The following is a 72,089-nucleotide window of genomic DNA, read 5'->3' as shown; positions in this document are numbered from 1 at the left end:
TTGCCTGATATATGACTTCAGTTGCTCAATAGTCCTGGGTCTCTGTTGTTTTATGTTACACTTCATAATATGCCACACATTTTCAATGGGAGACAGACAGGCCAGTTTAGCACCTGTACTCTTTTACTATGAAACCACGCTGATGTAACACGTGCAAAATGTGGCTTGGCATTGTTTGCTGGAATTAGCAGGGATGTCCCTCAAAAATATATTGTCTGGATGGCAGCATATGTTGCTCCAAATGTACCTTTCAGCATTAATGGTACCTTCACAGATTTCCAAGTTACACATTCCATGGGCACTAAAAACCCCCATACCATCACAGATACTGACTTTTGAACTTTCCGCTGGTAACAATCTGGATGGTTCTTTTCCTTTTTTGCCTGGAGGACACAACATCCATGAGTTCCAAAAACAATCTGAAATTTGGATTCATCAGACCACAGCACACTATTCCAATTTGAGGCAGCTCATCTCAGATGAATGCAGGCCCAGAGAAGTCAGAGGCATTTCTGGATGTTGTTGATATATGACTTTCACTTTGCATGGTAGATACAGTGATGAACTGTGTTTATAGACAATGGTTTTACAAAGTGTTCTCAAGCCCATGTAGTAATATCCCTTATGTTGTCAAGAAGTTCAGCACTTCGTGTACCTGACTTTTGCAGTCATTGTCTGCCACTCTGGATAAGAGCGTCTGCTAAATACCATGTAATGCAATGTAATATATAAGCATGTCTGTTTTTAATGCAGTGGCACCTCAGGGATCAAAGATCATGGGCATTCAATGTTGGTTTTCAGCCTTGTGCAGAGATTTCTCTGGATTCTCTGAAACTTTTGATGATATTATGGATTGTTGATGGTGAAATCCCTAAATTCCTTGTAATTGTATATTAAGAAACATTGTTCTTAAACTGTTGGACTATCTGCCTAGACAAAAAAAAATTTTATCAGTTTGAACATCTCATCATCTCTAGCCGCTTTATCCTTCTACAGGGTTGCAGGCAAGCTGGAGCCTATCCCAGCTGACTGCAGGCGAAAGGGTACACCCTGGACAAGTCGCCAGGTCATCACAGGGCTGTCACATAGACACAGACAACCATTCACACTCACATTCACACCTACGGTCAATTTAGAGTCACCAGTTAACCTAACCTGCATGTCTTTGGACTGTGGGGAAAACCGGAGCACCCGGAGGAAACCCACGCGGACAACATGCAAATTCCACACAGAAAGGCCCTCGCCGGCCCCGGGGCTCGAACCCAGGACCTTCTTGCTGTGAGGCGACAGCACTAACCACTACACCACCGTGCCGCCCAGTTTGAACATATCAGTCTAAACATCTAAACTTTGTATTCCATTCAATTGAATAAGTGCAAATTAATGTATCCATCCATCCATCCATCCATCCATTATCTGTAGCCGCTTATCCTGTTCTACAGGGTCGCAGGCAAGCTGGAGCCTATCCCAGCTGACTATGGGTGAGAGGCGGGGTACACCCTGGACAAGTCGCCAGGTTATTGCATGGCTGACACATAGAGACAAAGACACATTCACACTCACATTCACACTTACGGTCAATTTAGAGCCACCAATTAACCTAACCTGCATGTCTTTGGACTGTGGGGGAAACCGGAGCACCCGGAGGAAACCCACACAGACACGGGGAGAACATGCAAACTCCACACAGAAAGGCCCCTGTTGGCTACTGGACTCGAACCCAGAACCTTCTTGCTGTGAGGCGACAGTGCTAACCACTAAACCACCGTGCTGCCCCAAATTAATGTATTTTGTTCTTATTTACATTTTATACAGCATCCCAACTTTTTTGGAACTGGGGTTTTACTAGCTTCATTGGCAGATTAGCAAAGCAAGCTAATTTTATTGTTGATAACCATGGCAAAGATGTTATCCACATCTAATGATTTATTTCATTTAGATAGAGAAGCAGTTAAGCAGTCAGTAAATTAATTGTTGAAACAGTCATTTAACTATCTTAGCTAGCTAGATTCTTTGATTCTTCTTTCAACTAAAATTGTAACAATTGCCTAAAATTGTGACAAATTTCTGTTTCTCTAAAACAAATGTTACACTAAAATTATCTGCACGATTTAGCTGCTGCAGCAAAAATCACACACTGTAAAAGAATTCTTTGGTCATGAATACATAATGTTATGAGCTGACTAGCAGTGTCATTGGTTTCTGTCAAGATTAGGGCTCTATTTGTTAAGTAGGTGGAGCTGAATAAGATTTGAATGAATTTTTTACTCTTTGAGCCCCCCCACCGTTAAACACAAACAGTGGTTAAACTCGAGTTAGCATGCTAACTAAAGTTAGCAGTAGCAAGGATTGTCATGATATCACTTTCAAGTGCACCATATACCACTTTAAATATGCTAAAGTCTGGCTCAGAATAATTTATGAGAATGGTCACAAGTGCAGTTGCTGCCTAGTCTGGCTAACGTGACTTCAAAGCTCTGCAAGCATTTGGTCTGGCAAAGATATTAAGCCCAACCGTTTCCCAAAGGCGTGGTTGATCCGCCTCCCTGAAATGCCTCAGTTTGCTACTGGTCGAAGCCAGAAAAGGCTGTGACGAAGCTTAAACCAATCACATCACTCTTTCCTCTGACGTATGTGACGCGACGGAAACTGCTTGAGTAACAGGAAGAAGATAAATACCTCCAGGGCTGCTCTTTGCTCCGTTTTCAATGAGAACTTCCCATTGAATGCTTTCAATACAGCATCTACCGCTGTGTCAAAGGCTTGCCGCTGCTCCATGTTCGTAATGTTTCTAGTGAATGAAGCGCTTCCGGCATAGATTCTGTAAACAATCTATGGCTTCCGGTCGCAGTTCTACTACGTCACTGCCTTGAACACGCCTCTACCCAGGGCCGTTGGAGATGCTCAAAGTTGATTGGCTCCCGATTTTTCGGGAGCTTGGAAGAGCTGGAGGTAGCTTGCCTTGCCAGACTAAGCTCACAACAGGCCCTCGTGTTGCGTCACACTTAGGATGGGTGGGCCCAGACTAGTTGCTGCCCCCTTTTTTTATAATAAGTTTTTATGAGCGCTAAGCTGTGGTATTAGCATGTTATCAGGGTGCAGAGTGAAGGGGAGTGAGGGAGTGTATATAAAATGACCGACAGAATGGCCATGTAAACACAAACATGCATTCCAGATCATAAAGCAGTTTCCCAAGAAAGTTTTTTTCCAGGCAGGTAATATCTTTCTCCTGTGGTCATGGCTTAAGCCATCCATTTTTAAAAAATCACGTTCTACACATTTTCTAGCCCACTTCTATTATTAAGCCACCCATAGACAATAGCATTGGATAATGAAAAAACAAACAAACAAACAAACAAACAAACAAACAAACAAACAAACAAACAAACAAACAAAAACCAGCAAAAAAACAAACAAACCCAAACCCTCATGAGACAGTGATAAGTACAGTAGTGGCAATGGCAAAACATGAACAAAACATGTTAATGAACATAAAAATATATACTCAAGCTTCCTTTTGTTTCCTTTATATGTTTATTCTACCTCATTATCTTCATATGCCCATATTGCACTGAATGATGACAAGCAGAACATAGTAATTCTTTTTTGCAGTCAGTCATTAAAGGATCTTTGCCAAAATCTGCTTTAACATAGCCTAGCTAATTAGCTAAAATGGTGCATTAGGTGCAGTATTATCAGTGAGAGGAAACATTATCAATGAAACATTTTCAAAGATCTCTCCAAAAAAGCAGAATTGGGAAGTTTTTGGCTATGATCATCCTGAGATGCTCTGGGATTAAAGAGGTGAAACATCAGTGAACGATGGCTCCCAGCTGAAGACCCTACAACTGGTATTCAGGCACCAGTGGAGGTGTAATAGGCAGAAATGCCTTGCAGGTTCTAACATCAATCTGTCACTAAACACGTGTCCACTCACTACTGAGTTTCAGCTTCCAGTTCTAAAAAAAAGAAATTTCATCTGCTACTATCAAGCATTCCTGAGTATGATGTGTGATTTAAAACTGCCAGTGTTGTAAGACAGCATCCTGTCCTGATGATTTATTTATTCTCCACATTCTCACCATGTGATAAACACATTCAACTGAAGTTCCTTTTATACACCTTTCCCTCCCATGATTGGTTGACATAACTTACGTTTTTGTGGTGGCAGTTAGCTGTGTAACACATGACTGCTTACAATCAGCAGCTGACTGAAAGCACAAAAGAGAGACATATTAAGAATATGCATTAACGGTAATCAAAAGTTACTTTGTGCTGAGGTCTTCCCAAGTACATAACAAGCTGCAGTGCTATCACTGAGACATGATTTGTGTACATTGTTCTGATGTACAGTAGGTTCAATGTGTGTGTTCTAGCTGGGTCCTGTTTTCAGCTTCAAGTGTCGGAAATGATTATGGTGAAATGGTCCACATTACTAGCTGTAACCCTTCCAGACCTCCTCCCTTGTTTTCTCTGTGTAAAATTTAAGATTAAAACGTGGAATTTAACAAAATTTAAAATTTAATTTAAAATTTAACAAAAGATCGGGACAACCTGGTATAAACAGATATGATAGTCAAAGCCCAGAGAGAAAAAGGAGATTTTCTTATTATCTCTACTTTGTCCTAGACAGCAATTATCCTAGGGAGCGTTGATATGAGAAGGAAATAAAAATAAGTTTTCTGTGTATGTCTCCTTTCTTTCAGCTGGTGAGACAAAAGACCCAGTAACCTATCGTATGCCTCCTCTTGAATTTGAGTAGAGATTTCAGCTGGTCTTCTATCTGCCAAGTTAATAGATCAGATACTAACTTATAGTACCAAGTTTACTACAGGCATACTAATATACTGTATATTTGGAGAGATGTAGAGATTAAATTTAATATACTATTCTGTCAAAGTAAATTTGAGTATCATGAACAGTTTTGCACTCAAGTTTCCATCAATGAAGAGTTATAACATCAACGAAACTGTCCTCATGTTAAAACTGTTAATATTATAGTCAGGCTGTCTGTTGTTGCCCAAATGAGGATGGGTTCCCTTTTGAGTCTGGTTCCTCTCGAGGTTTCTTCCTCATGTCGTCTGAGGGAGTTTTTCCTTGCCACCGTAGCCGCAGGCTTGCTCATTGGGGATAGATTAGGGATAAAATTAGCTCATGTTTTAAGTCGTTCAAATTCTGTAAAGCTGCTTTGCGACAATGTTTATTGTTAAAAGCGCTATACAAATAAACTTGACTTGACTTGACATTTGAACAGAAATAAAATTGTATTTTTTTAAAATATATGCTATCATTTGTAAGTATACTTGAAAAGTAGTAGAGTAGTAGAAGTATTCTATATTTGAACGTTTTTGTAATATGGATATAAAAATATTTGAGCATGCTAAATACTCGGGTCTACTTATTTATTAATTAAACGATTTATGATTTTACACAAATATGCTAAGAATGCATTTTTTAATCAAAAATTTACTTAAATATTTACACAGATATTGTTTAACTTGATTTTTCTGTGCAGCTCTTTGGACAACACTTGAAAAAAAAACTTCACTCAGTAAAGGAATCTGTGAAAAACACAGAAAAAGTTTTTTACACATCATCAACTTCTCAGGTGCAGAGGTAAAGCATTTCCTTATAATGAGAAGATTGCCTGCTCAAATCCTGATGACTGCCAGTTTCTCTCTCTCTCTCTCTCTCTCTCTCTCGCTGTGTGCGCATGGAGTGCGCAGGGAGCCTGGAGTGTTTGTGAGTGCTGTTTGAGTGAGGCCGCTGTGCCTTTCCTGCTTGTCTTTTCCTCTATTTGTCTTTCCTTCTTTCTTTTTTTCTTTCTAATCTAAACATTTTTGTTTGTGTGTTTTGGGTTTAGAGGGATTCTAGTTTTTTAGGGGTGGGTGTTTTTTGTGCTCTTACCTGAGCGTCAGCTCCCGGGTTGGGAGTATGGCTGCCTCAGGTAACACTATGAGGAATTTTGATTGTCTCATGCGGCGGCCTGCCATTAAGATCTCTTCTACTGCCAGCGTTGAAGTGTGTAGCCTGGCCGTAGGGGAAATTGTTGGGCATGACAAAATTTTGTCTGCGGCTCGTATGAATCAAGCAATTGTTTTGTTCCTTGAGTCTGTGGAGTTGGCTAATTTAATGGTTGAGCGCGGGGTAGTGATTGATGTAATCTTTACTTCGGTACTCCCATTGTCTGCCCCATCTAAGAAAATAATCCTTTCAAATGTTCCACCTTTTATTAATGATGACATTCTTGTCCAGTCTTTATCTCGTTATGATAAACTAGTTTCTTCAATCAAAAAGATCGCCATTTCTACCAAGTCCCCACTTTTAAAGCATGTGGTGTCCTTTAGGCGATATGTACACATGGTTTTGAATAATAACGCACAAGATCTGGATCTGATTTTGAATGTTCAAGTTGATGATTTTAATTATACGATATATGTTACGAGTAACATAATGAGATGCTTTGGGTGTGGATTGACGGGTCACCTAGTGTGAGCCTGTCCCAAAAAACGCAGTGATTCTGCCAATGTTAATGGCCTAAATGAGCGAAATGAAAGTGCTGGAGAGGGACAGGCCGCCAGCGGTAATGCACCTACAAATGGTGAAGAGGCTGGGGGGATAGTGATCAGCCACCGGGGAAAAGTTCCTTTAGTGCTGATGGACCTGAAGTTAGACCATCTGATCAAAATGTGTCTGATGAGACAGTAAGGGACGGGAAGAATGGGGCCGGGGCTTTGGAAGATATGACTGATAATTCGCAGAATAGAAAAGTATTGGATAACTTGGATGAAGGTTGTGGGGATGACAGTCAGGTCATGGAAACGGAGGAAAATCCGTTTAAAATTCCGAAAGGTTGGAAGAGGGGAAGGGGGAAAATCTGGATCTGATAAAAAGACTAAAAAGAACGAATTGATTATTGATGTTAATTCTACTGATGCAGAGAGTGAGGGTGAATTCTCTGATTGTAGCTTAAACTGCAGTCTTCGTCAAAGCGGCTATACAGGTCACGAGTAGAGGCTATACAGATTGTAGAGGACATTAAAACTTTTTTGAGGCAGACTAAAAATGTCAGACTTGTTTAAGTTGATGAATATTTTCCCAATGTTGAACAATTTATGGGAAAAACCAAATTATATATGGCTGAAGGGAGCTTTACTAAGCAAGAGATCTACCGTTTGAATAAATTTCTTACAAAACTTAGAGCTCTGTTAAACACTGTTACGTATTACGCCTCCTGTGTTTGTATGTGTGCATGTTTCTCCTTTTTTGTGTGTGTCTTTCTCTCTCCTCAGGTGTAGCAGTTTGTGTTGGCTCCTCCTCCTTTCACCTTTTTTTTTTTTTATTGTTCATGCCTCCCTAGAGCATGTAACAATTGGGGGCTCGTCCGGGATATGAACCCGGGACCTCTCACACCCCAAAACCCTCTCTCCTCTCTAACAGGTGGAAGCACAGGTTTATATAGGCCTTCCTCAAGTGGAAACAGGTGAAAGGAGGAGGAGCCAACACAAACTGCTACACCTGAGGAGAGAGAAAGACACACACAAAAAAGGAGAAACATGCACACATACAAACACAGGAGGCGTAATACGTAACACCCCCACCACCAAAAGTTCAACCTACTATAGGTTGAACAAAAGACTGCCATATACATTATATGGTACTAGAATAAACACTGACACTACAAATCCACACTAAATGCGGGACAAAGCATCTGCCAAGACATTATCCTTGCCCTTCTTATACTGGATATCCAGGTTGAAACCTTGTAAATACAGAGGCCAACGCATCAGTCACTGGTTTGTGTTCCGCATCCTGGATAGAAAAACAAGAGGATTATGGTCAGTAAAAACAATCAAAGGAACTGTGGTTGACCCAACATACACCTCAAAATGTTGTAAAGCAAACAACAGAGCTAGAGCTTCTTTTTCGATTGTGCTATAATGAAGTTGATATTTAGAAAACTTCTTTATAGCACAATCGAAAAAGAAGCTCTAGCTCTGTTGTTTGCTTTACAACATTTTGAGGTGTATGTTGGGTCAACCACAGTTCCTTTGATTGTTTTTACTGACCATAATCCTCTTGTTACATGCTCTAGGGAGGCATGAACAATCAAAAAAAAGGGTGGTGACATAAACCCAAAACGCAAGACAACATAAGGTAAAAAAGGTGAAATTTATTTACAAGACTGCTTAACAAAAGGTAATAGAAAAAACAATGCCAAGTCCAACAAGGAGGGTGGCAGCCCCAGGAGCCAACCCTCCAACCAAGCAGACAGACGCGAAATGGCAAGGCGAACGTACAAAAACCCCAAAACCCTCTCTCCTCTCTAACAGGTGGAAGCACAGGTTTATATAGGCCTTCCTCAAATGGAAACAGGTGAAAGGAGGAGGAGCCAACACAAACTGCTACACCTGAGGAGAGTGAAAGACACACACAAGAAAGGAGAAACATGCACACATACAAACACAGGAGGCGTAATACGTAACACCCCCACCACCAAAAGTTCAACCTACTATAGGTTGAACAAAAGACTACCATATACATATACATTATATGGTACTAGAATAAACACTGACACTACAAATCCACACTAAATGCGGGACAAAGCATCTGCCAAGACATTATCCTTGCCCTTCTTATACTGGATATCCAGGTTGAAACCTTGTAAATACAGAGACCAACGCATCAGTCTCTGGTTTGTGTTCCGCATCCTGGATAAAAAAACAAGAGGATTATGGTCAGTAAAAACAATCAAAGGAACTGTGGTTGACCCAACATACACCTCAAAATGTTGTAAAGCAAACAACAGAGCTAGAGCTTCTTTTTCGATTGTGCTATAATGAAGTTGATGTTTAAAAAACTTCTTTGAAAAATATGAAATGGGGTGATCAATTCCATTCGAATCTTCCTGTAAAAGAACAGCTCCAGCACCTGTGGCACTGGCGTCAACGTCCAGTTTGAAAGGCAGCTGGAAATTGGGAGCAGCCAATACTGGCGCACTACACAACAAAGCCTTTGCATTTTTAAATGCCAACTCACAATCCTGAGACCACTCAAAGTCACAACCATGTTTTAACAAATTTGTCAAAGGAAGAACGACATCAGAAAAATTTCGGCAGAAACCACGGTAGTAGCCTGCCATGCCCAAGAACCTACGCAGCTCCCTTCTCGTAGTTGGTATGGGAAACTGTACAATAGCCAACACCTTGGCCTCTAAAGGGCGAACTTGACCCTGGCCAACTTGTTTCCCCAAGTAGGTGACAGTAGCCTTCCCAAACTCGCACTTGGCAAGATTCAAAGTTAGAGACGCATCCCTCAACCGCGCAAAGATGATACGAACATCTTCCAAATGTTCAGCCCATGACGATGAGCATGTAACAACACTGACAGTCAGTCTACCCCAGACCCTGTTTAATTTACAATAAATATGTTCTTTTTTTGCACTTTTTACTTATGAGTGGGTTTCAAATTGCTTTGTTAAATTTAAATGGAGCAAGAGAACATGGAAAGAGGGCGATGCTCTTTGAAACAATGAGTGCGTTTACATGCACATAGAGAAAATCGAATTTCTACCGTAGCTCGACTGAAATCGAAGTTCTAAATGCCATGGATACACCTTAGCTAGGCTGAAATTGAACCAAACTTGATTTCTCGTAATCGAGCTACACAACCTAGATTATGCGATTTTTGCCGAGCTACTTAATGCATGTAAACCCTATCGAGCTACGTAGTCGAGCTACTTACTTCAGCACTGCCCCTTCCGGAAGTGACAAGTGACGAGACCACAAGCGGGAAACACGACAGCCTTGGTCGGCATGACAACAGTAGTAGCGAGCAGCAGAAGAGGTCAGGAGGAACAAACGAAGAAAAGAAAATGGCGAGCAGAAATGTGCACTTCTGGAGCAATGAGGAGACAGAGTTCATGCTCATTCAGCTTAAGGAGTTGAATATATTAAATTCATGGACGGGAGAAAAACGCGCAATGGAGAACATGGAACTGATAACTTTGTTTACACACTTGAATAGCTCTTCTTCATGACTACAACTGGAAGTGTACCAACACGATGGGGTGTGTAGCGCCACCTGTGGCTCGGGTGCACAATGTACCTCACACAATAGCTCGATTTCCTTGTGTGCATGTAGGATTGGATTTCTCTGGCACCCCTGCTGGGACCCTTTGCTCGATTACCAACAGCAGCTCGATTTGGATGTGCATGTAAACGTACTGAATGAAGGAAAAAGCGATTGATGTTGTTTTTGCGCAGGAAACCCATACTGATGTGAGTAATAGTGCTGATTGGGCAATGGAATTTGGGGGGTTATCTATCTTAAGCCATAGTACTTCAACTAGTGGTGGTGTTGCTGTTCTTTTTTCAAATAATTGTATCCCCTGTTTTTATGAGGTTGATGAAGTTATTAAAGGTAGACTATTGAGAGTCAGAGCTCAATTTGAGAATAATTTATTTGTTTTTGTTTGTGTTTATGTGCCAACTGTTGGAAGGGAGAGAATGATTTTCTTAAATATCTTGGATGATATGTTACATAACTGTGATTCTGGGGAGTTTTTATTTCTTGGTGGGAACTTCAACTGTACTGAGCTGGATATACTGTAGATAGGAATCATGTAGAGCCTCATATGCCATCATGTAGAAGGCTCATTGAGATAATGAAGTCCAATGATCTCTCTGATCTACGGAGAAACTTTCATGTGAAACAGAAACAGTATACATGGGTTCATTCATATAATAATATGTTATCTCTGGCAAGACTGGACAGATTCTATACTTTTAAACATCAGCTCAATTGTTTTAGAAGTTGTTTCATCCTCCCAGTAGGATTCTCTGATCATAGTATGGTGCTTTGTACATTTTTTTTTTAGTGCCACTAGACACAAGAGTGCATACTGGCATTTTAACACCAGTCTTTTAAATGACTGTCATTTTAGGGATGTTTTTTAATTTTTTTTGGAGGGATTTTAGAACCGCGGCACGGTGGTGTAGTGGTTAGCGCTGTCGCCTCACAGCAAGAAGGTCCTGGGTTCGAGCCCTGGGACCGGTGAGGGCCTTTCTGTGCGGAGTTTGCATGTTCTCCCCGTGTCCGCGTGGGTTTCCTCCGGGTGCTCTGGTTTCCCCCACAGTCCAAAGACATGCAGGTTAGGTTAATTGGTGGCTCTAAATTGACCGTAGGTGTGAATGGTTGTCTGTGTCTATGTGTCAGCCCTGTGATGACCTGGCGACTTGTCCAGGGTGTACCCCGCCTTTCACCCATAGTCAGCTGGGATAGGCTTCAGCTTGCCTGCGACCCTGTAGAAGGATAAAAAGCGGCTAGAGAGAGAGATTTTAGAACCACAAAGCATGTTTTTCAGTCTGTGCAACAGTGGTCGGATTTTGGAAAGGCTCAGATAAAACAGTTGTGTCAACAGTATACTTCCTATGTCACGAGAGATATACATGTAGCTCAATGTATGAAAATTGTGGAAAATGAGATAGTGGAGCTCCAAGGTTTAGCTGAAAGCATAGGAAATCAGTTTTATATGGAAAATTTAAAATTAAAAAAGAACTTTTTGGTCAATTTGCAGGGCATCAAAGCACAAGGAGCTCTGGTCAGGTCTCGTTTCCAGAGTGTGGAATTAATGGATGCACCCTCCAAATTCTTTTTTAATCTGGAAAGGAAAAATGGCCAAAAACGGCTTATACATGCTTTGGTTTCAGAGACTGGAACCCTCTTATCTGACCATAAAGAAATTCATAAGAGAGCGGTAGATTTCTATGAAATTTTGTTTAGGAGTGAAATCTCCTATGAGCAGACCCTTGACAGTCCTTTTCTGATGAATCTTCCCAAGGTATCAAGAGAAGCAAATATCGATCTCGGAAGGGTGATCACCCTGGACGAGTTGGACAAGGCCCTTCAGGCTATGGAGTGTGGCAAGGCACCGGGGATTGATGGTCTGCCAATTGACTTTTATAAGTCTTTCTGGACAGAAATAGGTGCAGACCCACGGGCGCAGATAGAGGGGGGGACGGGTGGGATTCGTCCCACCCAGATTTAAATTCACCTTGTTCGGTCCCCCCCACTTATAGGGAGGAAAAAACGTCTATGCTGTCTTTCTTTGCATAAGGCAAACCTCACGGAAAAATCAAAAGACTAATTATTAGGGTTACACAATTAATTGAATTTAATCGAAAATCGCGATTTTGGCTGCCACAATTAAATTAAATGAAAATCGCGATTTATTTCCATTTAAAATGTGAGCTCTGCTGCATATCTGATCAAGCACTTTTTGACCAGTACTCCGCCAAACCATTAGGGGGCGAACTGACGCATGTAAGGTTTCATTACTCTGCCTAAATAAGCAAGCAAGCCAAGTGCGCAGAGCTTCAGTGCAGCAGTATCTTCAAGGGGTGATAGCGTGAGAGTAGGTAACAGATTGAGGTGAGAGAGAAAAGCTAACTATGTCGGAACAACAGACTATTTAGCACTGGAGGCAATGTTGTGACCTGCCTTCACTCATGTTTAAAGCCAGAGCATGTTGATAGGCTGGTCTTTCTAGCTAAAAACTTGTAGGCCTCAGTATAATGCTATGTAATTGTTGTAATTGAGTTTTCAGTTCCTTCATCCTTTGGTAATTTCTTGGATAAATTTCATTTATTTGTCATTTGGAAATCAGAATTTCTCTTTTAAATTTCATTCTGCACTGAAAGCTGTTCATATTGTTTGTTTGAATATAGTGAAATAAAATGTAAGTGATTTCCCTAACATCAAGAATAATCGTGATTAATAATCGTGATTACAATTTTGATCAAGATAATCGTGATTATGGTGGCACGGTGGTGTAGTGGTTAGCGCTGTCGCCTCACAGCAAGAAGGTCCTGGGTTCGAGCCCCGGGGCCGGCGAGGGCCTTTCTGTGTGGAGTTTGCATGTTCTCCCCGTGTCCACGTGGGTTTCCTCCGGGTGCTCCGGTTTCCCCCACAGTCCAAAGACATGCAGGTTAGGTTAACTGGTGACTCTAAATTGACCGTAGGTGTGAATGGTTGTCTGTGTCTATGTGTCAGCCCTGTGATGACCTGGCGACTTGTCCAGGGTGTACCCCGCCTTTCGCCCGTAGTCAGCTGGGATAGGCTCCAGCTTGCCTGCGACCCTGTAGAAGGATAAAGTGGCTAGAGATAATGAGATGAGAGATGAGATAATCGTGATTATCATTTTTTCCATAAAGATAATCGTGATTATCATTTTTTCCATAATCGTGCAGCCCTACTAATTACCATCGGTTTATTGAGGTGCACAGCAGTACATACATAGTTGCAACAACTCATAAAACAAAACAAAGACTGATATTCGGTTGGTTGAGCTGCGCAGACTGCACAGGTTGTGAGCTCGAGCTTGGTTGCTATGGTTACCCACAACAAGTTTGACAGGCATATCGGGGACAGCTCCTAGTTCAGGACCCCAACACGACATGATGAAGGGTGCCAAACCGAAAAGGCAGAAAACGATTGCATTGTTTTTTCAAAAAACAATGACTGTAAGTAAACTGTGCCTTACTTTATCATATCACCTTGCAATTTTTTGATAGTCTGTTCAAAGTAATGTCATAGTGAAAGTAAAATCATACGGAGTAGAGATGCCTTTCTGGTAGCCTTCTTCTTTCGATGGTAGCCTGTAGATACAGTGCTCAGAAGGCAGTTTTAAGGGCATCAGAGTATATTCCTCGCACAACACATGTTGGGGGTGGGGTTGGGGTTGGTTTGCTGGCAGCTTTGTCCCCCCCAGTTCAAAAAAACGTATCTGCGCCCCTGCACAGACCTCCTGGTTGTGTTGAGGGACAGCTTGGCCAAGGGGCAGCCGCCACTCAGTTGTCGCAGAGCAGTTCTTACTCTGTTACCAAAGAAGGGAGATTTGAAGGACATCAGGTCATGGAGACTTGTGTCTGTTCTCTGTGCGGATTATCAGCTGCTCTCTAAAGTTCTTGCTAATAGACTCAGTGAAGTTTTGGGAAAAGTTATTGTACCTGACCAGACCTACTGTGTGTTGGGCAGACTTATTTATGATAACATTTCTTTTATTAGAGATATTTTGGAAATTGGGCGGCACGGTGGTGTAGTGGTTAGCGCTGTCGCCTCACAGCAAGAAGGTCTGGGTTCGAGCCCCGTGGCCGGCGAGGGCCTTTCTGTGTGGAGTTTGGATGTTCTCCCCGTGTCCGCGTGGGTTTCCTCCGGGTGCTCCGGTTTCCCCCACAGTCCAAAGACATGCAGGTTAGGTTAACTGGTGACTCTAAATTGACCGTAGGTGTGAATGTGAGTGTGAATGGTTGTCTGTGTCTATGTGTCAGCCCTGTGATGACCTGGCGACTTGTCCAGGGTGTACCCCGCCTTTCGCCCGTAGTCAGCTGGGATAGGCTCCAGCTTGCCTGCGACCCTGTAGAACAGGATAAAGCGGCTAGAGATAATGAGATGAGATGAGATTTTGGAAATTGGTAAACTTTGACATTTGAACTTTGGCATTATTTCTGTTGATCAGGAAAACGCATTTGATAGAATTGGATATAATTATTTATGGAGCGTCTTGACTGCTTTTGGTTTTAATCTTGATTTTATAAACAAAATTAGAGCTCTATATTGTGACAATGAAAGTATTCTGAAAATTAATGGTGACTTGTGTGCCCCATTTAGGGTTTTTAGGGGAATTAGGCAAGGATGTCCCTTGTCTGGCATGCTATATTCCTTAGCCATTGAGCCTCTGTTTATAGACCCTTCCCGCATGACGTCACCGCACTGCGAGATTTCGGTAGTCGCCATATTGGAAGACCAATTACACATCTATGCAAGTACATACATACATAAAACAAACTACACCTGAAATGTAGCCAGGGCCGGTTCTGCCCTAATCTGGACCCGGGTGCAACATCGCGCAACCCCCCCCCCCCCAAAAAAAAACAAAACAAAAACAAAACACACCAGTCTAAATCAGGACAACCAGTGTTCGAACTATGGGGGTACTCGGGGGATCCGAGATCCCCTGAAACAGACATGAGATCCCTTGAAAACGTGATTTGGGAAATGTTGGGGGGTCTCTAAAATATTGGCAAAATGATGTTTATTGACATAGCAATCGTGTGTAACGGGAAGCATTTGCATATCCGAAGTGTTGTGTTTACATCAAAGATAAAATAAACCGATATGACAACGACTGCTGCTGCCAGGTTGGTTGTTGAGTAGCCTGACTGTTTTTTTTCTTGCGTGTGGTATCATTGTTGACGCGAGGTTGTTTTTTGAACATGCCAATGCGGACACGATTTCCCCTGATGAGTTATGACTTCAGACGCGATGCGTGTGTGGAGGTGTGGAGTCCGTGTGATATGTGCGTAAGATAGGCTTCTCATGTGTTTGGAGATCCGCGCTCCGAGACAAGTGCAAGCACCCCCCAGGGAAAAAAAGGGACCCCCCAAAAAATATCGGCATAGTTCGAACACTGAGGACAACCATCACATAACTATAAACATTTTAGATCAACTATTTTAACTAAATGGGCTATAATAAATAAGCCTGCAGGCAGCCACGGTGGGCTGCCTCAGAAAAGTAACCATTTGTCCTACCTTAACTCGTTTTGCTTTTTCTGCCTCCTTTTTTGTATTTTCGACCCTGTGTTTATTTTCTTTCCTTTTCTGAAAACCCGATTTGTGTCCAGACATTTTGTTCTGCTATTTTTTGTTCTGCTATTTTGTTCTACTGTCTCCTGGCAGAAAGCTCCTTGGTTTGCTTGTGTCTCAATCACAGCTGGTATTCTGTAGAAAGACTTCTTTTCACCTTTCCCATCAGCTTTGCTGGAACACCCTAACACAGCACAAAAGTTTACCATTGTAGGTTTATGATGAATCAAGTGCCTCGTGGGTTTAAATTCCGCACGCTGCCGTTATTTCCCCCTAATCACGAGTTTGTTGGTCTTCCAATATGGCGCAGGGTTTGTTTACTTCCGGTTTCCGGTGACGTCAGTGGGAAGGGTCTATACAGTTAAGAGCCAAATTGAAGGGTGTAACTCTTCCTGATTGTAACCTCTCTTTGAAACTATCAGGTTATGCCGATGATGTAGCTATTTTGATTGGAAGTCAAGGGGATGTGGACACCATGTTGGAGGTTTTTAATGATTTTAATCTTCTATCATCAGCTAGAGTTAACTGGGGAAAAAGTGTGGCCTTGTTGGCTAGGAAGTGGCCTGATGGCACACTGCGCCTTCCAGGTGGTTTAACCTGGTCTAGGGACGGGTTTAAATATTTGGGTGTTTTTCTTGGTGATGAAAATTTTGTACTTAAGAATTTTGAGGGGATGGTTGAGAAGGTCAAGGGCCGACTTGGCAAGTGGATTTTTTTTTTTATTAAAAAATTGTCCTACAGGGGCCGTGTTTTAATAATTACTAACGTGGTGGCATCATCCCTTTGGCATAGACTTGCCTGTATAGACCGTCCAGTAATTGTTTTGTCCAAAATGCAATCTATTTTAGTTGATTTTTTTTGGGATGGTTTACACTGGGTTCAACAGGGTGTGCTTTTTCTGTCCAAAGATGAGGGTGGACAAGGGCTAGTCCATCTGCAAAGTAGGACAGCAGCCTTTCGTCTTCAGTTCATACAGAGACTTTTGGATGGACCTGTAAACTCCAGTTGGAAGGCCGTGGCTTGTGCTATTTTAAGGACTTTTGAAGGCCTGGGTCTGGATCGGACCCTTTTCCGGATGAACCCTACCATAATGAACTTAAACAAGCTCCCTGTGTTTTATTCCATGTTTTTAAAATATGGAATCTTGTAATGGTATAGAGACCACTAAATACAAGCTCTCTTTTTTGGGTTCTGCAGGAACCACTGATACATGGGTCATTGTTGGATCTCACACAAGAGAAGTATTTTCCTTCCTTTAATGGGGTGTTTTGTAAAGCTGGGGTCTTTATTCTGAGGGACCTTCTGAATTTAGCAGGGCCAGGTTTTGAGAGTGCTGCGGGAGTGGCAGAGTTCTTGAAAATTAGATCTATCCATGGAGTTAAAAAATACCTCTTAGATTTGCGATCCCGTTTAACAGACGAGAGTTTAATAATGTTGGATCAGCACATCAGGGGTCTAGTTATCCCTAATGAATGTGATCTTGAGCCATGTATTAGTGTGTCCTCTGAAATTTCAAATGTGTTTTTGAAGAACGAAAACTTAATTTTTCTGGGTCCAAATTGAGCCTCTGGAAAGGTGCTTTACAATATTTGTGTGAAATCTCTAAATAAGAAGTGTTTGGAGTCTAGAGTTGACACACCTTGGCGTGTTGTTCTACACGTAGAACAGGACATCAAACCACACTGGAGATCCTTTTACAAGTCACCATTAATTAAAAAGGTTGGGGACTTACAATGGAGGATCTTATATGGTGCAGTTGCTGTAAATTCTTTTATTTGTTTTAAATTCTGATGTGAGGCATGAGTGCCCATTTTGCACTGACAGGGAAACTGTTTTTCACGCCTTCATGAAATGCACATGGTTGGTGCCTATATTTTCCACTTTACAGAGATTATTTTCTTTTTTTAATGAGACTTTCTCAATGGAAATGTTTATTTTTGGTTTTAAATATGCACAGAAGCGAAGATATAAGTGTCAACTGTTGAATTTTATCATTGGGCAAGCTAAAATGTCTATATATGTTAGTAGGAGAAATAAGGTTGAGCATAACTCAGGGCATGACCTTATGATGGTTTTTGAAACCCTGGTGAAATCAAGGATTTTAATTGATTTTCGTTTCTATAAGGAAATGAGTGATCTTGAAACTTTTGAGAATATATGGTGTCAGGAAAGTGCTTTGTGTATGGTCATGGAGGATAAAGTGCAATTTAAAAACCTGTTAGAGGTTTCTGTATCTGCTGTTTAATACTTTTAACTGTGTGTTATTTATTTATTTAATTTTTAATTATTATCTTTAAGATGACAATTTGACATTGTAATGTCTTTTAAGTTATTGTAATAAAGTTTTTTTGATCTCTCTCTCTGACTTCTTTAGTCTCTTCTTTTTCCCAGTGTACCTCATATTTCAAGCTATTGTTCAGAGTTGACACCTAAATAAAACGCAAGTGAGAATTTTAATAATTTTTTTTTGCTCTAGGAGGATATATGTACTGAATTTTGCATCATCTACATCAGTGTGAATTAAATACAACCCCGATTCCAAAAAAGTTGGGACAAAGTACAAATTGTAAATAAAAACGGAATGCAATAATTTACAAATCTCAAAAACTGATATTGTATTCACAATAGAACATAGACAACATATCAAATGTCAAAAGTGAGACATTTTGAAATTTCATGCCAAATACTGGCTCATTTAAAATTTCATGACAGCAACACATCTCAAAAAAGTTGGGACAGGGGCAATAAGAGGCTGGAAAAGTTAAAGGTACAAAAAAGGAACAGCTGGAGGATCAAATTGCAACTCATTAGGTCAATTGGCAATAGGTCATTAACATGACTGGGTATAAAAAGAGCATCTTGGAGTGGCAGCGGCTCTCAAAAGTAAAGATGGGAAGAGGATCACCAATCTCCCTAATTCTGCGCCGACAAATAGTGGAGCAATATCAGAAAGGAGTTCGACAGTGTAAAATTGAGTTTGAACATATCATCATCTCCAGTGCATAATATCATCAAAAGATTCAGAGAATCTGGAAGAATCTCTGTGCGTAAGGGTCAAGGCCAGAAAACCATACTGGGTGCCCGTGATCTTTGGGCCCTTAGACGGCACTGCATCACATACAGGCATGCTTCTGTATTGGAAATCACAAAATGGGCTCAGGAATATTTCCAGAGAACATTATCTGTGAACACAATTCACCGTGCCATCCGCCGTTGCCAGCTAAAACTCTATAGTTCAAAGAAGAAGCCGTATCTAAACGTGATCCAGAAGCGCAGACGTCTTCTCTGGGCTAAGGCTCATTTAAAATGGACTGTGGCAAAGTGGAAAACTGTTCTGTGGTCAGACGAATCAAAATTTGAAGTTCTTTATGGAAATCAGGGAAGCCGTGTCATTTGGACTAAAGAGGAGAAGGACGACCCAAGTTGTTATCAGCGCTCAGTTCAGAAGCCTGCATCTCTGATGGTATGGGGTTGCATTAGTGCGTGTGGCATGGGCAGCTTACACATCTGGAAAGACACCATCAATACTGAAAGGTATATCCAGGTTCTAGAGCAACATATGCTCCCATCCAGATGACGTCTCTTTCAGGGAAGACCTTGCATTTTCCAACATGACAATGCCAAACCACATACTGCATCAATTATAGCATCATGGCTGCGTAGAAGAAGGGTCCGGGTACTGAACTGGCCAGCCTGCAGTCCAGATCTTTCACCCATAGAAAACATTTGGCGCATTATAAAACGGAAGATACGACAAAAAAGACCTAAGACAGTTGAGCAACTAGAATCCTACATTAGACAAGAATGGGTTAACATTCCTATCCCTAAACTTGAGCAACTTGTCTCCTCAGTCCCCAGACATTTACAGACTGTTGTAAAGAGAAAAGGGGATGTCTCACAGTGGTAAACATGGCCTTGTCCCAACTTTTTTGAGATGTGTTGTTGTCATGAAATTTAAAATCACCTAATTTTTCTCTTTAAATGATACATTTTCTCAGTTTAAACATTTGATATGTCATCTATGTTCTATTCTGAATAAAATATGGAATTTTGAAACTTCCACATCATTGCATTCCATTTTTATTTACAATTTGTACTTTGTCCCAACTTTTTTGGAATCGGGGTTGTACAAAATATAATAATTGTTGTTTCTAAAAATATATTTTTAACTATACATATTACAGTAAAATAACAAAATGTAATGTAAATTTTACAGTCAATTACATCAAGTTTTGGTGGGGAATTGCTTCTAAACTACTGTTCATTTTCAAAAACATGCTGTATAGTCTTTAGTGTTGCTGCATGCAGGACAAATTGCCCCCTGGCGTCACTGTATTGACGTGCTTGGTGATCCTTTTGTTATCAATAGCTCCTTTTACACAGTCTGTTCAAGGCGGGAATCTTACATCTTTATTCTGTCCCATGTTCTGTGTAAAATGCCCAAATGCAGAATGAGAGGGTCTGTGTTGTTCCACCTCTGGGCTGGAAGGATTGTTAGTAACAAAGGAGGGATCATCGTCTCTGTAAAAGGGACAGTCAGCAATGTGGAACAGGGGTGTGATGTTTTTAAAATTAGCATTCGTTTTTGACATTCTTCTTTCCAAGACCAGCGTAAATTCAAACGTCTCCTTCCATGGCATCTAAGGTCCACATGCCTTTCTGCTACAAATCACTTCCTACTTCTCTTCACTTTCTCCTCCAACATATTTCTGATTGCACAGCAACTTTGCTTGCATTTGAAGAGTGGTATAAATGTGCACAGCTAACAAAAGCACCTCAACACTCAGTTCATCTGCAGTTCAATTGCTTTGAAAGCAACATCTGTACGTTCAGGGTATTTATATTTCTGATGCATACATCACCTTAGATGCCAATGCTCTATTGTGTCAAAAAACCAAAGCTAGAATATAAAGGGATCTTCTTTATGGCAATATTGCAGAATATCTGTGTAAAAAGGGCTAATGAAAGTCAATTTGCTTCATCTCTCTAGCTCCTTTCACATACAAAATCCTTTATTGTATGAAGTCAAAACAACATGGAAAAGATAACAAATTTTCATTCCCACTCAGTCTTCCATAATGGAAAAGTAACAGATATTGTGTATTCTCACCTGACTGTATTTAACAGAATGCTCCAGAGCGTGAACTGTATGAGACCGGATATGACATATAATTCATGAAATGGCAAGTCCATTGTTGTGAAAAGCCCAAACTGAGACATTAGCTAGCTAGCAAAATGGCATGAATCGAGCTGCATTATATCTATGTTAAGAGAGCTGTCTTCCTGTTTCTGAACATTTGCTTTGTTCAAGCAAAGGCTATTTATAAAATTTTTGCTTATACCTGTACATTGGGACCACCATAGCTCCAGACTTGCTCAAGTGTACAACCATGACCCCTTGACCTACAATTCCCACATAACCATGAACACCTGGTTTGACTTTCAATTATTACTCACCTTATTTAAACCTAGGCTTTTGTTAATTTGTCTTGTGTTTGTCTTTATTTTCCATGCTTGTTGTGTTTCTCATTTGTACTCTTGTGTTTTCATGCCTGGTGTTTTTTGTCGCTTTGACTATCCTGTGTAAAGGTTTCTGCACATGCATCCATCTCTGTGCCTCAACCATATTAAAAATATGAAGTGGATCTTAAATGTCAGAATCCTCTTCATTTGAGAAAGAGCAAGAGACCATATTCACATAACTTTTATTACAGTATATTGTTATAATTGTTCCATCCATCCATCCATCCATCCATCCATCCATAACTGCTTATCCTATGCAGGGTTGCGGGCAAACTGGAGCCTATCCCAGCTGACTATGGATGGGGTACACCCTGGACAAGATCATCGCAGGGTTGACACATAGAAACAAGCAACAATTCACACTCGCACTCACATCTATGGTCAATTTAGAGCCACCAATTAACCTAACCTGCATGTCTTTAGACTGTGGGGGAACCTGGAGCACCCGGAGGAAACCTCACGCAGACACGGGGAGAACATGCAAACTCCACACAGAAAGGCCCCCATCGGCCACTGGGCTCAAACCCAGAATCTTCTTGCTGTGAGGCAACATTGCTAACCACTACACCACTGTGCCACCCTGTTGTAATTGTGTTACTTTATTATTAGTTACTGATGTTGATGTCATTGTGTGTAGTTTATAAATAAAACTTCATCATAGGTATGTATGTACATGGAAAAAACAACAAGCTTTATATATGGTTCCCTCCTATTCGCAGTTTCAGTTAGATCTTGGACTGTATCTCCCACTGATACAGTGCTCCCAGTGGCAAACCGTGACTATTAGAGCTGGGACTTCAGCTCAGCCAAAACTTAGCCAGACACACCAAAAATGTAATGGTGCAAGGGCAGACTGACAGGTAGCTCCACTGTGTGTAGTTGATGTAGATTTTAAAGGTAATTAAGTAAATTACACAGACAAATGAATACTTGCTTCTGAGTAAAAAATACCGTGGTGAGCATGCGTGGAAGAAGAGTCTGGAGACAGAAATCTTAGTTTCTCAGTCGGTAGCCTGTGCTACTTGCTCTGAATAGCACTGACTTGACTGCTTTATTAGCATTTGCTAACACTACTCATGACCACTACACTAGCCGGAAGCCCCCTAACAACCATACCCCTTTCAGTCATGGTGGCTGGCTGCAAACAAAGCTTAACCCTATTTACAGGCATACGAACATAAATGCACAACATAACTGCAATAATTTTGACACAAACAGCAAATTAAACAACACAAATATCAACACAAAGTGCAAACATTTACAGTCCCATGAGTACCATGGCAGCAAAACCCGGAACTGTCCATCCCGTGCAACTGCACGGGTCGCCACAATATTAAAAAAAGAAAGTAAAAGAACGACTCATTTACAATAATTTGAGTAGTTGTAGTTAGTTCCTTCCACCCCTGGGAAATATAAAACTATAATATAAAATATGTAAAAATATAAATATAAAACCACCCAACTCACTTCAATTAGGCTACTTGAAAATAAAGTCCATCCATTTGTCCTTCTTTGTGAAATTAGCAATGGTAGCATCATAAAGTTTGTCCTTAGATTTAAGCTCCAACAGAAGTCCTTTCTCTATTGACATCAGAGCCAAGACTCCCAGCCAATACTTTCCATGGGTAGAATTCAGTGGTGGCTGGTAGTCTTTCAAACAGGGGAGGCTGGTCTTTTACAATATTTCCATATTTTAAAAGAAAAAACACATCAATTTTGCCAATACTCTTGCCTCTCATCTGGCTGATTGTTGGCAGGGTCACAAACTGTGAAATAACAGGTTCTTTTGGCCCATTAGCCTACTGTCCAATATACATGATGGTGGTGTTGGGGGAGGGTATATTTTAACATTTTATATTTTAAAATTGTGGCATGTTGTTTAAAAATTTATCATTATTGAAAGCAGCCCTTTGTCAGGAACCTCAGCAGTAACAGCAGAGTGTTCTGGAATAGGCACAAGCACTGACCTTGGGGAACCAAACATAGAGCTGGGTGCCACACATTCCATTCAATGACACTTTCCCTATATTTTACTTATTTTGACTGAGAAATGTTTTACTGGGGCGGCACAGTGGTGTAGTGGTTAGCGCTGTCGCCTCACAGCAAGAAGGTCCGGGTTCGAGCCCCGTGGCCGGCGAGGGCCTTTCTGTGTAGAGTTTGCATGTTCTCCCCGTGGCCGCGTGGGTTTCCTCCGGGTGCTCCGGTTTCCCCCACAGTCCAAAGACATGCAGGTTAGGTTAACTGGTGACTCGAAATTGACCGCAAGTGTGAATGTGAGTGTGAATGGTTGTCTGTGTCTATGTGTCAGCCCTGTGATGACCTGGCGACTTGTCCAGGGTGTACCCTGCCTTTCGCCCATGGTCAGCTGGGATAGGCGCCAGCTTGCCTGCGACCCTGTAGGACAGGATAAAGTGGCTAGAGATAATGAGATGAGATGAGAAATGTTTTATTGACAATTTTGATAACCCTTCACTTTTAATCCAGGTCTGTAGTGTGAAATGTTCTCGGCTGTGTTTTTGTTTAAAAATGTTTTCCAAATTGTAGCTGTGTTTAATTCATATCCAGAAAAATATACATTCCAATATAATATACTCAGCATAAACATTTTAAATAGATTCTATATTTTTGGTCCATCCATGACATATTACTAAAGTAGCCTATTTACTGTTGTTGATGTGGGTCACTTGCTGTTAGCCAATTCACTTTCTCATACCAGGAGAGCTGAAAGGAATGAGTATTATTCCCTACCTTTTTCACCAAGTCAATTTGAGGCGTTGGTCTACCCTGCTGTTTAATTTTAATTTTTTCCTCGAAAGGAAGACTGGCAAATGGCTTCGCCAAAATTAAATCAGCAGTGCTTGGCATCCGTGCGCAGCTTTCTTGCTAGCTGACTAGCCCCCTCAAGTTCAAGTTCAGTCACTCAAATAAATGAAATTTCTGGAACTAAGATAGCAAACTTGACAACACTATATTTACACTTTATTTACAATGAAAATATATACAAACTAAAAAAGCTGGTAGAAACCGTATGTAATGAATGAAATCGAAATGTAAGCTGATCTCTTACAATACACCACACCACTTGCAAATCCGCATGGGACTGAACTGAAATTCACTGCTGCCTGTTTATATTTGAAACGAGCTGTCAATCAAAGAAAATATCCGGCTGCTTTCACCAATCACCAGTCTCCTCGCGGAAACTGCCATGTCCCTCCCACTGTGAGGCTCGGAGTCCATGGGCGGGCATTTTCGCAGTATTTGTCCAATAACCGTCTTGCATTTTGAGATTGAAAAGCGCATAGCTCCCAAATGCCATTGAAGTCCACTGAGGCTGGGAGTCCGTGGGACTCCGTGGGCAGGCGTTTTCGCAGTATTTGTCCAATAACTGTCTTGCATTTTGAGATTGAAAAGCGCATAGCTCCCAAATGCCATTGAAGTCCACTGAGGCTGGGAGTCCGTGAGACTCTGTGGGCGGGCGTTTTCACAGTATTTGTCCAATAACCGTCTTGCATTTTGAGATTGAAAAGCGCATAGCTCCCAAATGCCATTGAAGTCCACTGAGGCTGGGCTGCATCGCGCTGTCACGAGGGGGAAAAACTCACGCACACATCAGGCGAACTGGGGAAAGTTATAACGGAATGATTTCGCACTGTAGTTGGGTTGAGCATATATATTTCTATGATTCTGGATCTGAAATAGCAATGTTATAAGGTCGGCTATAACATAAGCCTAGCGCAATTCATCCTACACGATGTTCGTCATTTTTAGAGGAGACTGAGCCTCCCTCGTTGTCTTAGAGCAATCGCCCGTGGTAGAATTGATAATTCTTGACTCTGAAATGCCTTTCAACAGTTTTCTCCTTTTCTGTTAAGTCCAGTGCTGGAGTTGGTCTTCCCTTTTGTATTATAATTTGTTTCTCCACAAAAGACCGCCTTGAAAAATGCAATGCTATTAAACTAGCCACGTCAATCTCCTCTGCCATTGCTGAGGACATAACAATCCTACTATACTGCTGCACTAATGGCACCAACTTGCGGTTAAGCTTGCGTTGACCTTTGAGAAGGCCAAGAGCAATACATTTTTGGTCCCGCCCACTATAAATCAAAATCAAATCAAATTAAGTTTATTTGTATAGCGCTTTTAACAATAAACATTGTCGCAAAGCAGCTTTACAGAATTTGAACGACTTAAAACATGAGCTAATTTTATCCCTAATCTATCCCCAATGAGCAAGCCTGTGGTGACGGTGGCAAGGAAAAACTCCCTCAGATGACATGAGGAAGAAACCTCGAGAGGAACCAGACTCAAAAAGGAACCCATCCTCATTTGGGCAATAACAGACAGCCTGACTATAATATTAACAGTTTTAACAGGTATAACCCTCAACTGTCCTCATGGGGCCGTCCTTCACAGGAGCGGTGCGATAAAACTCCAACCAGACACAGGGCACCAGGATGGATCAAGCAGGTCCGAGGGGCAGAAGAGGCCAGCATCTCAATCCCAGGATCAACATGTAACTCAGAGGGACAGACTGGGGGGGGGGGGGGGGGGGGAGAGAGAGAAAGAAAACACAGGTTGTTAGGTATCCCCTAAAAATGACAAGTATTAAATCTGTGTGGTAGGCTCGCAGAGACAAGAGTCTTTACATCAGGCATAACACACAACAATGACATGTTAATATGGTAAAAAATATCATGACCTGCTCTGGCTGGATGCTTGATTGGGTGATGGGAGCACACTCCTCAGCAATGATGAGATGCAGATGGGACCCTTAGAGCTGGCCAAGACAATTCAGTTACATTTCACCGGGTCTGGGACATGCGACAGAATGTCTGACGGCAGATTCCCTGCAGGCTATGATAGCCAGTCGAGGTCTCCACCAAAAGATTTCCTGTTGACTCCATGTAACTCAGAGGGACAGATTTGGGGTGGGGGGGAGGGAAAGAAAACAGGTTGTTAGGTATGCCCAATGTCACCTGAATAAGTAGGAGCAGTATACATATTGCACCAAGTACAAGCAGGGACTCCGGCATAAATCTGATTGTTTAATTCATCTGTCACTTCCTACATAAACATACGCTGCCATGGCCTTTTACCCAGGCAATGAAGTCCTAACCAATGAGTAAGCTGGCTCTAAACTCTTCTCAGACTAGAGACAACAAACAAACAAAATCTCACTGGATAACTGTATTTTAATGGTTTCAGGACAGTAACCCTTTCATTTCTGAAGCAAATCTCTCATCTCATTATCTCTAGCCACTTTATCCTATTCTACAGGGTCGCAGGCAAGCTGGAGCCTATCCCAGCTGACTACGGGCGAAAGGCAGGGTACACCCTGGACAAGTCGCCAGGTCATCACAGGGCTGACACATAGACACAGACAACCATTCACACTCACACCTACGGTCAATTTAGAGTCACCAGTTAACCTAACCTGCATGTCTTTGGACTGTGGGGGAAACCGGAGCACCCGGAGGAAACCCACGTGGACACAGGGAGAACATGCAAACTCTGCACAGAAAGGCCCTCGCCAGCCACGGGGCTTGAACCCGGACCTTCTTGCTGTGAGGCGACAGCGCTAACCACTACACCACCGTGCCACCCTTTTCTGAAGCAATTTGATAGAAAATAAAAGTCAAATTAGAAGAGAATGATTATAATGAAATTATTAAAGAATGAAATAAATTAAATATAACATTTGAAAAGATGAATGTTTGGGCCTTCTCTGAAGGCCTAGAAGGCCCTGATGGTTTGCCACTGGGTGCTCCCAATGTATCTGCTGATGTTTGCTTTGCTTGTTGCTTTGAATTTGCTGCCAGTTGCTTTACATTGAGGCAGTATGTGTAGTGCTGTTGCAATATCACTACATCATCAATTACATCACTGCCAACAATGTTATGACTGGTCACAACACATAAATCTGTTGATTCTGATTCCTAACTGCGCCATAAGTAAAGATTTCCTTAAATGCTACTAGGTTGCCAGGGGGTAGATTAAAGTATTGACTTTGCCATTTTGCTCTCATTTCCATAGGACACCATTACTGCATCATAATGGAAATACGATTTCCACTGTGAGTGAGAATGGGGTATCTGACACAAAAGACAAATGCATTTACTTGATCAGTGCTTGTAGCACTCTTGTAGCTCAGGGAATGAGGAACTGGGAGACAGGCTTGACAACTCAGGGTGCACTGTATTTTTCATCTAATTTATTTTTCTCTATTTTTCACACGGTGTAGGGTAGCTCAGCTCTCTCTCTGATTTCTGGCTTCCCCCTGAAAGAACACAAAAGACACATATAAGTAAACTGCCAGTAATCAAACACAGGTGAAACTCATCATGTGTGACCTGCTGGTTCTACCGGAGTCCTTGCTGCCCACAGTTGATGCTTGATCATGTGCCCACTGTCACATACCCCCACTGCCCGACTCAGGCCAGGGACCTATCCGGCCTGCAGCTGACTCCCCCCCCCAGCAGAAGAGGTAATCCACCACCTCCAGCTGTGCCCCCAGACTGTGGACCACTTCAAACTTAAAGGGTTGAAGATCCATATATAATCAGTGATCCACGCATTGGCATCCTTCATCTGGTGGAGGCACTGGAGTGGGCATGGTCAGAACAGAGAGTGAAAAGGCATCCCAGCAGGTAGTATCAGAGGGTGAGGAGCACCCATCTGATGGGCAGACACACCTTCTCAATCGTGCTATACTTACTCTCAGGCAACGATAACTTGTGGCTGATGTACAGCACAGGGCAGTCCTCCCCCTCCACCTGGGAGAAAATGGGCCCCAGCCCTCTGTTCAACGCATCAGCCTGCAAGACAAAAGAGAGAGAAAAGTCAGGTGAATGCAACAGCAGGGCCCCACACAAAACCACTTTAACCTGGTCAAAAGACCATTCTCATGGCTTCGTCCATTGGACCAGATCTGGTACCCCCTTTGTAGTGAGGTCAGTCAGCAGGCTGGTGATGTCTGAAAAATTAGGTACAAACCTCCTGTATTAGCTGCTAGCCCCAGGAACTGCCTTGCCCCATTTTTGGTCTTGGGTCTCGGGCAGGTCACAATTGCTGCAGTCTTATCAATTTGAGGATGCACCTGCCCATGATCCAAGTGGAAACCCAGATACTGTACTACTACCTGCCCAACTGCACACTTCCTTGGGTTTGCTATGAGTCCCACACAAGAACTCAATATATCCCTAAGATGTTGTAAATGCTGGTGCCAATCATTACTGTAAATAATGGTATCATCCAAATAGGCAGCAGCATATGGACTGTGTGGGTGGAGGATTCTGTCTATGAGACATTGAAATGCCACTGGGATGCCAAACAACTCAAAGAGAAGGGTGAGAAATTGGTGTAAACCCAAGTGGAGAAGGCCATTTTTTTCATGGGATAGTGTGGTCAAAGGAATCTGCCAATATCCCTTAGTTAAATCCAGTGTTGAATAAAAGCAATCCATGCCTGGCTAATCAAGCAGTTCATGAATGTGAAGCATTGGATATGCGTCAAATTTAGACACTACATTGACTTTTCTAAAGTCTCCACAGAACTGGACCAACCCGTCAGTTTTGGGAAACAAAACCACTGGGCTGCTCCAATTACTGTGCGACTCTTCAATTACACCCATTTTGAGCATAGCCTTGAGTTCCTCTCAAACCACATTTTTTTGTGTTCTGGACTTGAATTGGACTGTATTTTTTTGACTTACCTCTGGTCCAAGCTCCTCCCTCTCAGGAACCTCTTCCCTCCACGATTTTGAGAGATTGAGGATCCCTGCCTCCTTAAGGGGACGCTGATCCCGGAAGTGCCCGGCTTTCCCGCCATGCCTGCCGACCTTCCTGGGCTATGCTTTGGTCTTGTTGAGCACAGATGTACAAGGAAATGAGGGAAAATGGGGAGGGACATGGGTTTGGGGAGCAGCCTTTGGGGGAATTGGGCTCTGCTTCTGTGGTGCAAGGATAGGGGAGGGGCATTGAGACACAAAGGGAGAATGAGAGAGAGAAGGGGTGGGGTGCCTGTTTTCAGAAACACTGCTAGATGGTCCTCTGCCAGCTGTACCAATTCCTTCAGTGATACTAAAGTAAAGTATATGGTGGCATTTTTAATGAAAATATAGCAATCATGTTTGGACATTTTAGTAGTTTTTGGGCCTTTCTTTGGGAATAACAACATTTCAAACAATTTATTATTGTACATAGATTTTTAAAATAATTTCCTTGTGGTTCAGCACCATGCAACACACTGGGTAGCATTGCTGTCTCACGGCTTCACAGTCCTCAGTTTGATCCTGACCTCAGGTTACTGTCTGTGTGGCATTTTGCATGTTCTCCACCTGGGGGTTCCTCTGGGTTTTCCAGTTTCCTCCCATTTTCTGAAAACATGCTGGTAGGTGTGCTGGCAACTCTAAATTTCTCCTCGGTGTAAATGTGTGTGTGCATGATTCTCTGCAATAGACTATTGTCTCACCCTATGTGTTGCCTGACACCCAGTGTTCCTGAGAAAAGTTCTGGATCCACCTCTGCACTGACTAGGATAAAGCAGTTGCTGAACTTAAATTAATAAGATTTCCATGCTCAGCGGTACTTTTAAAGGCCAGTTTAATCAGGGTATTATGAAATGGAGAGAAGCTGCATGGATTATAAGTATGTGACCTCTGCTTTACTAAGGTCAAACTTACAAATTTACAAAAGCAACAGATTAATCTGTTTCATTTGCCTGTCTAACATTGGCACATGGTATGACCAGCTGAATTAACAGAATGTGGTTTGTCTTGATGTAAGGGTAGCAGAATGAATACGAATACAAAGGCAGACAGAAAGAGAGAGAGTGAGGTCCTTTTTTCCCCTCCCAGCCTCGCTAGATGTATAAATTAAGTGCTTTCTGAGCATATAAATATGGAGGTAGAGAAACGGTGTTAGACTACACTATCTGCAGCCCAGTGGTGCATCAATCTACTCAGTGTTGGTCAAGAATGCCTATTTTGTCCAGTGCTAGACCATCTGCCAATCTGTATGTCAGGGGACAGGCTCTGAAGCGACTACTACTTCATAACATCTGACCCCTGGTGTATCAAGGAGTGCTATATCAGTCTTACCTAGCAGGGTGGAGATTGAGGAAGGGTCCTGAGGGGCTGACATAAGCACTCAATACACCATCAAATATGTAATACATCATATCTGTTTCAGTTTACTGTGTGTTATTCAGAAAAACAGTATGTTTTTCATTTAATAGGTATAAGGGAAAAACCCACTTTCCAGATTTGCAGACTGAGCAACTGGCAGAAGAGATATGATGAAAAATATGGATGATGAAATATAATATAAAAGTTCAATCAGTGCAAGTGCTGCACAACAGTCTGGCTCAAGTTGAAATCTGCTGCTTTTTATAATCGCTTGGAAAAAGGGACAATTTTGTTCAGATCACAAATCATTCTTTATAATTCTGTAGATTCATAACAAAAGGAAAATATTGTAATGAGTTGCAGCTTTTTCCCATACCTTGCTAGGAAGTGAGTGCTCATTTTTCAGCCATAAATTTGCATAAATTCCCATATATTTAAGCATGTCCTGCCAAAAGTGATAAAGAACACCCTTTGCAGTGTACTATAGGGTGGTGGTTGGGGGTGGGGGAAATATTGCTGTCAGGAACACTAGAAACAATGCAACTAAATTCAAAGGTGAGGAACAGTGTGGAACAGATACAGATATGAGAAATATAGAAATATAGAAGGAGAAGTTGGGGAAGTCAGAGTGACAAAGCTGAGCAAGGGAGGGTATGGTGATGACATGCAAGAGTGAGAATATGTGATAAACTAATGAACAGTAGGGCTTGTCAGGAACAGGGAGGGAGAGAGTGAAAGTGTGAAGCAAGTAGATTTACAAGGTGTAGACAGGGGAATGGGACAGAGTGTTGTTGGGATAAGTGGAAGAATGATTGAGGTGCTCTGTTTTTACAGCAGCACTTAAATTGAAGTGCTTGAAGGCAGAACTTTAAATTTTACTGCAGTGGTGATTGAATGCATGTGTATATGTTATGTGTATGTAGTGGGGAGTAATTTGTGAGTGTCTTATACATTTGGCTTCCAGTAGTGGCTGGTCAATAGGGGGCGCTGGGGCATCACCCCCTTCCAATTATCCAGATGAGAAAGACTACGTGATATTAAAGATAAATTAATTAAGCAAAAGTATTTATTAAGTCAGAATTGTTTACTCATCCTATTTCACCCCGTATTCATCTAATTATTTTAACCCATTTTTAAACTATATTTATTGAAATTTTATGTGAACACCTACACTTCATGTATACTTCCGCTTGCCAGGGCGCAGGCCAAATGAGAGTGTATGTGGCTACACAAACTTTTGGACAGTGGGTGACCTGAGGCTGCGTTTTAATTGCCGGCTTCAAGATTTGGCCTGGGGCGGAGCAAAGTGTGCCCTGGATACACCTTCTTTTATTAGCAGTCAATTGGAATTCATCTCATCTCATTATCTCTAGCCGCTTTATCCTTCTACAGGGTCGCAGGCAAGCTGGAGCCTATCCCAGCTGACTACGGGCGAAAGGCGGGGTACACCCTGGACAAGTCGCCAGGTCATCACAGGGCTGACACATAGACACAGACAACCATTCACACTCACATTCACACCTACGGTCAATTTAGAGTCACCAGTTAACCTAACCTGCATGTCTTTGGACTGTGGGGGAAACCGGAGCACCCGGAGGAAACCCACGCAGACACGGGGAGAACATGCAAACTCCACACAGAAAGGCCCTCGCCGGCCCCGGGGCTCGAACCCAGGACCTTCTTGCTGTGAGGCGACAGCGCTAACCACTACACCACCGTGCCGCCCTCAATTGGAATTGTTTTTAATTTTTTTCCCAACATGATTGGACAGTTTACTACGGACCCTCATATTTATAGCTATCAGTCACTGCTGCTTGTGAGATTGGAGCTTTCACAAGATGGCAAGTTCAAGTGGACCCGCGGAGAAAGAAAATTCTGTTATTTCTTTACAGAAACATCCATGGGAAACATCCGGGGGGGGGGGACATGACCCCCCCAATTTCTGAAAAACATGAATTGTCCCCCCCAATAAAAATCCCCTAAATTATTAAAAATTGTATAAACAAATGTATTTTCAGACAAATGATTCCCTGTGCAGTACTTTTTGAATGATGTGGCGAGCCTCTACGAAGTTGTGATTTATGGTTGCATGATATGAGTTGCATACGGGCAAAAAAAAAAAAATCACTTTTGTGTCCCCCCCCCAATCCTGACATCGGATCTGCACCCCTGGAAACATTCTTTTACATGGGGTACACTGGAAGAAAAAAGAGAATAAAGGAGCTTGGACTAGACCAGCCCAATTTAAACATTAAGAGGCATGTGATCGGGGATGTGCTTACATTCGAGGCTTCTCCTGCTCCTGTTATGACAAACGGACCTGGCAAGCTGGATCAACGATGATGAAGAATGTGATCATGTGGATTTTGTAGATCATATTTAATAGCATGCATTCTTTCATCCTGCCTTTTTTGGCTTATTTAAATAAAGGCCTTCCTCATAACGTGAATATCTCTTAACACAAACGCAATAGACAGTCAACTAAAAACCCTTAATTACTCAAAAATAAAAACCAAACTAACACTACTCATGCACTCCTAAAACTAGACTGAATTAAAAAACCAAACTGAAATAATAAAAACTAATGAAAATTTCAAAACTACAATAACTCTGCCCTAATACTGTCCCCCCACACACATTTTTAGCATCAGCCCTCACTATTGGCTTCTAAAGACAAACAAAATAAACACATTTTCCATGACATATTTTAATTGGGATCACAAAATCTAAACCTGATCCAAATCCTAACTTCAGTAACCAGAATTAATCTGTATAACTATTAATTTTGTAATAAAAGCTGCAATTTTTGTATTAAAAAAAAAAATCTGTCAGATATTCCTGTCCTTGTGGGGAAATTTGGTTTCCAGTAAAATAACACCCCCCCCCCCCCCCCCCACACACACACACACAGCTCTATGAAGAGAGCCTGAGCTTGTGTTGTGTTAGGAAAGATATCACGTTCTGAAGGTACTGGTCATTAAACTTGAGCAGACCTGGATGGAAATGCAGTTTCAGCTCTTTAATGCACAATAAACTGGCAAACAAGTCTAAGACAGTAATCCGCAAATGTTATGCACCGTGATGGTATGGTGAAGGGGGGTGCCAGTGTGCAAGCGATAACAGACTTGAGTGGGAGACATGGAACGAGGGAGATAATCAGCAGTGTCTGGGCAGGACTAGTTTAAAGGTCACCAGGTTGATCTGACGCAGGATTTTATCGGGGCTGATGTAGCAGGCATTGATTTTCTGGCAGCCCTTTGATATCCCTTGTGGTCAGCCACACCTGCCCACAGGAGAAACCTTGACCACTCAGTCTGGTTCTCTGAACAGAACATTCTCAAAAAGCAGCCCACCTCCTGATTGGCTTGGTCTACCTGCCCATTAGCTTGGGGGTGGTAGCCTGATGTATGACTCACTGTAACTCCCAGTTTCGCCATAAAGCTTGCCCAAACTCTGGAGGTGGATTGTGTTCCCTGGTCACTGATGATGTCTTTTGAGAAGCCATAGTGTCTGAACACATGAGTAAAAAGTGATCTTCCTGTGGAAGCCCCATTGACGTAAGCTGAAGGGGGTTGAATGGATTCAGGGCCTGACTGAATATTTGGAATGAGATATAGGAAGGACAAGGAATCAGCCTTGGTGGTTTTGGACCTGGGTAGGTATGACAAACACCTCTTTCGATTTGATAGCTTTGCCATATATATATATATATATATATTTTCCGGTTTCCCCCACAGTTCAAAGACATGCAGATTCGGTACAATGGGGCCACTGTAATGGTTTCCCAGCCATAATATATACGGTATATTATGGCTGGGAAACCACTACAGCTTGTGCCAATTACAGTGGCCCCACTGAATCTGTATGTCTTTGAACTGTGGGGGAAACCAGAACACCCAAAGGAAACCCACACAGACAGGCCCCTGTTGGCCTTGAGGTTTGAACCCGGAACCTTCTTGCTGTAAGACGACAGTGATAACCACTACACCACCATGCCGCCCAACAAAAGACCAGGGCTATTCGACCTGGGTTATTTATAATTGCTATGTAAGCAATTACAAACCCATCATGTCCCTCAGTACATCATTGACATATGCAGATGTGACAATAACTAGCAAATATGACACATTAAGCATACATGAGGATGGGTAAAGTGCCTGTTTGCATGGCTGCATAGAGAAACACTGACTGGTCACTTTAATAGGAATAACTGTACACCAGCTTATTATTGCAAATATCCATTAACCAATCATGCAGCACCAGCAACACAATGCATACATGTTTACATGAAACATCAGAATGGGGAAAATGTGATCTCAATGACTTTGACTGTTGTTGCCAAACTGAGGCTACTGTGGGCTCAGATTCACCAAAACTAAACAGATGAAAATTTTGAAAAAGACCAGGTGTCCAGTTTCAGTGAAACTGAAAAAGTTTTTTAACTCCTCAAAATCTCCGGACTCATCAATAAGTCCATACTTATATTTCACACTCTTGTACCTACATACCTTACCGATTATTTTTCTATAGTAACTAAGTATTTTACTTTGGTCACTGAATAATATGCTTTGAGAAGAATAACTGAATAATAAGAGAGATTTATGGGATTGACTCTTTTCTATACACAAATTCAGTCTCTGCTTGTCATTGCTTTACCAGCTTAAAGCATATACGCAGAGCCATAGCCTCACTTTTGTTTATAAATGCCTTGAGACCTCAAGAATGGCACAGGAATAGTTTTAAGCGTTAACAATAAATCTAATACAGTAATTTTTATGATTAAAGTGATTCATATAGGTAGCGGGCTGAGTGAATGACCTTGATGTCTGTAACGTCACAGCAGGAAGTCTATTGGTCTCATCGCCATTTCTGTTATACTAAACACAGAGCTGACTGCAACTCCGATCCTCCATTTTGAACTAATTTATCGCCATGCCACGTAGATGTGTTGCTGCACCTGCCAGCAACACGACAGAAGGTGGATTTACGTTGCATTCATGGTCCAAGAATGTTCAAACTGCAAAGATTTGGACACGTCTTGCGAGAAGTTAACGGGCACATTGGGTGCCTATGAAGTGGTCTCTCCTCTGCTCTGTACATTTTACTGAGGACTCGTACGAGACCTCTGGTCTGTTGAGGAGCATTGGCTATAAGCCCGTATTGAAAGAGAGTGCAGTACCAACAATTAAAGAAAAAGAAAACTACAAGAAAAGGAAAGTATTTATTTTATTTATTTATTTTTTTAAAAGCAAAGTTCAGTTGCACCAGTTCTCCCGTAGTGAGCCAAGGGTTGCTGCTAAAACCCGGGATGGAACAGGACGTGACATATTGCTCGGGCAGTGACCTCCCCACGGTTGTTACTAAAACCGGTGACGTCCCGTTCCGTCCTGGGTTTTAATAATTGCCTGAGCCGAGCAGTAATGGAGGAGTACTCTGTATGGATAAAATAGAGAATGAGTGGACCAGCCGTCTTATTTCTAAACTGGACATTGCTGCCATCTCGCCCTTACATGAAAGAAGCAAATGAATGGAGAACTGAACAAACAACTGAAAGTCAGATTGTTTCAAAACGATCGGCCACAAGATCGGCTTTCAAGAAGCGAGAACACAGACGGGTAAGCTCTGACTCTCATTTGGATAAAAAAACAACAAAAACAACACGTTTACCTGCACTTAGATTAATACATGTAACTTATATTGTGTATTTAAGTTAACGGTATAAGATTATTTAATTTGCTTCAGAATGTGATTGTCTCAGTTCATCTGATTCACGGAGAAGGAGAAGGAGGTGCAGCACACAGGCCTTGAGCCTGGTGAGATGCAGGAGGAGCCCAGCCAGGAGTCACCCCACAGAGCCCAGTCCCTCCCCGCACCACAGTCCCCCAATTCCAGCAGAATAGTTCACCAGCTACAACAGATCAAGTGGCCCCCAGCCAGCAAGGAGGGTGAATGGTTACAGTTTGACAGAGATGTAATGAACATCATCCGAGTTACAGCAAAAGGAGATGCAGACCACCGACTCCATACAATGACTGCCATTATTGGTGGCTACGCCACAGAAAGATTCGGCTTTGTCAAGAAAGGAAACATCAAGCCCATATATACCATGAACCGCAGAGCCAACAAAATCCAGCAGCTGAGGCAAGAGCTCCGCACCCTCAAGAAAAGATATAAAAGTTCTCCTGAGGAGGAGAAACATGCCCTAGCTGACCTTCAAGACATCCTAAGGAGAAGACTGGCAACCCTTTGGAGAGCAGAGTGGCATAGAAGAAGGGGAAGAGAGAGGGCTAGAAAGCATGCTGCTTTCATTGCTAATCCCTTCGGCTTCACAAAACAACTGCTCGGGGGCAAACGTAGCGGCCGGCTCACCTGCTCAGCAGAAGAAGTTAACGCTTTCCTGCATGACACTCTGAGCGATCCGATGAGAGAACAGGAGCTGGAACCCAATAGAGCCCTTATTATCCCAACTCCACCAACAACAATGTTCGATCTGAAGGATCCTAACCTGAAGGAGGTTGAGGAGGTAATCAAGGCAGCACGCTCTTCCTCTGCTCCAGGGCCCAGTGGTGTACCATACATTGTGTACAAGTATTGCCCCCAGCTCCGGTGTCACCTCTGGAAAATCTTGAAGGTGATATGGCAAAGGGGGAGAGTTGCTGACCAATGGAGGTGTGCAGAGGGAGTGTGGATCCCCAAAGAGGAAAACTCAAAGTGTATCAGCCAGTTTCGGTCCATCTCACTGTTGAGCGTCGAAGGGAAGGTGTTCTTCAGCATTGTTTCCCAGAGACTCACAGAGTTTCTTCTCAAGAACAACTACATCGATCCCTCAGTGCAAAAGGTCGGCATCCCCGGAGTTCCTGGTTGCTTAGAGCACACTGGGGTAGTCACACAGCTCATCAGAGAAGCCCATGAGGACAGAGGCGACTTATGTGTTCTGTGGCTGGATTTGGCCAACGCGTATGGATCCATTCCACATAAATTGGTTGATCTTGCACTACATCGCCACCACGTCCCCAGTGCGATCTGGGACCTGATCCTGGATTATTACAACAACTTCAGGTTGAGGGTCACTTCTGGGGAAGTAACATCAGACTGGCATCGGCTGGAGAAAGGGATAATAACTGGGTGTACCATCTCAGTTATCCTCTTTGCCCTGGCGATGAACATGGTGGCCAAGTCAGCTGAGGTGGAATGCAGAGGCCCTCTAACCAGGTCTGGCATATGGCAGCCTTCCATAAGAGCATTTATGGATGGCCTCACTGTGACAACAACATCAGTCCCAGGAGGGAGGTGGATCTTGCAAGGCCTTGATAAACTTGTCACCTGGGCCAGGATGAGCTTCAAGCCTACCAACTCAAGATCCATGGTGCTAAAAAGGGGGAAAGTGGTTGATAAATTCTGCTTCTCCTTGGCTGGAGCTGCTATCCCATCTATTAGTGAGCAGCCAGTGAAGAGAAGGGAAGCTGTTTGACGCATCTCTGAAAGACAACGCCACCATTCAGAGGTCCAATAAAGAGCTGGAAAGTTGGCTCACCAAGTTCGACAAGTCAGGCCTGCCAGGCAGATTTAAGGCCTGAATCTACCAGCACTCCATCCTACCGCGGGTTCTATGGTCTCTGCTGGTGTACTTAGTCCCAGTATCAACAGTGGAGTCCCTGGAGAGGAAAATCACCAGCTTTCTCCGAAAATGGCTGGGCCTCCCTTGCAGCCTCAGTAGTGCAGCCCTCTACGGGACCAGCAACATCTTACAGCTCCCATTCATTGGTCTCACTGAAGAATTCATGGTGGTATGCACAAGAGAAGCCCTTCAGTACAGGGACTCCCAGGACCAGAAGGTGGCAACAGCCGACATTGAGGTGCGAACAGGGAGGAAGTGGAGAGCAGAGAGAGCAGTGGAGGTGGCAGAGTCACGCCTCAGGCAGAAGGAGCTGGTGGGGATGGTGGCCATCGGGAGAGCTGGTTTGGGCTTTTTCTCAAAGACCCAAGTGGGCAAGGCCCGAGGGAAGGAGAGATACCAGCTAATCTAGGAAGAGGTCAGAGCAGGCGTGGAGGAAGAGCAAGTGAGCAGAACAGGGGGGCTCAGGCAACAGAGAGCATGGATAAAGTGGGAGGGTATCCTACAGCGCAAGGTCACCTGGACAAACATCATGCAGGCGGACCTCCATCACATTCATTTCCTCGTCCAGGCTGTATATGATGCCCTACCAAGCCCAGCCAACCTCCATGTGTGGGGCAAGAGTGAGACACCAGCATGCCAGCTATGCTCTGGAAGGGGATCCTTACAACATCTGCTGAGTAGCTGTCCAAAGGCCCTTGCAGAAGGTCGCTACCGCTGGCACCACGACCAAGTGCTGAAGGTGGTGGCAGAAAGCATATGTAATGCCATCACCCCTGGCAAACACCATCTTGCCCCGAAGACCAAAATTAACTTTGTTAAAGCTGGAGAGTGAAGAACAAAGTCAGGGCTCCTCTATACAGCCTCTGATTGGCAGCTGCAAGGCGATCTGGGGAAGCAGCTGAAGTTCCCTCAGCATATTGCTACAACATCACTCCGGCCAGATATAATCATCATCTCCGAGGCAACAAAACAGCTGATTGTGCTCGAACTCACAGTGTCCTGGGAAGAGCGGATGGAAGAGGCAAATGAAAGGAAACGCACAAAGTACCAGGAGCTGGTGGAGAAGTGCTGGGAAGGGGGCTGGAAGACTCATTACAAGCCAATAGAGGTGGGCTGTAGAGGATTTGCAGGGCGCTCACTCTGCAAAGCCCTCAATCAATTGGGCCTAACAGGAGTGGCTAAGAAGAGAGCCATCCGATCCATATGAAGCCGCAGAGAAGGCCACAAGGTGGCTGTGGATAAAGAGGGCTGATCCATGGGCGGTTGCTGCTGGGACTTGATCAAACTCAGCTGGGTCGCCTGGGCGAGGGTGTCTGATGTTGAAAGACCCAAAACACCCAGTGACCCCAGGTTACATCACTGATGATGCATCCCAGTGCATCCAGAGGATGTATCTAGCACACATTTAATCAGCCTTTTACATTTTATCAGTGAAAATGCATGCATGTACATGTATGTTGCATAAGTTATAACACCTATCCTGTTTTAATGAGAGTCAACCCACAATCAATGAAATCAAATCAGTCTTAGTTGAACAAGTTGGTAATGGTATTTCTTACTTTCACCATCAATTTTATTTATATGACTTTGGTCTATAGCTGTCAAAGGCCTTGGCCTTAAAACCGATTACCGCTGTGACATCACACACTTAGGGCTGACTGGCTCAGCGGGGCAGCTCGAATGCCAACTTTGTGGTCGATTTTAACTCAAAAATATATATTTTTAATTCCTGTTTACGCAGCATACAAGAGTCAAGGACGGAGATACTATCCACTCAGAAATTTATTTAAAAATAAAGGTTCTGCGTACACTGTTAGACTTTTCTGTAATTTCTACAGTACTTTACTATATATCAAACAGTAAAATACTTTAAAATATTTTTGGAGTAAATAACTGTAGTTGGCATTGTATCATGGGAATTTTGTTTGACTTTTTTTGTCTCATCTCATCATATCATCTCTAGCCAATTTATCCTGTTCTACAGGGTCGCAGGCAAGCTGGAGCCTATCCCAGCTGACTACGGGCGAAAGGCAGGGTACACCCTGGACAAGTTGCCAGCTCATCACAGGGCTGACACATAGACACAGACAACCATTCACACTCACACCTACGGTCAATTTAGAATCACCAGTTAACCTAACCTGCATGTCTTTGGACTGTGGGGGAAACCGGAGCACCCGGAGGAAACCCACACGGACACGGGGAGAACATACAAACTCCGCACAGAAAGGCCCTCGCCGGCCGCTGGGCTCGAACCCAGGACCTTCTTGCTGTGAGGCGACAGCGCTAACCACTACACCACCATGCTGCCCATGTTTTTTTGTATTATTTGAAATTACAGTAAGTCACTGGTTTTTGTTACTCATCTCATCTCATTATCTCAAGCCGCTTTATCCTTCTACAGGGTCGCAGGCAAGCTGGAGCCTATCCCAGCTGACTACGGGCGAAAGGCGGGGTACACCCTGGACAAGTTGCCAGCTCATCACAGGGCTGACACATAGACACAGACAACCATTCACACTCACACCTACGGTCAATTTAGAATCACCAGTTAACCTAACCTGCATGTCTTTGGACTGTGGGGGAAACCGGAGTACCCGGAGGAAACCCACGCAGACACAGGGAGAACATGCAAACTCCACACAGAAAGGCCCTCGCCAGCCCCGGGGCTCGAACCCAGGACCTTCTTGCTGTGAGGCGACAGCGCTAACCACTACACCACCGTGCCGCCCGGTTTTTGTTACTTTAAAAAAGAAATTACAGTAAGGCACCGCTTTTCAATCTTTTTGGCACTCCTGTCTCTCCGTAGCCAGCACGCAGTCACAACGCAACTGGCTGCTGCAGGCTCAAGAAGACACAGCAAGACGAACTACGGACAAGCCACAGAAAAAAAGGAGGGGAGAATGATTTTTAAGACAAAGAAATAACAAGACACTAAACAAAAAAGGTAACTCTTTATTAGAAAGAGTCTTGAATTCGAAATTCAATCGTATTATTATTCAGCATAGACTAGGCAATAATCGAAGTTAGCTAAGCTAACGTTAACAATGTGGTATCGACGAACAAGCTAGTCTGCCTGCTTCCAAAATGTGTGTGTGTAAGATTTGTCCACATCAAATTTTGGACTTTAAACAATTCTGTGGCCACGTGAAAATGCATAACAATCTGGCCAATTATCAATTTCAGTGTGGAATCCAACAATGTCTGTGAAATTTTTGGACATTCTCTGCATTCAAGTCTCACATGCACAGAAATCACAACGTTACACCATTAGCTTACGTGAGATGACGAACCCCAATATTACAACATTCTAGCATTCACGAATGTACTGTTCATGGATGTGACCATGTCGCTAGCAGCATTTCGTTGTTGTGCGTGCATTTAAGAATTCACATTCGTAGTGGAAAGAAAGTTGCATGTCCGTTTGAGGGTTGCTCAAAATCTTTCAGAGTTAGGTCATCCTTTGCAACCCATGTGTCGTGAAAACATAGGCAGTCAAGTGTGGCGCAGTATGTACCACCAGATAACGTTACAGATGTTAATTTGTTGTTAATAGTGATGAAATGTCTTTGGTCCTTGTGTTCTGTACTGTAAATAATGTAAATACCCTTTTGTTTTTTATTTTTTGTCCTCAGACCAAAAGGACATGGCAACAAATGAATCAATACAGCCCTCCTCAGCCCCGTCACCAAATACATCGCTGGCAGAGGAACATTCCCCTATACTTCTTTGCGTACCAGCTACCTCTGTTTCAACACAAAACTGGATTCAGAACTTCACTATTCCCTGGGACAAGATGCCAAGTACCCTGTTACAGAGCATATCAAAAGGCCATAGAGCCAATCCACTGGATGGAAGACAGATGGTCAGAATTGTGGTCAGTATGATGCGTGAACACTGTCCTAATCCAAACAGGGCTGCTTGTGTTGAGGTGGCCGAAATGATGATCTCAAAGTATCCTTTAACCTTTACTGACAGAACAGCTGATGGACAGCAGCTCGGCATTGGCTACTATTCCCTTGTTAATCAGTTGAAAAGTAGAATTGAACATGTGAACCGCAATAACAGCAGTGCTCACATTCGGAAGCCAAGGACAACGATAGAAAATAATTGCACTGCTACCAAAACTGTACGGTGCAAAACAGACAGTTACGGTTGTATTAACTGGCAGCCAAAATTGCTCCCAGAAGGAGAAACTGCAGAGTCCTTGGAAGAACAAAGAAAAAATTTGAAAGCCATATTTGAGTCTGCGGGCCCCAGAGCAGCAGAATGGCCTGATGCTGAAAAGTGCATGGCTGTGACATACATTTATCAGAGACATATGATAAATTCGTGCCCTCCTCCTAGTGTTACAGAGATAAAGGATCAGTGGCCTTTTCTTTTCACCCTAAGAGGACTCTGTTCACATTTCAAAACTTTAACAGGAATCAAGATAACTGATCACCTTGGAGAGGCACTGCAAAACAAGGGAAAGCGGATCATCAGATATTTCCAACAGTCATTCTGTCAACAGAATATTCAGGACCTTTTAAGGGAGGTGGAGAGTGTTACGGCAACCTCTGCCATGCAGAGCAAGACAGGAATTGCAGGGGTTCTCCTTATGATGAAGCACTTCTTGGAAAATGAAGACTCCATCTTCATTCTGGCAGATGTAAGTATACAAATAATCTTGACTTTGATGCAACATAAATTAAAGGGATTATCTGAAGTGAATCAACCCATAGCCCTGTTGTTTGATGTTGCTGAGTGCTGTCAGTAGATATGAGAGAGACATAATTTGGTGCAACCTAAACCAAATAGCAAAACGGCAGCCAATGCTAACTAATGATGGCAAGGAAACTTTGTTTTCCTGTGCCCCCATCAGTTAGGGATAGCAGCCAGTTCGCAAATTTGGTCTACATTGTACTAAATGTTGTTCTTATACCTACTGAATGTGACCCAAGACCCAATCTTGTGCTTTGTTTTACAGGCATGTGCAACATCTGTGTCCGTTCAGAACGACATGGACCTACCAGTCATGCCAAGACTGAGCATGCTTGGTAAGTTATGGTTTATCATTTAGAGAGAGGTTTCTGATTATATTTAGAGTGTCTTAAAGGAGAAATCCAGTGTGAATCAATCTGTATATCTGTTGTTTGATGTTGCTGAGAACTTTTGGTAGGTATCAGACCAGGAGAATTTGGTGCAATGTAGGCTGAATTTGCGAAACGGCAGCTAACGCTAACTGCCCCATCACTCAGTGTTAGCTGCCGTTTAGCAAATTCGGTCTACGTTGCACCAAATTCTCTCATTCTCATACCTACTGACAGCTCACAGCAATGTCAAACAACAGAAATATTGATTGATTTACACCATATTTCTCCTTGAATCAGTCCATAGCCCTGTTATTCCAGGTCACCAAATTCTATCAGTAAAAAGATCACTAAAATTTGATACAACATCAGCTGAATAGTGAACCGGTAACTGAATGGAGTACAGTAACTTACTTTCAGTTTAATTTTCCTACAGCCAATTCAGTTAAAATTAGCTACCGGTTTGTTATTCGGTCTATGTTGTATAACATTTTCTGGTTCTTTTTCCTACAGAGATGACATGGTGACCTGGAACAACAGGACTACAGATGAACTCACACTGGATTTCTCCTTCAATAGTGTGCTTTTTCACCTTTTAGGGAACACTCTGCTGACTTCAACCAGGTGGATGATCAGCATTGAGGGGAAGGTTGTTTTAGAGGAGCACCTGAATTTTTCTGATGCCTTTTCAGCGTTTTTTCAACCTTCTATGTTTTCAACATAGAATACCAAGAACCTGCCTGTGCAACCCTGGAATTCATACAGCAGTAAGTACATGTTTTGTTTTTCTGCAGATGTTGTTTGCTTTAGTTTGTTGTGTAAATTCAGTTGTGTAGCAGTTACAGTATCTCACAGAATTGAGCACACCCCTCACATTTTTTGTAAATATTTTGTTATCTTTTCATTGGACAAGACTATAGAAATGAAATTTTGATACAACTTAAATTAGTCAGTGTACAGCTTGTGTAGCACTATAGATTTACTGTCCTCTGAAAATAACTCAACACACAGCCATTAACGTCTAAACAGCTGGCAACAAAAGTGAGTACCTGCAGCGAACATGTCCAAATTGTGCCCAAACTGTCAATATTTTATGTTACCACCTTTATTGCTTGGTAATAAAGGTGGTTACACAAAATATTGACAGTTTGGGCACAATTTGGACATGCGCGTTGTGAGGTGTACTCACTTTTGTTGCCAGCTGTTCAGATATTAATCGCTGTGTTGTTATTTTCAGAGAACAGTAAATCTATACTGCTATACTATACTGACTACTTTTAGTTATATCAAAGTTTCATTTCTATAGTGTTGTCCCACGAAAAGATATAACAAAATTTGTGCAAAAATGTGAGGGGTGTACTCAATTCTGATTCACAGATTCTGATGAGATTCTATGTGATTAACTAATAGGACTAAGGAAAATGTGATTAACAAATAGGACTTCTGGAAATGGCTATTTCTAGAATCAGCATTTTTGAGTGGACAGCAACATCATCCATCTGGCAAAATACTTTTTATTATCCCGAAGGAAATTCAGTATAATACACAGTATAATACACACATCAACAAGCAAAAGTTAATTGTTTGATAGTATATTTAATGTTTTCCTATTGCTTTTTTAATCTTGTGTAAAGGTTCTTTGTGAGAATAAATCCAGAAGAAGGCACAAAGTGCACATCCAAGACTGGGGTGAGTCGTAAAATGGGAGCGGCGGTGAAAAGAAAGATAGAACCAATCAACAGCAGAGTGTCATCCTTCCTTCAGCAACTGACTGAATTTGAATGGAAGAACTCTGATTAGGTGAGGCGTTTAGAAGCATCACATGTACTGTATGTGCCCAAGTTCATTACAAAAGGAACACTGTTACTTACGGTAACTGTGGGCTGTTAAGTGTAGTATTTTTGTCGAATTATATCAGTATGCTGTATCAATTTCAAAAATCTAGTCTGTCTGATGTTACTTGCTGCACTGTTGATCAGCATAGTGTGTGATAATCTCATCTCATCTCGTTATCTCTAGCCGCTTTATCCTGATCTACAGGGTCGCAGGCAAGCTGGAGCCTATCCCAGCTGACTATGGGCGAAAGGCGGGGTACACCCTGGACAAGTCGCCAGGTCATCACAGGGCTGACACATAGACACAGACAACCATTCACACCTACGGTCAATTTAGAGTCACCAGTTAACCTAACCTGCATGTCTTTGGACTGTGGGGGAAACCGGAGCACCCGGAGGAAACCCAGGCAGACACGGGGAGAACATGCAAACTCCACACAGAAAGGCCCTCGCCGGCCACGGGGCTCGAACCCGGACCTTCTTGCTGTGGGGGACAGTGCTAACCACTACACCACCGTGCCACCGTGTGTGATAATGTGTTTTGATAATTCTAGTCCAAGTTTCAACAGCAACTAATGTAATATTGTTAAAATAATTCAGAACTGTAGTCCTTGTTCTTTGAAATAGTGATTTTAAAATGTCTGTTTTTAATGTCATATTAGTCATTTGTGACTTTTCTACTGTGAGGAATTTTGAATTTCTATAAGCAAAAAACACAATTTCGAATTTGCAATGTTTCATTAAATAAACTTTGATATTTTACAATAATTCACAGACTTTGCAGTAATTATCATGTATAATTAACAATTCATCACCATCATGAAAGTAGTAGTAATAATAATAATAATAATAATAATAATAATAATGGTTTAAAGGGTTAAAAGTTGTTTAAAAGGGTTACAGTACTGTACTGGTTATCTTGTACAGTACTGGTACTGTAAAAAGTTGTTTGAAAGGGTTACAGTACTGTACTGTTTATCAACAATTGTACAGTACTGGTACTGTAAACTGGCTTACAGTAGTGGTACTGTATTTCTGAATTACAGTAACTTACTGGCAACAGTGTTGCCAGTTAGTTATTGTAAAAAAAGCTTAGAATATCTGCTTTAACGATACGAGCCTAATCTGTCCATTCCTCAATCTTTACATGGTGTATATTTACATGGTTATTAACACTTGTGCCAGTGTAGGTAGTATGCTGCTACATGTACATCCTCTCCTTCCCTTCTTCTCTCTGTCCTTCTTTCTGTATGTTAGCTCTTTTTCCCCATCCCATTCTGTAGATGCATTTCGATGTCTGCGTGACCTGGACATTTGAGCAAGCTTTCCCAGCATGGAGCCATTTCTAATCAGACTCCTCTCATCAAACAAAGAAGGGAGCGGCAGGAGAAGAGGAGGAAGGTCAGAGTGAAAAAAAAACAAACCACGCACTGATGAGTATTTGATCCTCAAAGAAAAATAACACAAAGAGTAAAATAAGGGCCCACCACAGGAAAGAGGGAACTAAGGAGACACAGTGAAAAGAGTGAGAGAAGATACATCTTTTTGATAAGTTGGACATTATCAAACTAATAGAGCTATCGGCATTTACATTTTAAGAGCCTCTAACCCTGGCTGGGAGAGCATGTATAAGGAACTGCTCGAAGGTGACAGAAGATAGGTGACGTTTGAATTGCAAGTGTGAGACACAACTAAATTGCCCAGAGACACAAACTGTAACAACTAATAATCTCCTCCATTTAAAGTCTCATCTCTTTTTGACTATGCCTGTCTAAAGTGGGTCTCCAGTGGGGTCTGGAAAACTCTCTTCTCCAGTCTGTAGACACACTTCCTGCTGCTCTGATAGAGACTGGCACTCTCACTGAGAGTACTGACGATGGCAGGTCCCTGTGTGTGGGTCAAGAGACGCCGCTGTTTTTCCTCCAGTCGTTCTGACAGGCAGGTGACAGAGATTAATAGCCCCCATATTGACTGAGTAACTTGCAGTTCCTTATCTCTGTCGGCCTGGGCTTGGCCCGAGAGCACGCTGCTGTTATTAGAGGTATAATTGCAAAGACATTTAAAGCGTTTTCCCTCTGGGGATGGTGGAATCCAATAAAGCTTTCATAAGAGTCAAGGCAAGGCGAGCTGCTCCAGTGTGCTCTGAAAGAACACGAACACACACGCACACATACACGCACCCACTACAAGCAAAGGCATCTAAAGTTCAGAGAAAAAGCCCACAGAGTAATTGGTACTGAGAAAATGAGTGATTTATGATACGTCACACAACTTCACATTACTTGTTTTATTAAAACTGCATGAGGTGAGGCTATAGATATGACAGCAGTTCTGCTTGTATTGCACCAAATAATCGCTTCAGAAGACATACGCTGTTACAGTGTATGATTGAATGTAATATAGGGATGTATGATCTGCAAGTGGATGTAAGCAAGTAAAAAAAAAAGATGTTTGCATGTTTGTATGGTCTGAGTCCATGACCAAAAATAGTTTAGTGAAATACATATTGTTTTATAAGGGCGGCACGGTGGTGTAGTGGTTAGCGCTGTCGCCTCACAGCAAGAAGGTCCGGGTTCGATCCCTGTGGCTAGCGAGGGCCTTTCTGTGCAGAGTTTGCATGTTCTCCCCATGTCCGTGTGGGTTTCCTCCGGGTGCTCCGGTTTCCCCCGCAGTCCAAAGACATGCAGGTTAGGTTAACTGGTGACTCTAAATTGACCGTAGGTGTGAATGGTTGTCTATGTGTCAGCCCTGTGATGACCTGGCGACTTGTCCAGGGTGTACCCCGCTTTTCACCCGTAGTCAGCTGGGATAGGCTCCAGTTTGCCTGTGACCCTGTAGAAGGATAAAGCGGCTAGAGATAATGAGATGAGATATTGTTTTATGAAAAACTGATACCACAGATAATTCTACAATCGTATTTTTTCCAAAACATGATTACCAAAAGTGTGACACGGTGGTGCAGTGGTTAGCACTGTCCTCTCACAGCAAGCAGAGTCTGGGTGTGAACCAGCTGGTCGTCTGGGGCCTTTCTGTGTGGAGTTTGTATGTTCTCCTTGTGTCTGTGTGGGTTTCGTCTGGGTGCTTCGGTTTCCTCCCACAGTCAAAAGATATGTGGATTAGGTCACTGCTCTAAATTGCCCACAGGTGTGAATGTGAGTGTAAATGGCTGCCTGTCTCTCTATGTTAGCCTTGCAATAAATTGCACCCTGCCTGGGGTGTACCTTGCTTCTCACCCAAAGTTAGCTGGGACTGACTCCAGCTTCCTCCGCAACCTGTAATGGATAAGTAGTGTTGATAATGAATGAATGATTACCTCAAGTAGAAACAATGATATGCACAGAGAAGAGTAGTATCAGATGATGGTTGTTAAGAGAGGACAGCAGTTTGTCTAAAATATCTTACATCGTGACGTAGCACTGACCTGTGTCAACACAATATTCAGAGTCTATGTATGGGTAAAACTCACCATTATTTGTTTGATCTGTTTTTTTTAGTGCTTCTTTGGATAGATTCTTAATGCCCTAAAATGTTTCTACTCATTTGTAATGTTCTAGTTAGTAACATTTATGAGTTCTCTCAGATTGTAGGGTTGAGTACAGGTCACAGTTATTAAATGGCAATTTAGGGGTACATGTGGTGCAATTTTTTTTAAGTTTTAAATATGAGACTGTGAATACCAAATGGTTTCAGTGATTTACACAGATATATAGTAACATCTTCATTCGAGAGTATTTTTAAAGATAGTTGATTAAATTAGTGCTTGTAATGTCAAGTCAAATCAAGTTTATTTTTATAGCGCTTTTAACAACAGACACTGTTGCAAAGCAACTTTACAGAAATTTAAAGACTTTAAACATGAGCTAATTTTATCCCTAATCTATCCCCAATGAGCAAGCCTGTGGCAACGGTGGCAAGGAAAAACTCCCTCAGATGACATGAGGAAGAAACCTCGAGAAGAACCAGACTCAAAAGGGAACCCATCCTCATTTGGATGATAACAGACAATGTGATTATAAATAACTTGCTTCTATAACAGTGTCCTATATAGTCACAAAGTATAACTGCGAAACCAGGAAATTCATTATAGTTTTAACATGAAGTCTGTTTTGTTGACGTTAAACTGTTCATTGATGGAAACTTGAGTGCAAAACTGTTCATGACAACGGCAGTCCAAGAGTTAGCAAATTAACTGAAGTCCTCAGCCATAAAAGCATTACTGTAAGTGTCCAGAGCATCTTCCAAGTGTATCTTTTGACTGTCCATATGGGGCCGTCCTCCACAGGAGCAATGTGATGAGACTCCAGCCAGACGTAGGGTATCAGGATGGATCAGGCAGGTCAGAAGAGCAGAAGAGGTCAGCATCTTGATCTCAGGATCGACATGTAACTCAGAGGGACAGACAGAGTGGGGTGGGGGGAAGAGAAAACACAGGTTGTTCGGTATGCCCAGATGTCACCTGATGAGTAAGAACAGTATACATTTTGTGCTGAGTGATGCTGATAGAAACATTTCTAAGTGGCATCATTCATCTGTAATATAGTATGCTTTTAGGTTTAATATATTCACTGTTCATATTGTATCAGTGCTTGCAACTGTAAAATGTATTCAGCAGTATATTTATTTTGGTAAAGGTGACTGTGGTGGCTATAGTCAACCAGATAAAGATTCAGATCATCTGTGCATAGACCAAGGTATGGAGCTTTAAATAATGATTATTTAATAATCACCCTGACAAAATATTGCATTCATTTTAAACAAATGATAAATCATACACTGCATGTATGACTCGTATATTTACATGCATTAATATATGTGTTTGAATGTGACTGTTTTCTCTCTCTCATTTGATGAGCATGTGGCTGTGGAGAGGATATGGATGGAGGGAAGGCTGCTGAATATGCAAAGCTATCTTGATTGTGCCTAAAATTAAGTTTGCTATCTCAGGGTTAGATAACCAGGGGTCATCAAGGTACCTGTTCCCTCCATCAGCAACAAGAATAGAAGAGAGAAAGTGGAGATTGTGGCCCTGTCTCCTCTATCAGTCAGGGGCATGATCACCTCTCTGACCACATAGCTTACTAAACAGACAGCTACACTTCAGCTCTGAGCTCATGAAGAAATATCCAAAGAAAATGTTTTTAAGTTCTCCACAAGGTCACATGCAAGGCTGGTGCTTTTATTTTCTAGTCTGAATAGAGATCTGCCTTCACCATACTCCACCTTCACCTTGGGTTTGTGTAGGAAAAACAAAAAATTCAGTGAATGTAAAACAATGAAAAATACTGATATATATATATATATATATATATATATATATATATATATATATATATATATATATATATATATATATATATATATATGTGTGTGTGTGTGTGTGCGCGCGCGCCGCACCCTGTGCTTTGCGCTGATGAGTAAGACAATGGAGACCTGGCAAAGCAAGGCACGAAGTTAAAGTATATACGCAGAGCCATGGCCTCACTTTCGTTTATAAATGCCTTGAGACCTCAAGAATGGCATAGAAATAATTTTAAGCATTAACAATAAATCTAACATAGTAATTTTTACGATTAAAGTAATTTATATAGGTAGCAGCCTGAGTGAATGACCTTGATGTCCATAACGTCACAGTAGGAAGTCTATCGGCCTCATCGCCATTTCCGCTATACTAAAACACAGAGCTGACTGCAACTCCGATCCTCCATTTTGAGCTAATTTATCGCCATGCCACGTAGATGTGTTGCTGGCCAGTGCAGCAACATGACAGAAGGTGGATTTATGTTGCATTCATGGCCCAAGAATGTTCAAACTGCAAAGATTTGGATGCATTTTGCGAGAAGTTCACTCGCACATTGGGCACCTACGAAGTAGGTGCAGTACCAACAATTAAAGAAAAAGAAAACAAGAAAAGGAAAGTATTTATTTTATTTTATTTTTTTAAGTGAAAGTCAGATTGTTTCAAAACAATAGGCTACAAGATCGGCCTTCAAGAAGCGAGAACACAGATGGGTAAGCTCCGACTCTCATTTGGATACAAAACAACAAAAACAACACACGTTGTTTACCTGCATTTAGATTAATACATGTAACTTATATTGTGTATTTAAGTTACCGGTATAAGATTATTTAATTTGCTTCAGAATGTGATCGTCTCAGTTCATCTGATTATTTAATTAGCCTTTTACGTTTTATCAGTGAAAATGCATGCATGTACATGTACGTTGCATAAGTTATAACACCTATTCTGTTTTAATGAGAGTCAACCCACAATCAATGAAGTCAAATCAGTCTTAGTTGAGCAAGTCGGTAACGGGATTTCTTACTTTCGCCATCAATGTTATTTATATGACTTTGGTCTATAGCTGTCAAAGGCCTCAGCCTTAAAACCGGTTACCGCTGTGACATCACACACTCAGGGATGGCTAGTTCAGCGGGGCAGCTCGAATGGCAACTTTGTGGTGGTTAATTTTAACTCTCAAAAATATTTTTAAATTCCCATTTATGCAGCATACAAGAGTCAAGGATGGAGATACTATCCACTCAAATGTATTTAAAAATAAAAGGTTCTGCGTATCTGCTTTAAGGTACAAGAGTTTCACTACGTTCTTTCCTTACACAGAAAAACACACGACTGCTAATGTGAACATTTTATATTCATTAACTCAGAGGGATAAATGTAAAGAGCATATGTTATTGTACCCAGCGATCAGAGAATGCAATAAGAGTATTCAGTAATGTAGTCAACAGGTACAAAGCAAGGCGGCACGGTGGTGTAGTGGTTAGCGCTGTCGCCTCACAGCAAGAAGGTCCTGGGTTCGAGCCCCGGGGCCGGCGAGGGCCTTTCTGTGTGGAGTTTGCATGTTCTCCCCGTGTCCGCGTGGGTTTCCTCCGGGTGCTCCGGTTTCCCCCACAGTCCAAAGACATGCAGGTTAGGTTAACTGGTGACTCTAAATTGACCGTAGGTGTGAATGGTTGTCTGTGTCTATGTGTCAGCCCTGTGATGACCTGGCGACTTGTCCAGGGTGTACCCCGCCTTTCGCCCGTAGTCAGCTGGGATAGGCTCCAGCTTGCCTGCGACCCTGTAGAAGGATAAAGCGGCTAGAGATAATGAGATGAGATGAGATGAGGTACAAAGCAGGGTAGGATGTTACATTACAAAAAAAGGGGTGTATCTGAGACATAACCTGATACTGACTACTCCGGCTGTATTCAGAGACAGGAAGGCATCAAGTCATGTCTGAATTGAATGCTGCCTGCTACGATTCCATTTATCTGGCTGATTTTTGTAGACATGTATGTTTGACTTCTTCCTGTATATCTATGATTTAGTGTATTTGATCTAATGCAGCAGCACATCTGGCCTGTGGAGAGGGAGGAGTGACAAATAGGTTATATCATGTTACTATACAGCATGATACACCTGCCTAGTTTTGAGCTCCAGTGGGCTAATATTATATTCTAGCCCATTTTGGTGATGTTTCCATAACAAATCATCAGTAGGCGTGTTATGGACTGAGTGACAGCTGGAACGAAATGTTTATCATTTACTCAATCATTATTTTCCACTAAAATATGTTTGGAGGAAGGGCTGCACAGTGGTGTAGTGGTTAGCACTGTCGCCTCACAGCAAGAAGGTCCGGGTTCGAGCCCCGTGGCCGGCGAGGGCCTTTCTGTGCGGAGTTTGCATGTTCTCCCCGTGTCTGCGTGGGTTTCCTCTGGGTGCTCCGGTTTCCCTCACAGTCCAAAGACATGCAGGTTAGGTTAACTGGTGACTCTAAATTGACCGTAGGTGTGAATGTGAGTGTGAATGGTTGTCTGTGTCTATGTGTCAGCCCTGTGATGACCTGGCGACTTGTCCAGGGTGTACCCCGCCTTTCGCCCGTAGTCGGCTGGGATAGGCTCCAGCTTGCCTGCGACCCTGTAGAACAGGATAAAGCGGCTAGAGATAATGAGATGAATGAGAATGAGATTATTTTCCGCTAAAATATGTTTGGAGGAAGGGCTGCACGGTGGTGTAGTGGTTAGCACTGTCGCCTCACAGCAAGAAGGTCCGGGTTCGAGCCCTGTGGCCGGCGAGGGCCTTTCTGTGCAGAGTTTGCATGTTCTCCCCGTGTCTGCGTGGGTTTCCTCCGGGTGCTCCGGTTTCCCTCACAGTCCAAAGACATGCAGGTTAGGTTAACTGGTGACTCTAAATTGACCGTAGGTGTGAATGTGAGTGTGAATGGTTGTCTGTGTCTATGTGTCAGCCCTGTGATGACCTGGCGACTTGTCCAGGGTGTACCCCGCCTTTCGCCCGTAGTCGGCTGGGATAGGCTCCAGCTTGCCTGCGACCCTGTAGAACAGGATAAAGCGGCTAGAGATAATGAGATGAATGAGAATGAGATTATTTTCCGCTAAAATATGTTTGGAGGAAGGGCTGCACGGTGGTGTAGTGGTTAGCACTGTCGCCTCACAGCAAGAAGGTCCGGGTTCGAGCCCTGTGGCCGGCGAGGGCCTTTCTGTGCAGAGTTTGCATGTTCTCCCCGTGTCTGCGTGGGTTTCCTCCGGGTGCTCCGGTTTCCCTCACAGTCCAAAGACATGCAGGTTAGGTTAACTGGTGACTCTAAATTGACCGTAGGTGTGAATGTGAGTGTGAATGGTTGTCTGTGTCTATGTGTCAGCCCTGTAGGACAAGCCCTGGCGACTTGTCCAGGGTGTACCCCGCCTTTCGCCCGTAGTCGGCTGGGATAGGCTCCAGCTTGCCTGCGACCCTGTAGAACAGGATAAAGCGGCTAGAGATAATGAGATGAGATGAGATGAGACTTCCACATTATTGAGTCAGTACAAAAACATTTTAGAGTCCAAACGTTCGTTTTTCAGTACTAAATTAAATGTTACAGGAAAAAAAAGGTTGTATCTAAGCAGCATATTACATAAGAGCACACTTTTCAGATTAAAAAAGAAAGCATAAATGAAAGCTACTGGGTTTTGGTGTAAAATTAAGAAGTGAGTGTGACAGTCAAAGTGTCCAGAAGAACTGTGGCTGAATCTGCAAGATGCTCAGTAAAACCTCCAGCTCATTTCCTTATAAAACTGCATTTATTGTACCTGAGATTACAATTTTTTTTTAAAGCAAAGGGTCATCTCACACCCAAAAATGAACTTCGTTTCATTTATTATGGCTTACTGCTGTTTTCATTATTTTTAAGCCATTTTTAGCCTACAGCATTTCTTTACATGTGCCTAAGAGTTTTACACAGTACTACTATATTTCTAAAGTAAGAACCATAATGTTCAGCAGAAAATGTTCAATTGCTCATTGCCCCCAAGGTTTAACATGCACTCTCTGTAGCTCATTTCCTAGGCAGTGGTTGTGAAATGCATCGCTTTGTAATTTCTCTGTAATCTGGTTAGCCTGTGAGCTCTGCAGTGACCTTGTGACACTCCTCACTGCTGTCATTCCAGTCCTGACAGAGGGTGAGGAGTCTGGCAGTAATGCAATAATCGCTGTGTGTGTGAAGTGGAGAGAGGCAGAGCCATGCATTAGGACAAGCAGTGTGCAAGTTTATTCCAGTGAGTGCCACCTTGTGTTTGAGCCAAGCTAGACACAATCAATCAATCTGAGAGTGTCAGTGCTTGTAGTTTTGGCTGCTCCCTCTGTGCTCTGCCTGTCAGATTTTGTCTCATCTTCTCATGCTGGCCTGATGTCAGAAACGGGCAAGGTTTGAAGGGGAGAAAGTGAGTCATGTGGAGTCAAGAATAGCATGCTGAGGGTAAAGCTATGGTGTAGCAACATATTAGGATAATATTAGGATGAAATACACTAATAAATGAGGCTGAAACAAAATGTCACTCATTTGCTCACCAGCCTCACCTGTATTCTCTCTCTTGAACAGCAGCAGCAGCAACAACAACAACAACACACATGACTGAGAAACCAGAGGACTTTCCCATGTTGAGATACTTGCTGAGTATTTCAAATCACTGACACTCGAGAATCCTTCCATACGTTATATAAATATCTGTACGAGGGTGGCACGGTGGTGTAGTGGTTAGCACTGTCGCCTCACAGCAAGAAGGTTCTGGGTTCGAGCCCAGCGGCTGACAAGGGCCTTTCTGTGTGGAGTTTGTATGTTCTCTCTGTGTCTGCCTGGGTTTCCTCTGGGTGCTCCAGTTTCCCCCACAGTCCAAAGAGCCACCAATTAGCAGGTTAGGCTAATTGGTGGCTCTAAATTGACCATAGGTGTGAATGGTTGTTTGTGTCAGCCCTGTGATGGCCTGGCAACTTGTCCAGGGTTTACCCCGCCTCTCACCCATAGTCAGCTGGGATAGGCTCCAGCTTGCCCATGACCCTGCACAGGATAAGCGGCTACAGATAATGTCTGTATGAGCTGTTACTATAGGAACAATAACATACAAGAAGTGAATTAATATAAACCTATCATTTATACTACAGATGGAGCTGTTATTAGTAGTGCACACCTTCTGATTCAATAATTCAACCACACCTGTTAATTCATGGGAATTAACAGGTGATGTGTTCTTAACTGTTACAAATACAGATATGAATAGGCTGAGATTTAGATTTGAAATGAGAGTCAGGACTTGGATCCCTAGGAGCAGGAGTTTTTCACTTTCATACGGGTGAGTGGCTAGATATGGAGCAAGTGTGACAAAGAAATAAGAATGGCCACATTCATTCATATCTATAAATGCGAGCCACTACATGATGCATTAAGTTTTCATTCATTCAACCTTAGTAACAGCCTGGTCAGGGTGGTTTATATTAGGCTACTAGTTTGTTTATATTTAGGAAAATAAAACCAGCTAAATAGTCCAACCAAAAATAATAATCACATGAGCAGGATAACAAAGTGCCCCATGCACATCCCTCAAGCAATGTAGCTGAAGGCGAGGAACTATCAGAGTTAGAATTTACAGTGTATAACGGTGTTGGCATTTCTACCTCTGGGTTTTTCAGGTTTAGACCACTCCAACTTTGGTTTTAAATACAAATACAGTTACAGATAAGAATATTTGACAAACAGATACAGATACAAAGTGTAGCTTTACATTACATCCTAGTGCACACAAGCAAACATGAATAGGGTGCTATCTTACACATTCAACATTTCAGGGCAATACTGCGTCAGATCTACACCAGAAAAAGCCAATTTAGAATCTTACATGCAGAGAGATGTGAGAAGGAGAGCTATCATCACCACCTCCACATTACTCAGAAACACACACACACACACACACACACACACACACACACACACACACACACACACACCTGCTACTGAGATAAACACACTGGTGATTCTGCTTGGGGAGTGACAGATGTGGAGGTACATCAAGGCCAAAAATAGCCCAATTGTGGCTCTACACCTGCTTTCCATAATACAAAAGCTGAGCTACACCAGTGTGGTCCTGAACATATTCTTAAAAACCCTTCCAAAATAATAGATTCTGCTGGGCTGTTTCTGAAATTTCTGTGTTCCAGCAATACCTTAACTCACCGAAAGAGGTGCTGTTATCACCATTCAAAGGAAATATATGAGTAAGGCAAACATGAGCAAAAGTTAGAGGCGTTTTACTGGCACCACAGATGTTTTTCTTCATCATATCAACACATCAGGTTGTTTTTAATAAGCTGCTACAAAGTGTCTTGCAGACTTTTAAAACACTGAACAGGGAGACCTGTGTTGTACACAAATTAAGATGATTAATGCCAGAAGTAAAGAAATCAAAATATGCCACTTAAGGTATGAGATGAGCAGATGCATTGGTACGCATGAGAGGATAATAGGACTTCATCCCTAGTAAAGTAAGGTCTTGATAACACATGCTTACACACATGGCAGGGGAATGCTTCCTTATTCACTCATCCCCCAGCAACTCAAACTAATTATTTTTTAATTAAGGTCAAAGTATGATTGTGAGAAAGAGTAGTGATGAGATAGAAGACCAGAGACCAGAAGATCACTGGCAAGAGAAGAAAAGAAATGAATGATAAGTTATAATGTGATTGCTTACTTGTCTAAAGGGAGTTAGAGTTGCAGCCTAAGTCAGATGTGAGGATAAAATATGATCAGAAAATAGATAATAAGCACTCACATATCAACCCATACACACATTCAAACAGAGAAAAGACACAACAAGGAAGCGTTAAAGTGCATATCACGGGTAAATTCAGGAGCAAGATCAATGTAATTCTCCTATTTTCATTAAACTTTGGTCTAATATCTGTCACATTTTGCATTTTGTGCAATTTTTTTACCTTGTGCAATACCAGAAAAATTCAGTTGAAATCAAGCCATTTGAGGCGAATTGGTCTGCCTCTGAAAAAACTTGGCATTTAAATTTCCCGGCAAACATTGATTTTCATGATGTCACGTGTGGGACGCCTCCCTCTGAATCCTACGTCAGCGCTGGTTTGTGTATGAGAAAACGACCTGGTGGTTTTCTGCAAATTTCTTCAACGTTATCACGTAATTATTAAAATGGTTAACAGATGTATCATAGGAGGGTGTAGCAACACCAATCATGATGGGATTAGTACTCATCGTTTTCCAAAAGACCGGACAATGAGAAATAAATGGGAGTGCTTCGTGCGAGGCACCCAGAAAAACTGGCTACATGCTACAGACTACAGCATTATTTGCGGTGCTCACTTCACAAGGCCCGATGACTTTGAAAACTATTTGCAGTGGGAAATAGGCTTCGCGAGGCAACTTGATCTGAAAAAAGATGCAGTTCCATCTGTCAGAATGCCCAAAGCTACACCAGCTCCATCTGTGTCAGCGTCACCAAAGGAGGCAGCCGTGTTCGTCTCCCCTGACAGAAGGCGAAGTGCTGCATCCACAGAGGCCCTCGAAGCCGAGGACCAAGCAGAGCCGAGAAAAAGACCAAGAAAATTGGCAATTCACAAGTTGGCTGTTGCCAGGGTAAGAAATAATTCTGACATCTCATTATATTCTTCATCCAAAGGTGAAGTAACATTGTGCTCAGGTGACAATTCCATATTTCAATGCAAAATCGTTAGCTGCTAAACTTGGTCTACACAGGCTGTGCACTGAAACCGTGCAAGCTCTCACAGCCTGCTGGTGGTTCTGCAGGTAACGTCACGAATCTGGCTCCAGACTCCCTTGGGATTTTTCCAGATGCGTTTTATTTTGTTTTTTTCTGCTGTAGACAGATGGCCTTGTGCAAAATTACCCTTCTGGATGAGTGTGTAAAGGGACATTCTTTCATATAAAAAACCCCTGAAATTGGTCCAGGATATGCACTTTAAAGCAAGATGTGTGATATGTACTACCTGAACCAATTTCCTGCACCAGTTCTCTTTGTGAAGGTGATCTAATGAAGTGTTATATCACTGTTCCTCTGTCTGCCCGCCAAATGATGACTCAATTAAATCTGTGATGTTGCTAGTGAAGAGCTCAGTCCATCTGATGGCTAATTAAACCACAAGCACTTACCACAGGAGTTAATGGCCTTTAATTATAAATGAAGAGCTAGACAGCTCGGTCAATGGGCTGAATGAAAGCTCTGATGGTCACAAAGACCTCAATGTTTCTCAAAGGAAGCAAGAGACATCACACAAATCTTTAATAGTGAACTCTGGCTACCTGACTATGAGAGCAGCATGGAACTTGCACTAATAATGCACCAATTACTGTTGGGTCTGAAAATAATTCTTATATTTTATACAGTCCCCCCAGGATTTCGCGGGCCTTTTTTGTGATTGTTGCGGGCTAAAATGTCTGATGTTGCAGGGGGTTTTCCAAAAAATTGCGATGAAAGTTGCATTGTTTTTTAGGTTTTTGTTGCGATTACATTGCGTGAGGAAGTGAAAGTTGCGAGAAATTGTTGCAATTTTCTCTTTTTGTGATTAAAATTGAGCAATATGTTAAATATTAAGTTATTACTGAAAAACTATTGATTAAAAAAACAGACACTGCAAAATGGTCCTATAAACAACTTTACCAATATAAAAGATTACCAGGACTACAAAAATGCAGAAAAATAGGCTTTACTTATCCAAATGCACCTGTTGGTTCAAAAGTTAAAGTGCATAGAACCTCACAGCACAACATGAAGTTACCTTAAAATATAATATAAATGCCTCAGCTTTCATGTAAGAAAAAAAACTATTAATACTAGTACTGTGTGCAGGCAGTCTCTCCTGAAGACTAAATTAAACAATTATAAACTAATCAAATAAATGGCTCAGGCTTCATAGAAGAAAAAAACAATTTGAACATAATCTCACAGTATGATGCTGAAGCTGCCTAAACAATGGAAAATAAAATACCATTTTGGCAAAAATGTTGGCATCCATTAATTTCTTGTATTAAGTAAAAAAAACAATGTAAAGTGGGCATACATGTCAACCTTTGGTCAATCAAACCTGTATAACCAACCTCCAAAATCCGTATTTCCCTTATAAAATCCGTATAAGATGCAAATTAAAATAATTTACCTAAAATTTGAATGATAATTAACAATGATATATCCAAGTTACTTTTTATTCAATATTAATAACAAACCTTCAGAATGAATACAAAGCTCCAATGTTTGACAAAAACACAAAGTGTCACTCTAATGTTCTGAATTGTACTCCATGACAGCTTTTTTTTAGCACTCTGCACCAATACCTCACTAGGTTGCATGTCACAGCAAGTGTCTGTGTTGATCTTGCCGGAGTGCCCATTCAGAATCTTTTCAGTCGCTAGTGAAAGTCGCTCAGGTGGAAATATGCGTTTCAAACAAAAATGTTACTTCCCAGTTGGCGGGATTCTCGCAATGCGGTGTGCGCATGATCAGAAGTGGAACGAAGTCTCGCTACCACAAGATAACGCCCGATTTCATAAGACTCTTTACTGGCTGTTTGTGCTTTCTGTGGTGTACAGTATGTTTGTAAATGTTATGCGCTCTTTTATCATCGTGGGAATTGATTATAGCTCTAAATAAATATTGAGGTTTTTTTTAAATAATTCGTATAACTTTATTTGTATGCCCGTATACTACGTTTATTGAATCAAATCCGTATAAAATATGGACATTCCGTATAGGTTGACATGTATGAGTGGGGCGGCACGGTGGTGTAGTGGTTAGCGCTGTCGCCTCACAGCAAGAAGGTCCGGGTTCGAGCCCCGTGGCCGACGAGGGCCTTTCTGTGTGGAGTTTGCATGTTCTCCCCGTGTCCGCGTGGGTTTCCTCCGGGTGCCCCGGTTTCCCCTACAGTCCAAAGACATGCAGGTTAGGTTAACTGGTGACTCTAAATTGACCGTAGGTGTGAGTGTGAATAGTTGTCTGTGTCTATGTGTCAGCCCTGTGATGACCTGGCGACTTGTCCAGAGTGTACCCCGCCTTTCACCCGTAGTCAGCTGGGATAGGCTCCAGCTTGCCTGCGACCCTGTAGAACAGGATAAAGCAGCTAGAGATAATGAGAATGAGATAATGTAAAGTGCACACAGTCCTTCACTGTAAACATAACACACTTTCAGTAACAGAATTTAAGCCTATATAAACACTGACTCGCACATGCTGCTTCTCTTGAACGTATACACTGAAGTAAGGCGGAAGGTAGTTTGTCGACGTCACCTCACGATGACGCCAACGATTGGTCAAATTTGCGGTGATTGGATATAATTGCAACACCGCCCTGAATTCGTGGGGATTGGTTGAATTTGCGTTGAAGTTGCAAATCGCAACATCGCGAAATCCTGGAGGGTCTGTTTTATAGATGACACATTGAATGAATGGCTGTTTGTGTGCTGATTTGCTTTGCCTGATTAATTACATTATTGAAAGTGTATTGTGATGAAGTGCATCCCTATTTTTTGGTTGTTTGTTTTCAGGGGTGCAAAATACCTGCATAACTGTACTTTGTTACTATATGTAACTATTATTTTGGTGTATTTATACTTGAGTGTTATAAAATTGACAACTGGCACTCTTACATCAATATATTTCCAAGAAAACAAAACAAAACATTTTATTTCGACCTTCAGATCGACATTATAAACCTTGAATGTTGCTTCTTCTTTCATCCAACCAATTACTGTATGCTATATATCAGTAGAATGGGTTCAGTTTAGCATCCAATCATTTCAGTTCAGTATCCAAAGGTGTAAGAAAAAAGATCAAAAGCTCAAGTTCAACGTCTTTGTCACATACAGAGAGTTATACAGTGTATTATTCTTGCAGTGAAATACTTAATTGCAAATTCCTAAACCGTGCAGACATTACAAAGAAGCATGCAAGACCCATATGACATAAAGTGCTCAGCAACAGTGCAATACATCCATACATCCATACAACCATTATCTATACCACTTATCTGCCAGGGTTGGAGGGGAAGCTGGAGCCAATCCCAGCTTTCTTTGAGTGAGAGGTGGGGTACATCCTGGGCAGGCCGCCAATCTATCGCAGGGCTAACACAGAGACAACCAACCATTCACATTCACACTTATTTGGAATTTAAAGTAGCCAGTTGACCTAATCCATATGTCTTTGGACAGTAGGAGGAAACTGGAGCACCTGGAGGAAACCCACACAGGTGCAAGAGAGAACCTGCAAACTCCACACAGAATGGCCCTGGTTAAACATGTGGTTTGAATTTGCTAACCACTGCACCACCATGACACCCACCAAGACAATACAGTGCAAGATAAACAACAACAGCAACAACAACATATTTCTTTGTATGGAATGCACATTGCAATATGCAAGTGCATCTGATTCAAGAATCATGCTAATTTGTCATCTATTGTAACCTCATGTATACAGTTAACTAATGTAGTTCAAGATAGAACTATCTGTGTGTCTGAAGATGAACTGCAATGTTGAACTTGAGGATAAGTACCCTGGCCCTACCTCAATAAAATGTTTCAATATGCTGAAGTAGACATGTGTAAAATGAGGTGCTTTGCCTCCCTAGAAGATATGTACTCCATGTAATATGAAAAAGGATGTTAAGGTATGTTTTGGGCGGCACGGTGGTGTAGTGGTTAGCGCTGTCACCTCACAGCAAGAAGGTCCGGGTTCGAGCCCCGTGGCTGGCGAGGGCCTTTCTGTGCGGAGTTTGCATGTTCTCCCCGTGTCCGCGTGGGTTTCCTCCGGGTGCTCCGGTTTCCCTCACAGTCCAAAGACATGCAGGTTAGGTTAACTGGTGACTCTAAATTGACCGTGACTGTGAATGGTTGTCTGTGTCTATGTGTCGGCCCTGTGATGACCTGGCGACTTGTCCAGGGTGTACCCTGCCTTTCGCCCGTAGTCAGCTGGGATAGGCTCCAGCTTGCCTGCGACCCTGTAGAACAAGATAAAGCAGCTAGAGATAATGAGATGAGATGAGGTATGTTTTGCTAATTTGCTAACACTAACTCGCTATTACTTAGTCTGTTTTCTTTGCTAATGCTGGGTTACACTACTGCCAGCAGCAAGTCTCATCTCATCTCATTATCTCTAGCCGCTTTATCCTTCTACAGGGTCGCAGGCAAGCTGGAGCCTATCCCAGCTGACTACGGGCGAAAGGCAGGGTACACCCTGGACAAGTCGCCAGGTCATCACAGGGCTGATACATAGACACAGACAACCATTCACACTCACATTCACACCTACGGTCAATTTAGAGTCACCAGTTAACCTAACCTGCATGTCTTTGGACTGTGAGGGAAACCAGAGCACCCGGAGGAAACCCACGCGGCCAGCAGCAAGCCATTGGCTATTTACATGATATTTACTTCTGATTAATTCATTAGCAAATTAAGTAGCATTGATGCATACAGGGCCAGCTCTAGGTCTTTGGCTGCCCTAGGCGAGATTGAGTTTTGGCACCCCCCCCCAAGAAAAAAAACCCCTCGAATAACATCTAAATAACACTTTAATCCCGGGGCGTGGCCACGGGGGGGCTGGGGTGGGCACTGCCCCCCCAGGGACAAGTCCTGCCCCCCTGAGAAATGCCCTGTCCATCCAAAGAAAACTGGCCAGAAAAAAGGCCACGATTTATGATCTCTGTTTGTGTCTTGTATTGGTAGAATAAATGCTGGTGTTGATTTAAAAACAGCATATATCTGCAAAGTTTATAGCTTTAATTATTTTTTGTTATCGTGTTTCCCCCCTCCGTAACCTTAAGGGGCAGAACAATCGTCAAAACTGCTTTCCAGTTGGTTCGTTTGAATAGGGGGCGTGTCAGTCCTCCTCCATTCAACTAGCAAGCACAACGTTGTGCGGGAGTTTACTTTGCGCCCATACAGTTCCTATTTCGTTCTTCTCTGTCATCTTTTCACAAAGTAGTGGTAGTAGTTTTTGTTGAGTTGAGCTTGTTCGTTTCATTTACTTGTTGATTTGTGTAGATAAGTCAGCTAGTTACAGCAGTCTGCTTGTGCTAGCCTGCTATTATTAAGACTAGGAGACTGTGCTAGCTAGTTGAATTGCCAGCCTAGGCAGGCAGCCAGCCACTAAGCATAACCACACAGACATTATTAAAACATTTTATTAACTAGTACGTAACACCAAAAGACATGCATAGGTGGCTCATTAAAAAGCAGACCTCGTCCGCTCCTGTCGCTGCGCAAGCTTCTGACTCCGCTGTTGAGTCCAGCACCGCTGCTGCCAACGCGGAGCAAAGCCCTTCACAGGATCTGAATAGGTCTGCGCCATCCTGCAGTTCTGTGGCCGCTTCAGGAACTCAAAACCCCTGCATTTCACAAAGTACGCAGTCCTCCCAAACCTCTGATGTGCACGTCCCTTCCGACTTAAATATGGATAGCCCGTCCCAGCCTATTTTAACTAATTACCCCAAGCACCCATTTGGACAAACCCTTCGGTGCTTTAGTGCAAGCTGGTATCATTCTCGACCGTGGCTCGAGTATTCCGTTATCCGCGATGCCAGCTTTTGCTTTGCCTGCCGCAAATTTAACATTTCACATTTGGACCGCGAGAATATATTTACCAAACGTGGCTTCACAAATTGGAAAAAAGCCCTTGAAAAAGACGCCGGCTTCCAAAAACATGCGTCGAGTCTCCTGCACGTCAGATCAATGTCTGCGTGGCAGGAACACCAGCGTCGGGCAGAGACGGGTGAAAGCATAGCTCACCTGCTGGGTCAAACGCAGATAGAAAAAAACAGGTACTATGTGAAGAGCATTGGGGAGGCCGTTCAGTTCCTGGCTGTCAATGAACTGGTTCTGCGTGGTCACAATCACGAGGGTGGGGAGGAGGGACTTTTCCTGAAGTTTTTTGAATATACAGTCAAAAAAGATGAGAAATTGGCAGAAATTGTAAAACATATCCCAGACAATGCAAAATACACGTCAAACGTAATACAAAATGAAATAATTGAAACCCTCACCAAAATGGTGCTAAACAATATCCAAGCCAGATACGAGAAAGCAGACTCTCCTGGACTTTGCATTAAAAGTGATGGTACCAGAGATCGCTGTAACATAGAGAATTTGTCTGTAGTAATTAGATTTGTCCAAAACTCTGTCCCCAAGGAACACCTAATTGGATTAATTGAACTACATCAGCTTGATGCTGAGTACATTTCCGACCACATTCTTTCACATTTGACTGACCTGGGTTACAGACCAGACAATTTAGTGTGTCAGTGCTATGATGGTGCGTCTGTCATGTCTGGGGGAAGGGGTGGTGTCCAAGCTTTGTTGCAAAACAAAGTGGGGAAGTACATTCCATACATGCACTGCTACTGTACAACCACCAGCTCCATTTGGCAGTGGTTCACGCAATTGAAGCAGAACCCCTGGCAAAGAAGTTCTTTGACTGGTCAAATTCTTTAAACGCATTTTGTTACAGACATTATGTTGCACACACATACAACACACCTACACTGAAACGACTACTGGAAATACGGTGGACCAGTCATTATGAGGTCATGAAGTCCATTGTCACCAATGAGGACACAATCAGAGGGCTTCTCTCAGATGTAGCAGAGGATGACACTGCTCCTTTTGACATCAGCACAGAGGCATTGGGTCTTTCGACCCAATTAAAACGACAGTGTTTCTTTAACACAGGAAAGTTCCTCCTTCAGGTCCTTGGTGCACTGAAACCAGCTAATGCCATTCTGCAGGCCCAAGCAGTGGATATGTGCACTGCTGGGGAGGTGGTGACAGCTTCACTGGCTACTCTGAAGGAGATGAGGAGTGACTCATTCTGGCAGGAGCATTTCTCTCAGGGTGGAAGTAGGCCTACCAATTCGCCCCCACCTAAAAGAAAACGCAAAGTTAATTCACAGCTTGGTGATAGCGTTGTCTTGTCAACACTTGGGCATTCTGATGACCAAATAGCTCCTAATCAAACTTTTAAAAGGGCCATGTTAAACATTCTTGACAGAGCTATTGTAGAGATGGAGACAAGATTCTCTCAGAGAAATGTTGAACTGATGAGGTCCACATCATTTCTCCTGCCAAAATCAAAGTCCTTTCTTGAGCCCTCTCTCCTGAAACCACTTCAGGTGCTTGAAGGCACAGAGCTTAACAGCATAAGCTTGCAAAATGAAATTTCTGTGGCAAAAGCAATGTTGCTCAATAAATTGTCAACTGATGCTAACCTCTCTGAAGCATGCAAATACATTCAGCAGTACAAAGAGGCCTTCCCCATATTGCATTCAATATATGTCACAGCACTTGTCATTGGCGTGTCTTCAGCTGCATGCGAAAGCTCTTTCTCCACCTTGAACCGCATCCTCACTCCACTACGCAGAACAATGCTGCATTCAAGGAAGAAAAATTTAGTCATTCTGGCACATGAGAAGGAAATCACAGAAAATCTAGACATGAATGAATTTGTTTCAGAATTTGCTAAGTGTAACCGCAGACTTGTGCTGTAGATAATGGTCCAGGTCAAAGGTCAGCTATTCATGAAGACCAGTAGATGGTGCATCCCAACATTTTCAATGTCAACATTTAAATTTCCATTCAGCATAGCCAGGCTTTTCAAAAAAAGTTAGTTTAGTTTTTTTTCTTTACAAAAAACAAACAAACAAAAAAACAAAACAAAACAAAAACTTCATAAAAAAATTCCACACTGTTAACAAAATTGACGGTCATGATTTATGCTAGTGTGACCATATTTTGATTACCGAATTGAATTATTACTATTATTATTATTATTATTATTATTATTATTATTATTATTATTGGACTATTAGGCCTAGTAATTGTAGTAGTGGTTTTCCACCGATTTTTCAGGTATTGTTTTCTGCCCCCCCAGATGAGCTAACTGCCCACCCACACATACCATTCTGGTCACACCTCTGCTTTAATCTAATCACTCTATTCTATTACTATTAAACAATGTACGGTGCATGGACAATAAACAAGAAGTCATTTTTATCTTTTTCATTATTGTTATTATTGTTATCATTATTAACATAAAATGTCACAAAGTAAAATGACCACACAAATTCAATACATATCTCCATATAATGGGCAAAAACTCTTCCGCACCCTGTTCAAAGTGTAGTGCATGGACAATAAACAAGAAATTATTTTTAGTTTCTTTTTTGCTATTAAAAGTTAAGTAATCTCTGAAGAATTAACAAATTAAATGAATAAAAAATTCTACAATTCTAAATTGTGCAAACTTAAGCACCCTGTTAGGACATCAATGGGCTGTATTTTCAAACAAAAGTGCTATTATGGGTACTTTCTTATTGAAGTCTATTGCTGTTTGCATCTAGTTAGCTAGGCAGACATTGATTCAGGCGTCTAAAATATTAATTTGCCACTATAATGGCTGATATGAGAGATTAGATCAGACTTACCTCTATACTTGGCTCTATTTGTTTCTTCCTGTAGCCTTCGTTTGCGCCCTTGCACACCCGAGAGTTTGGATTTCTTCATTTAAGCACTTGTAGTCTGGGCTACTTTTTGCAGTGGATAGCCATTCTCATTCCCCGATGAACACCGCTCCCCCCGCCCCCCTTATAACCTATCATTGTGCATTTTTAGTAGGCATAAGGAAATCACCGACCCCTACTGCGTAGGCTACACTTGTTTTTCAACCTTTTTGAGCCAGGGCGCACTTTTTTCAATGAAAAAATCTCAAAGCACATCACCAATAGAAAATGTTGACTGAAACTAAAACGCTGTTGGCAATATTTACAATATACAGTCATTCTATAATTTTCCACGGTACACTTGGTGATCTCTCACGGCCCACTGTGTTCCGCGGTACTAGAGTTCGGCAGCACAGTGGTTGAAAACACTGTACACCACTGATGCACTTGGTAACATCTCCATTCAATAACTCCATCCCTCCTTTTTGGTGGGGTTTTGGTCGCCCTTGGCGCCCCTGGGCACACTTTGCGCTCTAGGCAATTGCCTAGGTCGCCTATAGCAATCGCCGGCTATGATTACATGGCCAAAACAGAGAATAGCCGCGGATGCGCACTTGCGCGCCCGAAGACACACTATAGACAGGGCGAACCACTGTTGAGCGCTTATTGTTTCATGATTAACAACTACCACCACACCCCGCTTTTTTTGACAAATCGCACCCTGACTACATGCTTTGCTGTACAATTAAATTAGGCTAAGACATTATAATGCTGACTCGTTTTCAGAATAGTGGAAGTCATAATTTTTCTCCCCCCGTTTCTGCGACGCAGCGCCCTTAGCATTTGCCTATATTGCCTATGCCACGGGCCGGCTCTGGATGCATATGATCAGCAAACTTAGAGGGACTGAATGATGTTTTCAGGCAAAATGACGTAGAAAGGTTTATAGAAAAGTAATAAAAATAATTTTTCACCTGCAAAAAAATTAATAATAGTTAATTTCATCAGTTAAAAAAATATTTTTGATACTTAAACACCTTTAAAAATAACTTTTTAAGTTTTTGTTTAACTTGAGTACATTTTGGCTGAGCATTTCCAATGTTAATTTTGTAAGACTTTGAATCATTATCTCTACATTTCACTTAAAGTTTAATTTCTCCACCCCTGTTTGTATTATACTGGGGCATCAGGGGCAGAGATGGTGACATTTGCTCAAAGTGCTTTATTTTAGAAAAGACTAGCAAACATAAAAACATATCCAAAAACCCAAGGTGTAATCAAGGTCAAAAGACAGGCGTGAGGTCTGGCGATGCACACATAGGTTATCAGAGTTCAAGAAAAAAAAATCACAAAATGAGATAAACCAGAAACAGTAATCAGACTCAGAAAGTTTGGTACATCAGTTGAAGTAGCAAAGCTGATACTTTGCCGTGTGTGTTTGGAGTGTATGTATGATCAGTAATTAGGTGACTATGAAAGTGACAAACATGGTGTGAGGTTGTTGTCAAGGAAGTCCATGACTGCATCCAAATACACATATTTCCATACTATTAGTATGCAAAAAGCAGTATGTAGGGTGTCCGAATACTCAGTAGGTATTTAATAATACAACTCCAATTCTAAAAAAGCTGGGACAATCTGTAAAACATAATGAAAAATAGAATGCAATGACTTGCAAATCCTTTTTGACCTATATTCAGTTGAATACAATACATCCATCTATCCATCCACTATCCATAACTGCTTATCCTGTGCAGGGCCACGGGCAAGCTGGAGCCTATCCCAGCTGACTATGGGTGAGAGGTGGGGTACACCCTGGACAAATCACCAGATCATTGCAGGGCTGACACACAGAGACAAACAACCATTCACACTCACATTCACACCTACAGTACGGTCAATTTAGAGCCACCAATTAGCCTAACCTGCATGTCTTTGGACTGTGGGGGAAACCGGAGCACCCGGAGGAAACCCACGCAGACACAGAGAGAACATGCAAACTCCACACAGAAAGGCCCTCATCAGCCACTGGACTCAAACTCAGAACCTTCTTGCTGTGAGGCGACAGTGCTAACCACTACACCACTACGCCACCCAAATATACAGTGGTGCTTGAAAGTTTGTGAACCCTTTAGAATTTTCTATATTTCTGCATAAATATGACCTAAAACATCATCAGATTGTCACACAAGTCCTAAAAGTAGATAAAGAGAACCCAGTTAAACAAATAAGACAAAAATATTATACTTGGTCATTTATTTATTGAGGAAAATGATCCAATATTACATATCTGTGAGTGGCAAAAGTATGTGAACCTCTAGGATTAATAGTTAATTTGAAGGTGAAATTAGAGTCAGGTGATTTCAATCGATGGGATGACAATCAGGTGTGAGTGGGCACCCTGTTTTATTTAAAGAACAGGGATCTATCAAAGTCTGATCTTCACAACACATGTTTGTGGAAGTGTATAATAGTACGAACAAAGGAGATTTCTGAGGACCTCAGAAACAGCATTGTTGATGCTCTTCAGGCTGGAAAAGGTTACAAAACAATCTCTAAAGAGTATGGACTCCACCCATCCACAGTCAGACAGATTGTGTACAAATGCAGGAAATTTAAGACCATTGTTACCCTCCCCAGGAGTGGTCAACCAACAAAGATCACTCCAAGAGCAAGGCGTGTAATAGTCGGCGAGGTCACAAAGGACCCCAGGGCAACTTCTAAGCAACTGAAGGCCTCTCTCATGTTGGTTAATATTAATGTTCATGAGTCCACCATCAGGAGAACACTGAACAACAATGGTGTGCATGGCAGGCTTGCAAGGAGAAAGCCACTGCTCTCCAAAAAGAATACTGCTGCTCATCTGCAGTTTGCTAAATATCACGTGGACAAGCCAGACAGCTACTGGAAAAATGTTTTGTGAAGGATGAGACCAAAATAGATCATTTTGGTTGAAATGAGAAGCCTCATGTTTGGAGAAAGGAAAACACTGCATTCCAGCATAAGAACCATATCCCATCTGTGAAACATGGTGGTGGTAGTATCATGGTTTGGGCCTGTTTTGTTGCATCTGTGCCAGGACAGCTTGCCATCATTGATGGAACAATGAATTCTGAATTATACCAGTGAATTCTAAAGGAAAATGTCAGGACATCTGTCCATGAACTGAATCTCAAGAGAAGGTGGGTCATGCAGCAAGACAACGACCTTAAGCACACAAGTCGTTCTACCAAAGAATGGTTAAAGAAGAATAAAGTTAATGTTTTGGAATGGCCAAGTCAAAGTCCTGACCTTAATCCAATGGAAATGTTGTGGAAGGACCTGAAGCGAGCAGTTCATGTGAGGAAACCCACCAACATCCCAGAGTTGAAGCTGTTCTGTATGGAGGAACGGGCTAAAATTCCTCCAAGCCGGTGTGCAGGACTGATCAACAGTTACCGGAAACGTTTAGTTGCAGTTATTGCTGCACAAGGGGGTCACACCAGATACTGAAAGCAAAGGTTCACATACTTTTGCCACTCACAGATATGTAATATTGGATCATTTTCCTCAATAAATAAATGACCAAGTATAATAATTTTGTCTCATTTGTTTAACTGGGTTCTCTTTATCTACTTTTAGGACTTGTGTGAAAATCTGATGATGTTTTAGGTCATATTTACACAGAAATATAGAAAATTCTAAAGGGTTCACAAACTTTCAAGCACCACTGTAATACAATGACAAGATATTTAATGTTCAAACTGATAAACTTTGTTTTTGTAAATGCACACTCATTCTGAATTTGATGCCTGCAACATGTTCCAAAAAAAGTAAAGGGTGTTTCAAAAAATTTGATATTTTTTGAGATGTAAATATCTCAGAAACTATAGTCTAGGCAAATGAAACTGAACAGGCTTAATGTTGAGCAATATAAGATTTATTCCTCAAAATTTGAATAAGAGATTCAAAAGGTATGTGGATTCCATGAGTGATTTCACAAATTTTCAATATGCGCACTGCCTGAGACACAGACAGCCTTCCTCTTTGAACTTTTTGTGCTGTGTCCAAATCTGCATTGCATTTGGTGCATTTTTAGAGAATTCTCTCATAAATGCACGCTGCACTGTCTTGTTCGACTGTGTTCGAGCGTACTCTAACACACAAAACGCCTTTTCTTTTCCAGTGAATGGCATTTCTATACCTAAAAAGATAAAAACAAAAACCATTAAACATAAAATTTTGACCTGTTTCCACACATGCTGTTAAAATTTGAGGTCAACTGAACAAGAATTGGCAAAGTTATTAGATTGTGAAATGATATCAAATTTTTTGAAACACCCTGTATTTATATTTACACTGCATACGTAAGCACTTCCAAACTGTGTCCTTACTACTTGCTCACATACTCATAGAACATGATTATGTTGTCGATGCTTGCACTTTTATGTTGTATGTAGTTTATTGTCTGCAATGTTTGCACTTGCTGCACTCTTATACTTTATGTTGTTATATGTAGATTTGTCGTCCTCTGATGTTTCATGTAGCACCATGGTCCTGGAGAAACGTCTCATTTTAACTATGTACTGTACCAACTGTGTATGGTTGAAATGACAAAAAAAAAAAAAAAAGCCTTGACCTTGATCTTGTACTACAATTACGGTCAGGTAGTAGGTATTTAACCATCATTAGTGTAATTAGTGTAATCAGTACATACTGAGAATTTGGATGCAGATCATGTTTGTACTTTGTGGTGCTATCTGGGATTAAGGACTTTGACACCAATTTTGGCATAAACAGCTATTCCTTTTCTTGTGGGGATATTTGGAGAGAAAGCACGAGAGAGAGAGAGAGAGAGAGAGAGAGAGAGCGAGAGAGAGAGAGAGAAAGTACATACACAAGAAAACAGACACATACATCTCTTATAAACTGCCAGGCATTGTACATTACCAAATTTATTCCATGAGTCCAGAGTACTGAGATTTATAAATGCTACTCAAACCACTGAATATTGCACAAAAATTGCACCGCTGATTGACTGCTCTGAAAATAAACCTGACCTTGTCCTTAAAGAGGACAAAGTAAACAAAAGTACATTTTTTTCTGTCAATATATACCCACAAAATGACCTGTTCTCCACAGCAGAGAAAATGACAGTGAATAACTATACAATACTATACAAAAGCTGAACAAGTGTTTATTTCCTCCTGCTCCTCCCAAGCATCTTTTAAAGAACTCGGACTGTGTTAACTTGCAAGAGTACATTTGTCCCATTTGAATGCTAATATATAATAATATGTGCCTCACACTGCATAACTGTGTGATTGTCCACCCTAGACTTATTGTATAGGGCCCTTTAATGGTATTAGTGTATACTTAGCGATACACCTATGCTCAGTTACAGTTCCACAACATTACACCTCAAAAGTATGTGTATTAAGCTGCAGAGTACATAATTTTAACCATGCAGGATTGGATTTAAAGATCAGTTTTGATCT

The 72,089-nt window shown here is 42.1% G+C and overlaps 1 pseudogene; it reads left to right on the top strand.

Annotated features, from left to right (window-relative positions):
• Window positions 1–38,075: 38,075 nt before the first annotated feature.
• LOC132888297 (uncharacterized) lies at window positions 38,076–44,784 on the top strand (annotated as a pseudogene).
• Window positions 44,785–72,089: the final 27,305 nt, after the last annotated feature.

Source organism: Neoarius graeffei, chromosome 6 (genome assembly GCF_027579695.1).
Source record: "Neoarius graeffei isolate fNeoGra1 chromosome 6, fNeoGra1.pri, whole genome shotgun sequence".
NCBI classification, from domain to species: Eukaryota; Metazoa; Chordata; class Actinopteri; order Siluriformes; family Ariidae; genus Neoarius; species Neoarius graeffei.
The sequence above is the reverse complement of the archived record's forward strand: the minus strand, read 5'-3'. Positions and strand labels throughout refer to the sequence as shown.